We start from the raw sequence: 71,697 nt of genomic DNA on the forward strand, positions 1-71,697 counted from the left end.
AGGATTAGGCCCTTATTGTCAGTGGTGGAGCCAGACACTCCAAAATTGAGGAAGTTAAAGGCAGAAAGCAGCCCTCTCACTCCCAGGGCAAAGAGTGGGAAAGGCTCGTTACATCAAGAGTCTTTCAAATCTTTCACTTTTGAGAGCAGAGTGCTTATATTTAAGAATCATGACCAAGCAGCAATGAGAAAACATAGAGAAGCAGAGGACAGAAGACTGCCCTGCGCATATCAATACACCATAATGACAAAGGCAAAGATTTAACTGACCTGCTTAGCTATAAGTGTCTCACACCGCACAATGATTATCATCTTTCCGTGAAGCAAAACATCCTCTGAATTAGGGTGAAAGACAGATCTAAGGTGCCAAAGGAAGGCAACATGGAAATTCAATTTCCTGCTCTGAGAGGAAGGAGGGTCGACAGCCCAATGGGTTAATGCACCTACTGCAGCCTTCTATGTGTAGCCTGCAGGCGACAAAGTCAGATGCTGGTGAGATGCTGATACAGGTTTACTTGCTATGCAGGGGCCGGTGGTCTCTTCGCAGCGCCTCGAGAAGGTGTCCTGTTTGAGTCCCAGTGCTAATATTGTATCAACCGTGACCCGTAGATTGCACTTTTTCCCTCGTTTTTTTCAGTCAGTTGGGGCCAGAGAGACAAGCTTTTGTATGGGTGTTACCAAGGCCAAAGTGCAGAAAGAAAAGGAACAACTGTTAGTGGCAACGAAGGTATTGAAGGGCGCTAGCTGTTGGCTGATCGCGCAGGGCAATGCATCCCCATTTTTCAATAAAAACATACTTTTTTTTAAACATCCCACAGGAGATACCAAACATTGGATTAGAACTCAGGTCTCAAGCATTCCAAGACCAAGCACTTACCACCTGAGCCACTGGTGGCTGTGCTTCGGAGAGAAGCTTTTGGGCATATATATCTTTCTTCTGCATGCCCCTGTGAACATACCCATTTGCATTGTGAAACATGTTCATTGAAGCCAACGAGGATAGAACATCTGGCCCCCCGCTCCACTAAACTCCAGCTAACTGCAGTGGCCTAGAGGTTAAGTGCTTGGGTTCCAGCGCTGGGGTCCTGGGTTTGAGTCCTGCTTTCGGCACATAATCTCCTTGTACAGTTGTGGGAACCCAAACTCCTTCTAAAAGGTTCAGTGGGTATGAAAAGAGGTACCTGGTAAAGAGAGGGTGGAAGACAGCAGAGAGGTAGGACTGTGGAGGCGAGGAAGTGCAGCGTAAATAAAGGAGGAGGTGAGGCAGGCTAAAGAGGGAGGTAGGGCCAGATGAATGGGTCCCTGGGGAGAAGAGTAGGTGTTAGGTCAAGAGGGGCCTGGGGATGTAGGAGAAAGGAGGCCTGGGGGCAGACAGGGAGTAAGTTGGCGTCTCTGGGGGAGGAAGACCCTGAATTGTGGGGGGGGGTGCAAAAAGGGTCCTAATGTGGGGCAAGGAGGCATTGAGGAGGAAAAGAGGGTGGAATGGACTCCACAATGGGCTGACATTTTTTTTTCCTTCCAGTGCTACCTCCCTCTTTAGCCTGCCCCACCTTTGTTTACCCTGCACATACTCTCCCCCATAGTCCCGCCTCTCTGTTTTCTTCCACCCCCCCACCAGGGAACCCATGCCATGCCCTTCTAGGCATACCCCCACTCACCCAGCCCTTCCTCCTCTCCACAGGGACCCATTCATCCAGCCCTTCTTCTCCCTTTAGACTGCCCCACCTCCCACCTCCCTCTTTACCCTGCATTTCCTCAGTCCCACCTCTCTGCGTTCTTCCACTCTCCCTTTACCAGGCACCCCTTTTCTTGTGTTCAAGTCATTCCTATGCCGAAAGTAGCGGTACTGCAAGTGAAACTGGGAAGGCATGTTCAGTATGGATTATCTAATTATTCAAGATGAATGGTAGTCAAGGAAGATTTGGGAAACTCAGTGAAGTTAGAAAATGAAGAAGCCTGGAGCAAAGAGAGAGTGGCCAAGTTGCTGAGTGTGAATGAGAGAAGAAAGTTGAGGTATGGAAAATAAAAGGTATTTGCCACATGCCCCTACACAGGTCTGTTGTGTGTTCAGGTGAAGGAAAGGGGATGTGTTGTATCTAGGAACACGGACAATGTCATTAGGTAGTGGAGTGATGATAAGGTAAAGTCGCTTCGGTGGAATGAATAGCTGGAAGAAGCTTCTACCTGAATGTAAAATTCGATAGTGAATGGAAGGGAATGTATAGAATGTATTGATTTGAGGGTTGAGAGACGATTCGAGAGCCTGGAAGGTGTGGAAGCTGAGGCTGTTGCACTAACAAAGCATTAAAAAAAACGTACCCACTCAACCTTTTAGGAGGAGTTTGGGTTCTCACAACTGTACAAGGAGATTATGTGCCGAAAGCAGGACCCGAACCCAGGCCCCCCAGTGCTGTAATGCAAGCACTTAACCTCTAGGCCACTGCAGTTAGCTGGTATTTGGTGGAGCGGGGGGCCAGATGTTCTATCCTCGTTGGCTTCAGTGAACATGTTTCCCAATGCAAATGGGTATGCTCATAGGGGCATGCAGAAGAAAGATATATACGCCCAAAATCTACTCTCAGAAGCACACCCACCAGTGGCTCAAGTGGTAAGTGCTTGGTCTTGGGATGCTGGAGACCTGAGTTCTAATCCAATGTCTGGTATCTCCTCAGCACTTTTTTTAAAAAAATGTTTTAATTGAAAATGTGTATGCATTACCCTGCACGATCAGCCAACAGTTAATGCCCCTTCAACACCTGCATTCCTACTAACAGTTGTGCCTTTGTTTTCTGCACTCTTGCCTTGGGAACACCCATACAAAAGCTTGTCTCTCTGGCCCCAACTGTCTGGAAATATGAGGGGAAAAAGTGTAATCTACGGGTCATGGTTGATACGATATTTTCACTGGGACTCAAACAGGAAACCTGTTTGAGGCGCTGTGAGGTGACCACCGACCCCTGCATAGCAAGCAAACCTGTGTCAGCATCTCACCAGCATCTGACTTTGTCGCCTGCAGGCTACACATAGGAGGCTGCAGTAGGTGCATTAACCCATTGGGCTGTCGACCCTCCTTCCTCTCAGAGCAGGAAACTGAATTTCCATGTTGCCTTCCTTTGGCACCTTAGATCTGTCTTTCACCCTAATTCCGAGGATGTTGTGCTTCACAGAGAGATGATAATCATTGTGAGGTGTGAGCCACTAATAGCTATGTAGTTCCGTTAAATCGTTGCCTTTGTCATTGGGGTGTATTGATATGCACAGGGCAGTCTTCTGTCCTCTGCTACTCTATGTTCTTCTTTTGCTGCTTGTTCATGATTTTTAAATGTAACCACTGTGCTCTCAAAAGTGAAAGATTTGAAAGACTCTTGCTGTAGCCAGCCTTTCCCACTCTTTGCCCTGGGGGTGAGAGCAGAGGCAGGGTAGGGCCTGAGGGGAAAAGGCCCACCCAAAATCTGTAAATGCCCACTCAGCAGCGCTGGGTGGACATTTACAGATACTTTTGTCAATGCAGTGGGCCCAACTACATTAGCTTTGGGCCCCATTTGCTAGACAATCCTGGCTATGCCTCTGGTGCCTCCCACCTCAACAACCCAATTGCCCCTTCAGCCCTTCTTACTCATCTCACAGCACCTCCCATAAGTGAGGAATGCATCTTTTGTTGGTAGATTTCCTTCACGAGGCTTAGCTAGGCCTGCATTCCTTTTCAAAGGGCCGTAAAAGAGAGCAAAAAAGGAAAAGGCATAATAGAGCGGGAAGTAGGTGGAAGACGATGGGGCAGGGGGGTTGGCAGTAAAAGAAACAGGGCCTGGCCTTGCAGAGAGTTAGAAGTTAGGGAACACAACAATGAGCGAGGGACAAGGAAAGATGTCTCAGGCATGCAGCTCTCTGAGTCTTCCCCACTGTGCCTGCAGAAAGAGACTCCCTTTTCCCAGCTACTCCCGGATAGATACATTTGCCTGGAGAGACCAGAACTAATGTCACTCAGGCAGAGGCTAAACAGAGGGCATCTGAGCAGGCACACTCCTTCATTTTACTATGCTCCTGGGGTGGCTTCTGGGAGGAAAAAGGCATCAGTATTCCACCAAGATCATCTTCACCTAGGCCACCGTCACTAAGGTTTGCAAAGCAGGCTGTGACACTTTCTGAGGCCCACGTGGGAGAGCACAGATCCTAACCCTAAGTTGTGTGGGTGGCTGTACCAGTGGGGCTGCATAGGACATAGGGCTGTGCCCGTAAGGGCTGTGGTCGCGTTTGGGAGCGTTAGGGACGCGTGGAGGACGCAGGGCGCAGACCTCTGTCCATTTCCCTCCAGGATTAGGCCCTTATTGTCAGTGGTGGAGCCAGACACTCCAAAATTGAGGAAGTTAAAGGCAGAAAGCAGCCCTCTCACTCCCAGGGCAAAGAGTGGGAAAGGCTCGTTACATCAAGAGTCTTTCAAATCTTTCACTTTTGAGAGCAGAGTGCTTATATTTAAGAATCATGACCAAGCAGCAATGAGAAAACATAGAGAAGCAGAGGACAGAAGACTGCCCTGCGCATATCAATACACCATAATGACAAAGGCAAAGATTTAACTGACCTGCTTAGCTATAAGTGTCTCACACCGCACAATGATTATCATCTTTCCGTGAAGCAAAACATCCTCTGAATTAGGGTGAAAGACAGATCTAAGGTGCCAAAGGAAGGCAACATGGAAATTCAATTTCCTGCTCTGAGAGGAAGGAGGGTCGACAGCCCAATGGGTTAATGCACCTACTGCAGCCTTCTATGTGTAGCCTGCAGGCGACAAAGTCAGATGCTGGTGAGATGCTGATACAGGTTTACTTGCTATGCAGGGGCCGGTGGTCTCTTCGCAGCGCCTCGAGAAGGTGTCCTGTTTGAGTCCCAGTGCTAATATTGTATCAACCGTGACCCGTAGATTGCACTTTTTCCCTCGTTTTTTTCAGTCAGTTGGGGCCAGAGAGACAAGCTTTTGTATGGGTGTTACCAAGGCCAAAGTGCAGAAAGAAAAGGAACAACTGTTAGTGGCAACGAAGGTATTGAAGGGCGCTAGCTGTTGGCTGATCGCGCAGGGCAATGCATCCCCATTTTTCAATAAAAACATACTTTTTTTTAAACATCCCACAGGAGATACCAAACATTGGATTAGAACTCAGGTCTCAAGCATTCCAAGACCAAGCACTTACCACCTGAGCCACTGGTGGCTGTGCTTCGGAGAGAAGCTTTTGGGCATATATATCTTTCTTCTGCATGCCCCTGTGAACATACCCATTTGCATTGTGAAACATGTTCATTGAAGCCAACGAGGATAGAACATCTGGCCCCCCGCTCCACTAAACTCCAGCTAACTGCAGTGGCCTAGAGGTTAAGTGCTTGGGTTCCAGCCCTGGGGTCCTGGGTTCGAGTCCTGCTTTCGGCACATAAACTCCTTGTACAGTTGTGGGAACCCAAACTCCTTCTAAAAGGTTCAGTGGGTATGAAAAGAGGTACCTGGTAAAGAGAGGGTGGAAGACAGCAGAGAGGTAGGACTGTGGAGGCGAGGAAGTGCAGCGTAAATAAAGGAGGAGGTGAGGCAGGCTAAAGAGGGAGGTAGGGCCAGATGAATGGGTCCCTGGGGAGAAGAGTAGGTGTTAGGTCAAGAGGGGCCTGGGGATGTAGGAGAAAGGAGGCCTGGGGGCAGACAGGGAGTAGGTTGGCGTCTCTGGGGGAGGAAGACCCTGAATTGTGGGGGGGGGGGGTGCAAAAAGGGTCCTAATGTGGGGAAAGGAGGCATTGAGGAGGAAAAGAGGGTGGAATGGACTCCACAATGGGCTGACATTTTTTTTCCTTCCAGTGCTACCTCCCTCTTTAGCCTGCCCCACCTTTGTTTACCCTGCACATACTCTCCCCCATAGTCCCGCCTCTCTGTTTTCTTCCACCCCCCCCACCAGGGAACCCATGCCATGCCCTTCTAGACATACCCCCACTCACCCAGCCCTTCCTCCTCTCCACAGGGACCCATTCATCCAGCCCTTCTTCTCCCTTTAGACTGCCCCACCTCCCACCTCCCTCTTTACCCTGCATTTCCTCAGTCCCACCTCTCTGCGTTCTTCCACTCTCCCTTTACCAGGCACCCCTTTTCTTGTGTTCAAGTCATTCCTATGCCGAAAGTAGCGGTACTGCAAGTGAAACTGGGAAGGCATGTTCAGTATGGATTATCTAATTATTCAAGATGAATGGTAGTCAAGGAAGATTTGGGAAACTCAGTGAAGTTAGAAAATGAAGAAGCCTGGAGCAAAGAGAGAGTGGCCAAGTTGCTGAGTGTGAATGAGAGAAGAAAGTTGAGGTATGGAAAATAAAAGGTATTTGCCACATGCCCCTACACAGGTCTGTTGTGTGTTCAGGTGAAGGAAAGGGGATGTGTTGTATCTAGGAACACGGACAATGTCATTAGGTAGTGGAGTGATGATAAGGTAAAGTCGCTTCGGTGGAATGAATAGCTGGAAGAAGCTTCTACCTGAATGTAAAATTCGATAGTGAATGGAAGGGAATGTATAGAATGTATTGATTTGAGGGTTGAGAGACGATTCGAGAGCCTGGAAGGTGTGGAAGCTGAGGCTGTTGCACTAACAAAGCATTAAAGAAAACGTACCCACTCAACCTTTTAGGAGGAGTTTGGGTTCTCACAACTGTACAAGGAGATTATGTGCCGAAAGCAGGACCCGAACCCAGGCCCCCCAGTGCTGTAATGCAAGCACTTAACCTCTAGGCCACTGCAGTTAGCTGGTATTTGGTGGAGCGGGGGGCCAGATGGTCTATCCTCGTTGGCTTCAGTGAACATGTTTCCCAATGCAAATGGGTATGCTCATAGGGGCATGCAGAAGAAAGATATATACGCCCAAAATCTACTCTCAGAAGCACACCCACCAGTGGCTCAAGTGGTAAGTGCTTGGTCTTGGGATGCTGGAGACCTGAGTTCTAATCCAATGTCTGGTATCTCCTCAGCACTTTTTTTAAAAAAATGTTTTAATTGAAAATGTGTATGCATTACCCTGCACGATCAGCCAACAGTTAATGCCCCTTCAACACCTGCATTCCTACTAACAGTTGTGCCTTTGTTTTCTGCACTCTTGCCTTGGGAACACCCATACAAAAGCTTGTCTCTCTGGCCCCAACTGTCTGGAAATATGAGGGGAAAAAGTGTAATCTACGGGTCATGGTTGATACGATATTTTCACTGGGACTCAAACAGGAAACCTGTTTGAGGCGCTGTGAGGTGACCACCGACCCCTGCATAGCAAGCAAACCTGTATCAGCATCTCACCAGCATCTGACTTTGTCGCCTGCAGGCTACACATAGGAGGCTGCAGTAGGTGCATTAACCCATTGGGCTGTCGACCCTCCTTCCTCTCAGAGCAGGAAACTGAATTTCCATGTTGCCTTCCTTTGGCACCTTAGATCTGTCTTTCACCCTAATTCCGAGGATGTTGTGCTTCACAGAGAGATGATAATCATTGTGAGGTGTGAGCCACTAATAGCTATGTAGTTCCGTTAAATCGTTGCCTTTGTCATTGGGGTGTATTGATATGCACAGGGCAGTCTTCTGTCCTCTGCTACTCTATGTTCTTCTTTTGCTGCTTGTTCATGATTTTTAAATGTAACCACTGTGCTCTCAAAAGTGAAAGATTTGAAAGACTCTTGCTGTAGCCAGCCTTTCCCACTCTTTGCCCTGGGGGTGAGAGCAGAGGCAGGGTAGGGCCTGAGGGGAAAAGGCCCACCCAAAATCTGTAAATGCCCACTCAGCAGCGCTGGGTGGACATTTACAGATACTTTTGTCAATGCAGTGGGCCCAACTACATTAGCTTTGGGCCCCATTTGCTAGACAATCCTGGCTATGCCTCTGGTGCCTCCCACCTCAACAACCCAATTGCCCCTTCAGCCCTTCTTACTCATCTCACAGCACCTCCCATAAGTGAGGAATGCATCTTTTGTTGGTAGATTTCCTTCACGAGGCTTAGCTAGGCCTGCATTCCTTTTCAAAGGGCCGTAAAAGAGAGCAAAAAAGGAAAAGGCATAATAGAGCGGGAAGTAGGTGGAAGACGATGGGGCAGGGGGGTTGGCAGTAAAAGAAACAGGGCCTGGCCTTGCAGAGAGTTAGAAGTTAGGGAACACAACAATGAGCGAGGGACAAGGAAAGATGTCTCAGGCATGCAGCTCTCTGAGTCTTCCCCACTGTGCCTGCAGAAAGAGACTCCCTTTTCCCAGCTACTCCCGGATAGATACATTTGCCTGGAGAGACCAGAACTAATGTCACTCAGGCAGAGGCTAAACAGAGGGCATCTGAGCAGGCACACTCCTTCATTTTACTATGCTCCTGGGGTGGCTTCTGGGAGGAAAAAGGCATCAGTATTCCACCAAGATCATCTTCACCTAGGCCACCGTCACTAAGGTTTGCAAAGCAGGCTGTGACACTTTCTGAGGCCCACGTGGGAGAGCACAGATCCTAACCCTAAGTTGTGTGGGTGGCTGTACCAGTGGGGCTGCATAGGACATAGGGCTGTGCCCGTAAGGGCTGTGGTCGCGTTTGGGAGCGTTAGGGACGCGTGGAGGACGCAGGGCGCAGACCTCTGTCCATTTCCCTCCAGGATTAGGCCCTTATTGTCAGTGGTGGAGCCAGACACTCCAAAATTGAGGAAGTTAAAGGCAGAAAGCAGCCCTCTCACTCCCAGGGCAAAGAGTGGGAAAGGCTCGTTACATCAAGAGTCTTTCAAATCTTTCACTTTTGAGAGCAGAGTGCTTATATTTAAGAATCATGACCAAGCAGCAATGAGAAAACATAGAGAAGCAGAGGACAGAAGACTGCCCTGCGCATATCAATACACCATAATGACAAAGGCAAAGATTTAACTGACCTGCTTAGCTATAAGTGTCTCACACCGCACAATGATTATCATCTTTCCGTGAAGCAAAACATCCTCTGAATTAGGGTGAAAGACAGATCTAAGGTGCCAAAGGAAGGCAACATGGAAATTCAATTTCCTGCTCTGAGAGGAAGGAGGGTCGACAGCCCAATGGGTTAATGCACCTACTGCAGCCTTCTATGTGTAGCCTGCAGGCGACAAAGTCAGATGCTGGTGAGATGCTGATACAGGTTTACTTGCTATGCAGGGGCCGGTGGTCTCTTCGCAGCGCCTCGAGAAGGTGTCCTGTTTGAGTCCCAGTGCTAATATTGTATCAACCGTGACCCGTAGATTGCACTTTTTCCCTCGTTTTTTTCAGTCAGTTGGGGCCAGAGAGACAAGCTTTTGTATGGGTGTTACCAAGGCCAAAGTGCAGAAAGAAAAGGAACAACTGTTAGTGGCAACGAAGGTATTGAAGGGCGCTAGCTGTTGGCTGATCGCGCAGGGCAATGCATCCCCATTTTTCAATAAAAACATACATTTTTTTAAACATCCCACAGGAGATACCAAACATTGGATTAGAACTCAGGTCTCAAGCATTCCAAGACCAAGCACTTACCACCTGAGCCACTGGTGGCTGTGCTTCGGAGCGAAGCTTTTGGGCATATATATCTTTCTTCTGCATGCCCCTGTGAACATACCCATTTGCATTGTGAAACATGTTCATTGAAGCCAACGAGGATAGAACATCTGGCCCCCCGCTCCACTAAACTCCAGCTAACTGCAGTGGCCTAGAGGTTAAGTGCTTGGGTTCCAGCGCTGGGGTCCTGGGTTTGAGTCCTGCTTTCGGCACATAATCTCCTTGTACAGTTGTGGGAACCCAAACTCCTTCTAAAAGGTTCAGTGGGTATGAAAAGAGGTACCTGGTAAAGAGAGGGTGGAAGACAGCAGAGAGGTAGGACTGTGGAGGCGAGGAAGTGCAGCGTAAATAAAGGAGGAGGTGAGGCAGGCTAAAGAGGGAGGTAGGGCCAGATGAATGGGTCCCTGGGGAGAAGAGTAGGTGTTAGGTCAAGAGGGGCCTGGGGATGTAGGAGAAAGGAGGCCTGGGGGCAGACAGGGAGTAAGTTGGCGTCTCTGGGGGAGGAAGACCCTGAATTGTGGGGGGGGTGCAAAAAGGGTCCTAATGTGGGGAAAGGAGGCATTGAGGAGGAAAAGAGGGTGGAATGGACTCCACAATGGGCTGACATTTTTTTTTCCTTCCAGTGCTACCTCCCTCTTTAGCCTGCCCCACCTTTGTTTACCCTGCACATACTCTCCCCCATAGTCCCGCCTCTCTGTTTTCTTCCACCCCCCCACCAGGGAACCCATGCCATGCCCTTCTAGGCATACCCCCACTCACCCAGCCCTTCCTCCTCTCCACAGGGACCCATTCATCCAGCCCTTCTTCTCCCTTTAGACTGCCCCACCTCCCACCTCCCTCTTTACCCTGCATTTCCTCAGTCCCACCTCTCTGCGTTCTTCCACTCTCCCTTTACCAGGCACCCCTTTTCTTGTGTTCAAGTCATTCCTATGCCGAAAGTAGCGGTACTGCAAGTGAAACTGGGAAGGCATGTTCAGTATGGATTATCTAATTATTCAAGATGAATGGTAGTCAAGGAAGATTTGGGAAACTCAGTGAAGTTAGAAAATGAAGAAGCCTGGAGCAAAGAGAGAGTGGCCAAGTTGCTGAGTGTGAATGAGAGAAGAAAGTTGAGGTATGGAAAATAAAAGGTATTTGCCACATGCCCCTACACAGGTCTGTTGTGTGTTCAGGTGAAGGAAAGGGGATGTGTTGTATCTAGGAACACGGACAATGTCATTAGGTAGTGGAGTGATGATAAGGTAAAGTCGCTTCGGTGGAATGAATAGCTGGAAGAAGCTTCTACCTGAATGTAAAATTCGATAGTGAATGGAAGGGAATGTATAGAATGTATTGATTTGAGGGTTGAGAGACGATTCGAGAGCCTGGAAGGTGTGGAAGCTGAGGCTGTTGCACTAACAAAGCATTAAAAAAAACGTACCCACTCAACCTTTTAGGAGGAGTTTGGGTTCTCACAACTGTACAAGGAGATTATGTGCCGAAAGCAGGACCCGAACCCAGGCCCCCCAGTGCTGTAATGCAAGCACTTAACCTCTAGGCCACTGCAGTTAGCTGGTATTTGGTGGAGCGGGGGGCCAGATGTTCTATCCTCGTTGGCTTCAGTGAACATGTTTCCCAATGCAAATGGGTATGCTCATAGGGGCATGCAGAAGAAAGATATATACGCCCAAAATCTACTCTCAGAAGCACACCCACCAGTGGCTCAAGTGGTAAGTGCTTGCTCTTGGGATGCTGGAGACCTGAGTTCTAATCCAATGTCTGGTATCTCCTCAGCACTTTTTTTAAAAAAATGTTTTAATTGAAAATGTGTATGCATTACCCTGCACGATCAGCCAACAGTTAATGCCCCTTCAACACCTGCATTCCTACTAACAGTTGTGCCTTTGTTTTCTGCACTCTTGCCTTGGGAACACCCATACAAAAGCTTGTCTCTCTGGCCCCAACTGTCTGGAAATATGAGGGGAAAAAGTGTAATCTACGGGTCATGGTTGATACGATATTTTCACTGGGACTCAAACAGGAAACCTGTTTGAGGCGCTGTGAGGTGACCACCGACCCCTGCATAGCAAGCAAACCTGTGTCAGCATCTCACCAGCATCTGACTTTGTCGCCTGCAGGCTACACATAGGAGGCTGCAGTAGGTGCATTAACCCATTGGGCTGTCGACCCTCCTTCCTCTCAGAGCAGGAAACTGAATTTCCATGTTGCCTTCCTTTGGCACCTTAGATCTGTCTTTCACCCTAATTCCGAGGATGTTGTGCTTCACAGAGAGATGATAATCATTGTGAGGTGTGAGCCACTAATAGCTATGTAGTTCCGTTAAATCGTTGCCTTTGTCATTGGGGTGTATTGATATGCACAGGGCAGTCTTCTGTCCTCTGCTACTCTATGTTCTTCTTTTGCTGCTTGTTCATGATTTTTAAATGTAACCACTGTGCTCTCAAAAGTGAAAGATTTGAAAGACTCTTGCTGTAGCGAGCCTTTCCCACTCTTTGCCCTGGGGGTGAGAGCAGAGGCAGGGTAGGGCCTGAGGGGAAAAGGCCCACCCAAAATCTGTAAATGCCCACTCAGCAGCGCTGGGTGGACATTTACAGATACTTTTGTCAATGCAGTGGGCCCAACTACATTAGCTTTGGGCCCCATTTGCTAGACAATCCTGGCTATGCCTCTGGTGCCTCCCACCTCAACAACCCAATTGCCCCTTCAGCCCTTCTTACTCATCTCACAGCACCTCCCATAAGTGAGGAATGCATCTTTTGTTGGTAGATTTCCTTCACGAGGCTTAGCTAGGCCTGCATTCCTTTTCAAAGGGCCGTAAAAGAGAGCAAAAAAGGAAAAGGCATAATAGAGCGGGAAGTAGGTGGAAGACGATGGGGCAGGGGGGTTGGCAGTAAAAGAAACAGGGCCTGGCCTTGCAGAGAGTTAGAAGTTAGGGAACACAACAATGAGCGAGGGACAAGGAAAGATGTCTCAGGCATGCAGCTCTCTGAGTCTTCCCCACTGTGCCTGCAGAAAGAGACTCCCTTTTCCCAGCTACTCCCGGATAGATACATTTGCCTGGAGAGACCAGAACTAATGTCACTCAGGCAGAGGCTAAACAGAGGGCAGCTGAGCAGGCACACCCCTTCATTTTACTATGCTCCTGGGGTGGCTTCTGGGAGGAAAAAGGCATCAGTATTCCACCAAGATCATCTTCACCTAGGCCACCGTCACTAAGGTTTGCAAAGCAGGCTGTGACACTTTCTGAGGCCCACGTGGGAGAGCACAGATCCTAACCCTAAATTGTGTGGGTGGCTGTACCAGTGGGGCTGCATAGGACATAGGGCTGTGCCCGTAAGGGCTGTGGTCGCGTTTGGGAGCGTTAGGGACGCGTGGAGGACGCAGGGCGCAGACCTCTGTCCATTTCCCTCCAGGATTAGGCCCTTATTGTCAGTGGTGGAGCCAGACACTCCAAAATTGAGGAAGTTAAAGGCAGAAAGCAGCCCTCTCACTCCCAGGGCAAAGAGTGGGAAAGGCTCGTTACATCAAGAGTCTTTCAAATCTTTCACTTTTGAGAGCAGAGTGCTTATATTTAAGAATCATGACCAAGCAGCAATGAGAAAACATAGAGAAGCAGAGGACAGAAGATTGCCCTGCGCATATCAATACACCATAATGACAAAGGCAAAGATTTAACTGACCTGCTTAGCTATAAGTGTCTCACACCGCACAATGATTATCATCTTTCCGTGAAGCAAAACATCCTCTGAATTAGGGTGAAAGACAGATCTAAGGTGCCAAAAGAAGGCAACATGGAAATTCAATTTCCTGCTCTGAGAGGAAGGAGGGTCGACAGCCCAATGGGTTAATGCACCTACTGCAGCCTTCTATGTGTAGCCTGCAGGCGACAAAGTCAGATGCTGGTGAGATGCTGATACAGGTTTACTTGCTATGCAGGGGCCGGTGGTCACCTCGCAGCGCCTCGAGAAGGTGTCCTGTTTGAGTCCCAGTGCTAATATTGTATCAACCGTGACCCGTAGATTGCACTTTTTCCCTCGTTTTTTTCAGTCAGTTGGGGCCAGAGAGACAAGCTTTTGTATGGGTGTTACCAAGGCCAAAGTGCAGAAAGAAAAGGAACAACTGTTAGTGGCAACGAAGGTATTGAAGGGGCGCTAGCTGTTGGCTGATCGCGCAGGGCAATGCATCCCCATTTTTCAATAAAACATATTTTTTTTTAAACATCCCACAGGAGATACCAAACATTGGATTAGAACTCAGGTCTCAAGCATTCCAAGACCAAGCACTTACCACCTGAGCCACTGGTGGCTGTGCTTCTGAGAGAAGCTTTTGGGCATATATATCTTTCTTCTGCATGCCCCTGTGAACATACCCATTTGCATTGTGAAACATGTTCATTGAAGCCAACGAGGATAGAACATCTGGCCCCCCGCTCCACTAAACTCCAGCTAACTGCAGTGGCCTAGAGGTTAAGTGCTTGGGTTCCAGCCCTGGGGTCCTGGGTTCGAGTCCTGCTTTCGGCACATAATCTCCTTGTACAGTTGGAGAACCCAAACTCCTTCTAAAAGGTTCAGTGGGTATGAAAAGAGGTACCTGGTAAAGAGAGGGTGGAAGACAGCAGAGAGGTAGGACTGTGGAGGCGAGGAAGTGCAGCGTAAATAAAGGAGGAGGTGAGGCAGGCTAAAGAGGGAGGTAGGGCCAGATGAATGGGTCCCTGGGGAGAAGAGTAGGTGTTAGGTCAAGAGGGGCCTGGGGATGTAGGAGAAAGGAGGCCTGGGGGCAGACAGGGAGTAAGTTGGCGTCTCTGGGGGAGGAAGACCCTGAATTGTGGGGGGGGGTGCAAAAAGGGTCCTAATGTGGGGAAAGGAGGCATTGAGGAGGAAAAGAGGGTGGAATGGACTCCACAATGGGCTGACATTTTTTTTTCCTTCCAGTGCTACCTCCCTCTTTAGCCTGCCCCACCTTTGTTTACCCTGCACATACTCTCCCCCATAGTCCCGCCTCTCTGTTTTCTTCCACCCCCCCACCAGGGAACCCATGCCATGCCCTTCTAGGCATACCCCCACTCACCCAGCCCTTCCTCCTCTCCACAGGGACCCATTCATCCAGCCCTTCTTCTCCCTTTAGACTGCCCCACCTCCCACCTCCCTCTTTACCCTGCATTTCCTCAGTCCCACCTCTCTGCGTTCTTCCACTCTCCCTTTACCAGGCACCCCTTTTCTTGTGTTCAAGTCATTCCTATGCCGAAAGTAGCGGTACTGCAAGTGAAACTGGGAAGGCATGTTCAGTATGGATTATCTAATTATTCAAGATGAATGGTAGTCAAGGAAGATTTGGGAAACTCAGTGAAGTTAGAAAATGAAGAAGCCTGGAGCAAAGAGAGAGTGGCCAAGTTGCTGAGTGTGAATGAGAGAAGAAAGTTGAGGTATGGAAAATAAAAGGTATTTGCCACATGCCCCTACACAGGTCTGTTGTGTGTTCAGGTGAAGGAAAGGGGATGTGTTGTATCTAGGAACACGGACAATGTCATTAGGTAGTGGAGTGATGATAAGGTAAAGTCGCTTTGGTGGAATGAATAGCTGGAAGAAGCTTCTACCTGAATGTAAAATTCGATAGTGAATGGAAGGGAATGTATAGAATGTATTGATTTGAGGGTTGAGAGACGATTCGAGAGCCTGGAAGGTGTGGAAGCTGAGGCTGTTGCACTAACAAAGCATTAAAAAAAACGTACCCACTCAACCTTTTAGGAGGAGTTTGGGTTCTCACAACTGTACAAGGAGATTATGTGCCGAAAGCAGGACCCGAACCCAGGCCCCCCAGTGCTGTAATGCAAGCACTTAACCTCTAGGCCACTGCAGTTAGCTGGTATTTGGTGGAGCGGGGGGCCAGATGTTCTATCCTCGTTGGCTTCAGTGAACATGTTTCCCAATGCAAATGGGTATGCTCATAGGGGCATGCAGAAGAAAGATATATACGCCCAAAATCTACTCTCAGAAGCACACCCACCAGTGGCTCAAGTGGTAAGTGCTTGGTCTTGGGATGCTGGAGACCTGAGTTCTAATCCAATGTCTGGTATCTCCTCAGCACTTTTTTTAAAAAAATGTTTTAATTGAAAATGTGTATGCATTACCCTGCACGATCAGCCAACAGTTAATGCCCCTTCAACACCTGCATTCCTACTAACAGTTGTGCCTTTGTTTTCTGCACTCTTGCCTTGGGAACACCCATACAAAAGCTTGTCTCTCTGGCCCCAACTGTCTGGAAATATGAGGGGAAAAAGTGTAATCTACGGGTCATGGTTGATACGATATTTTCACTGGGACTCAAACAGGAAACCTGTTTGAGGCGCTGTGAGGTGACCACCGACCCCTGCATAGCAAGCAAACCTGTGTCAGCATCTCACCAGCATCTGACTTTGTCGCCTGCAGGCTACACATAGGAGGCTGCAGTAGGTGCATTAACCCATTGGGCTGTCGACCCTCCTTCCTCTCAGAGCAGGAAACTGAATTTCCATGTTGCCTTCCTTTGGCACCTTAGATCTGTCTTTCACCCTAATTCCGAGGATGTTGTGCTTCACAGAGAGATGATAATCATTGTGAGGTGTGAGCCACTAATAGCTATGTAGTTCCGTTAAATCGTTGCCTTTGTCATTGGGGTGTATTGATATGCACAGGGCAGTCTTCTGTCCTCTGCTACTCTATGTTCTTCTTTTGCTGCTTGTTCATGATTTTTAAATGTAACCACTGTGCTCTCAAAAGTGAAAGATTTGAAAGACTCTTGCTGTAGCGAGCCTTTCCCACTCTTTGCCCTGGGGGTGAGAGCAGAGGCAGGGTAGGGCCTGAGGGGAAAAGGCCCACCCAAAATCTGTAAATGCCCACTCAGCAGCGCTGGGTGGACATTTACAGATACTTTTGTCAATGCAGTGGGCCCAACTACATTAGCTTTGGGCCCCATTTGCTAGACAATCCTGGCTATGCCTCTGGTGCCTCCCACCTCAACAACCCAATTGCCCCTTCAGCCCTTCTTACTCATCTCACAGCACCTCCCATAAGTGAGGAATGCATCTTTTGTTGGTAGATTTCCTTCACGAGGCTTAGCTAGGCCTGCATTCCTTTTCAAAGGGCCGTAAAAGAGAGCAAAAAAGGAAAAGGCATAATAGAGCGGGAAGTAGGTGGAAGACGATGGGGCAGGGGGGTTGGCAGTAAAAGAAACAGGGCCTGGCCTTGCAGAGAGTTAGAAGTTAGGGAACACAACAATGAGCGAGGGACAAGGAAAGATGTCTCAGGCATGCAGCTCTCTGAGTCTTCCCCACTGTGCCTGCAGAAAGAGACTCCCTTTTCCCAGCTACTCCCGGATAGATACATTTGCCTGGAGAGACCAGAACTAATGTCACTCAGGCAGAGGCTAAACAGAGGGCAGCTGAGCAGGCACACCCCTTCATTTTACTATGCTCCTGGGGTGGCTTCTGGGAGGAAAAAGGCATCAGTATTCCACCAAGATCATCTTCACCTAGGCCACCGTCACTAAGGTTTGCAAAGCAGGCTGTGACACTTTCTGAGGCCCACGTGGGAGAGCACAGATCCTAACCCTAAATTGTGTGGGTGGCTGTACCAGTGGGGCTGCATAGGACATAGGGCTGTGCCCGTAAGGGCTGTGGTCGCGTTTGGGAGCGTTAGGGACGCGTGGAGGACGCAGGGCGCAGACCTCTGTCCATTTCCCTCCAGGATTAGGCCCTTATTGTCAGTGGTGGAGCCAGACACTCCAAAATTGAGGAAGTTAAAGGCAGAAAGCAGCCCTCTCACTCCCAGGGCAAAGAGTGGGAAAGGCTCGTTACATCAAGAGTCTTTCAAATCTTTCACTTTTGAGAGCAGAGTGCTTATATTTAAGAATCATGACCAAGCAGCAATGAGAAAACATAGAGAAGCAGAGGACAGAAGATTGCCCTGCGCATATCAATACACCATAATGACAAAGGCAAAGATTTAACTGACCTGCTTAGCTATAAGTGTCTCACACCGCACAATGATTATCATCTTTCCGTGAAGCAAAACATCCTCTGAATTAGGGTGAAAGACAGATCTAAGGTGCCAAAAGAAGGCAACATGGAAATTCAATTTCCTGCTCTGAGAGGAAGGAGGGTCGACAGCCCAATGGGTTAATGCACCTACTGCAGCCTTCTATGTGTAGCCTGCAGGCGACAAAGTCAGATGCTGGTGAGATGCTGATACAGGTTTACTTGCTATGCAGGGGCCGGTGGTCACCTCGCAGCGCCTCGAGAAGGTGTCCTGTTTGAGTCCCAGTGCTAATATTGTATCAACCGTGACCCGTAGATTGCACTTTTTCCCTCGTTTTTTTCAGTCAGTTGGGGCCAGAGAGACAAGCTTTTGTATGGGTGTTACCAAGGCCAAAGTGCAGAAAGAAAAGGAACAACTGTTAGTGGCAACGAAGGTATTGAAGGGGCGCTAGCTGTTGGCTGATCGCGCAGGGCAATGCATCCCCATTTTTCAATAAAACATATTTTTTTTTAAACATCCCACAGGAGATACCAAACATTGGATTAGAACTCAGGTCTCAAGCATTCCAAGACCAAGCACTTACCACCTGAGCCACTGGTGGCTGTGCTTCTGAGAGAAGCTTTTGGGCATATATATCTTTCTTCTGCATGCCCCTGTGAACATACCCATTTGCATTGTGAAACATGTTCATTGAAGCCAACGAGGATAGAACATCTGGCCCCCCGCTCCACTAAACTCCAGCTAACTGCAGTGGCCTAGAGGTTAAGTGCTTGGGTTCCAGCGCTGGGGTCCTGGGTTCGAGTCCTGCTTTCGGCACATAATCTCCTTGTACAGTTGGGGAACCCAAACTCCTTCTAAAAGGTTCAGTGGGTATGAAAAGAGGTACCTGGTAAAGAGAGGGTGGAAGACAGCAGAGAGGTAGGACTGTGGAGGCGAGGAAGTGCAGCGTAAATAAAGGAGGAGGTGAGGCAGGCTAAAGAGGGAGGTAGGGCCAGATGAATGGGTCCCTGGGGAGAAGAGTAGGTGTTAGGTCAAGAGGGGCCCGGTGATGTAGGAGAAAAGAGGCCTGGGGGCAGACAGGGAGTAAGTTGGCGTCTCTGGGGGAGGAAGACCCTGAATTGTGGGGGGGGGTGCAAAAAGGGTCCTAATGTGGGGAAAGGAGGCATTGAGGAGGAAAAGAGGGTGGAATGGACTCCACAATGGGCTGACATTTTTTTTTTCCTTCCAGTGCTACCTCCCTCTTTAGCCTGCCCCACCTTTGTTTACCCTGCACATACTCTCCCCCATAGTCCCGCCTCTCTGTTTTCTTCCACCCCCCCACCAGGGAACCCATGCCATGCCCTTCTAGGCATACCCCCACTCACCCAGCCCTTCCTCCTCTCCACAGGGACCCATTCATCCAGCCCTTCTTCTCCCTTTAGACTGCCCCACCTCCCACCTCCCTCTTTACCCTGCATTTCCTCAGTCCCATCTCTCTGCGTTCTTCCACTCTCCCTTTACCAGGCACCCCTTTTCTTGTGTTCAAGTCATTCCTATGCCGAAAGTAGCGGTACTGCAAGTGAAACTGGGAAGGCATGTTCAGTATGGATTATCTAATTATTCAAGATGAATGGTAGTCAAGGAAGATTTGGGAAACTCAGTGAAGTTAGAAAATGAAGAAGCCTGGAGCAAAGAGAGAGTGGCCAAGTTGCTGAGTGTGAATGAGAGAAGAAAGTTGAGGTATGGAAAATAAAAGGTATTTGCCACATGCCCCTACACAGGTCTGTTGTGTGTTCAGGTGAAGGAAAGGGGATGTGTTGTATCTAGGAACACGGACAATGTCATTAGGTAGTGGAGTGATGATAAGGTAAAGTCGCTTCGGTGGAATGAATAGCTGGAAGAAGCTTCTACCTGAATGTAAAATTCGATAGTGAATGGAAGGGAATGTATAGAATGTATTGATTTGAGGGTTGAGAGACGATTCGAGAGCCTGGAAGGTGTGGAAGCTGAGGCTGTTGCACTAACAAAGCATTAAAAAAAACGTACCCACTCAACCTTTTAGGAGGAGTTTGGGTTCTCACAACTGTACAAGGAGATTATGTGCCGAAAGCAGGACCCGAACCCAGGCCCCCCAGTGCTGTAATGCAAGCACTTAACCTCTAGGCCACTGCAGTTAGCTGGTATTTGGTGGAGCGGGGGGCCAGATGTTCTATCCTCGTTGGCTTCAGTGAACATGTTTCCCAATGCAAATGGGTATGCTCATAGGGGCATGCAGAAGAAAGATATATACGCCCAAAATCTACTCTCAGAAGCACACCCACCAGTGGCTCAAGTGGTAAGTGCTTGGTCTTGGGATGCTGGAGACCTGAGTTCTAATCCAATGTCTGGTATCTCCTCAGCACTTTTTTAAAAAAAATGTTTTAATTGAAAATGTGTATGCATTACCCTGCACGATCAGCCAACAGTTAATGCCCCTTCAACACCTGCATTCCTACTAACAGTTGTGCCTTTGTTTTCAGCACTCTTGCCTTGGGAACACCCATACAAAAGCTTGTCTCTCTGGCCCCAACTGTCTGGAAATATGAGGGGAAAAAGTGTAATCTACGGGTCATGGTTGATACGATATTTTCACTGGGACTCAAACAGGAAACCTGTTTGAGGCGCTGTGAGGTGACCACCGACCCCTGCATAGCAAGCAAACCTGTGTCAGCATCTCACCAGCATCTGACTTTGTCGCCTGCAGGCTACACATAGGAGGCTGCAGTAGGTGCATTAACCCATTGGGCTGTCGACCCTCCTTCCTCTCAGAGCAGGAAACTGAATTTCCATGTTGCCTTCCTTTGGCACCTTAGATCTGTCTTTCACCCTAATTCCGAGGATGTTGTGCTTCACAGAGAGATGATAATCATTGTGAGGTGTGAGCCACTAATAGCTATGTAGTTCCGTTAAATCGTTGCCTTTGTCATTGGGGTGTATTGATATGCACAGGGCAGTCTTCTGTCCTCTGCTACTCTATGTTCTTCTTTTGCTGCTTGTTCATGATTTTTAAATGTAACCACTGTGCTCTCAAAAGTGAAAGATTTGAAAGACTCTTGCTGTAGCGAGCCTTTCCCACTCTTTGCCCTGGGGGTGAGAGCAGAGGCAGGGTAGGGCCTGAGGGGAAAAGGCCCACCCAAAATCTGTAAATGCCCACTCAGCAGCGCTGGGTGGACATTTACAGATACTTTTGTCAATGCAGTGGGCCCAACTACATTAGCTTTGGGCCCCATTTGCTAGACAATCCTGGCTATGCCTCTGGTGCCTCCCACCTCAACAACCCAATTGCCCCTTCAGCCCTTCTTACTCATCTCACAGCACCTCCCATAAGTGAGGAATGCATCTTTTGTTGGTAGATTTCCTTCACGAGGCTTAGCTAGGCCTGCATTCCTTTTCAAAGGGCCGTAAAAGAGAGCAAAAAAGGAAAAGGCATAATAGAGCGGGAAGTAGGTGGAAGACGATGGGGCAGGGGGGTTGGCAGTAAAAGAAACAGGGCCTGGCCTTGCAGAGAGTTAGAAGTTAGGGAACACAACAATGAGCGAGGGACAAGGAAAGATGTCTCAGGCATGCAGCTCTCTGAGTCTTCCCCACTGTGCCTGCAGAAAGAGACTCCCTTTTCCCAGCTACTCCCGGATAGATACATTTGCCTGGAGAGACCAGAACTAATGTCACTCAGGCAGAGGCTAAACAGAGGGCAGCTGAGCAGGCACACCCCTTCATTTTACTATGCTCCTGGGGTGGCTTCTGGGAGGAAAAAGGCATCAGTATTCCACCAAGATCATCTTCACCTAGGCCACCGTCACTAAGGTTTGCAAAGCAGGCTGTGACACTTTCTGAGGCCCACGTGGGAGAGCACAGATCCTAACCCTAAATTGTGTGGGTGGCTGTACCAGTGGGGCTGCATAGGACATAGGGCTGTGCCCGTAAGGGCTGTGGTCGCGTTTGGGAGCGTTAGGGACCCGTGGAGGACGCAGGGCGCAGACCTCTGTCCATTTCCCTCCAGGATTAGGCCCTTATTGTCAGTGGTGGAGCCAGACACTCCAAAATTGAGGAAGTTAAAGGCAGAAAGCAGCCCTCTCACTCCCAGGGCAAAGAGTGGGAAAGGCTCGTTACATCAAGAGTCTTTCAAATCTTTCACTTTTGAGAGCAGAGTGCTTATATTTAAGAATCATGACCAAGCAGCAATGAGAAAACATAGAGAAGCAGAGGACAGAAGATTGCCCTGCGCATATCAATACACCATAATGACAAAGGCAAAGATTTAACTGACCTGCTTAGCTATAAGTGTCTCACACCGCACAATGATTATCATCTTTCCGTGAAGCAAAACATCCTCTGAATTAGGGTGAAAGACAGATCTAAGGTGCCAAAAGAAGGCAACATGGAAATTCAATTTCCTGCTCTGAGAGGAAGGAGGGTCGACAGCCCAATGGGTTAATGCACCTACTGCAGCCTTCTATGTGTAGCCTGCAGGCGACAAAGTCAGATGCTGGTGAGATGCTGATACAGGTTTACTTGCTATGCAGGGGCCGGTGGTCACCTCGCAGCGCCTCGAGAAGGTGTCCTGTTTGAGTCCCAGTGCTAATATTGTATCAACCGTGACCCGTAGATTGCACTTTTTCCCTCGTTTTTTTCAGTCAGTTGGGGCCAGAGAGACAAGCTTTTCTATGGGTGTTACCAAGGCCAAAGTGCAGAAAGAAAAGGAACAACTGTTAGTGGCAACGAAGGTATTGAAGGGGCGCTAGCTGTTGGCTGATCGCGCAGGGCAATGCATCCCCATTTTTCAATAAAACATATTTTTTTTTAAACATCCCACAGGAGATACCAAACATTGGATTAGAACTCAGGTCTCAAGCATTCCAAGACCAAGCACTTACCACCTGAGCCACTGGTGGCTGTGCTTCTGAGAGAAGCTTTTGGGCATATATATCTTTCTTCTGCATGCCCCTGTGAACATACCCATTTGCATTGTGAAACATGTTCATTGAAGCCAACGAGGATAGAACATCTGGCCCCCCGCTCCACTAAACTCCAGCTAACTGCAGTGGCCTAGCGGTTAAGTGCTTGGGTTCCAGCGCTGGGGTCCTGGGTTCGAGTCCTGCTTTCGGCACATAATCTCCTTGTACAGTTGGGGAACCCAAACTCCTTCTAAAAGGTTCAGTGGGTATGAAAAGAGGTACCTGGTAAAGAGAGGGTGGAAGACAGCAGAGAGGTAGGACTGTGGAGGCGAGGAAGTGCAGCGTAAATAAAGGAGGAGGTGAGGCAGGCTAAAGAGGGAGGTAGGGCCAGATGAATGGGTCCCTGGGGAGAAGAGTAGGTGTTAGGTCAAGAGGGGCCCGGTGATGTAGGAGAAAAGAGGCCTGGGGGCAGACAGTGAGTACGTTGGCGTCTCTGGGGGAGGAAGACCCTGAATTGTGGGGGGGGGTGCAAAAAGGGTCCTAATGTGGGGAAAGGAGGCATTGAGGAGGAAAAGAGGGTGGAATGGACTCCACAATGGACTGACATTTTTTTTTCCTTCCAGTGCTACCTCCCTCTTTAGCCTGCCCCACCTTTGTTTACCCTGCACATACTCTCCCCCATAGTCCCGCCTCTCTGTTTTCTTCCACCCCCCCACCAGGGAACCCATGCCATGCCCTTCTAGACATACCCCCACTCACCCAGCCCTTCCTCCTCTCCACAGGGACCCATTCATCCAGCCCTTCTTCTCCCTTTAGACTGCCCCACCTCCCACCTCCCTCTTTACCCTGCATTTCCTCAGTCCCACCTCTCTGCGTTCTTCCACTCTCCCTTTACCAGGCACCCCTTTTCTTGTGTTCAAGTCATTCCTATGCCGAAAGTAGCGGTACTGCAAGTGAAACTGGGAAGGCATGTTCAGTATGGATTATCTAATTATTCAAGATGAATGGTAGTCAAGGAAGATTTGGGAAACTCAGTGAAGTTAGAAAATGAAGAAGCCTGGAGCAAAGAGAGAGTGGCCAAGTTGCTGAGTGTGAATGAGAGAAGAAAGTTGAGGTATGGAAAATAAAAGGTATTTGCCACATGCCCCTACACAGGTCTGTTGTGTGTTCAGGTGAAGGAAAGGGGATGTGTTGTATCTAGGAACACGGACAATGTCATTAGGTAGTGGAGTGATGATAAGGTAAAGTCGCTTCGGTGGAATGAATAGCTGGAAGAAGCTTCTACCTGAATGTAAAATTCGATAGTGAATGGAAGGGAATGTATAGAATGTATTGATTTGAGGGTTGAGAGACGATTCGAGAGCCTGGAAGGTGTGGAAGCTGAGGCTGTTGCACTAACAAAGCATTAAAAAAAACATACCCACTCAACCTTTTAGGAGGAGTTTGGGTTCTCACAACTGTACAAGGAGATTATGTGCCGAAAGCAGGACCCGAACCCAGGCCCCCCAGTGCTGTAATGCAAGCACTTAACCTCTAGGCCACTGCAGTTAGCTGGTATTTGGTGGAGCGGGGGGCCAGATGTTCTATCCTCGTTGGCTTCAGTGAACATGTTTCCCAATGCAAATGGGTATGCTCATAGGGGCATGCAGAAGAAAGATATATACGCCCAAAATCTACTCTCAGAAGCACACCCACCAGTGGCTCAAGTGGTAAGTGCTTGGTCTTGGGATGCTGGAGACCTGAGTTCTAATCCAATGTCTGGTATCTCCTCAGCACTTTTTTTTAAAAAAATGTTTTAATTGAAAATGTGTATGCATTACCCTGCACGATCAGCCAACAGTTAATGCCCCTTCAACACCTGCATTCCTACTAACAGTTGTGCCTTTGTTTTCTGCACTCTTGCCTTGGGAACACCCATACAAAAGCTTGTCTCTCTGGCCCCAACTGTCTGGAAATATGAGGGGAAAAAGTGTAATCTACGGGTCATGGTTGATATGATATTTTCACTGGGACTCAAACAGGAAACCTGTTTGAGGCGCTGTGAGGTGACCACCGACCCCTGCATAGCAAGCAAACCTGTATCAGCATCTCACCAGCATCTGACTTTGTCGCCTGCAGGCTACACATAGGAGGCTGCAGTAGGTGCATTAACCCATTGGGCTGTCGACCTTCCTTCCTCTCAGAGCAGGAAACTGAATTTCCATGTTGCCTTCCTTTGGCACCTTAGATCTGTCTTTCACCCTAATTCCGAGGATGTTGTGCTTCACAGAGAGATGATAATCATTGTGAGGTGTGAGCCACTAATAGCTATGTAGTTCCGTTAAATCGTTGCCTTTGTCATTGGGGTGTATTGATATGCACAGGGCAGTCTTCTGTCCTCTGCTACTCTATGTTCTTCTTTTGCTGCTTGTTCATGATTTTTAAATGTAACCACTGTGCTCTCAAAAGTGAAAGATTTGAAAGACTCTTGCTGTAGCGAGCCTTTCCCACTCTTTGCCCTGGTGGTGAGAGCAGAGGCAGGGTAGGGCCTGAGGGGAAAAGGCCCACCCAAAATCTGTAAATGCCCACTCAGCAGCGCTGGGTGGACATTTACAGATACTTTTGTCAATGCAGTGGGCCCAACTACATTAGCTTTGGGCCCCATTTGCTAGACAATCCTGGCTATGCCTCTGGTGCCTCCCACCTCAACAACCCAATTGCCCCTTCAGCCCTTCTTACTCATCTCACAGCACCTCCCATAAGTGAGGAATGCATCTTTTGTTGGTAGATTTCCTTCACGAGGCTTAGCTAGGCCTGCATTCCTTTTCAAAGGGCCGTAAAAGAGAGCAAAAAAGGAAAAGGCATAATAGAGCGGGAAGTAGGTGGAAGACGATGGGGCAGGGGGGTTGGCAGTAAAAGAAACAGGGCCTGGCCTTGCAGAGAGTTAGAAGTTAGGGAACACAACAATGAGCGAGGGACAAGGAAAGATGTCTCAGGCATGCAGCTCTCTGAGTCTTCCCCACTGTGCCTGCAGAAAGAGACTCCCTTTTCCCAGCTACTCCCGGATAGATACATTTGCCTGGAGAGACCAGAACTAATGTCACTCAGGCAGAGGCTAAACAGAGGGCAGCTGAGCAGGCACACCCCTTCATTTTACTATGCTCCTGGGGTGGCTTCTGGGAGGAAAAAGGCATCAGTATTCCACCAAGATCATCTTCACCTAGGCCACCGTCACTAAGGTTTGCAAAGCAGGCTGTGACACTTTCTGAGGCCCACGTGGGAGAGCACAGATCCTAACCCTAAGTTGTGTGGGTGGCTGTACCAGTGGGGCTGCATAGGACATAGGGCTGTGCCCGTAAGGGCTGTGGTCGCGTTTGGGAGCGTTAGGGACGCGTGGAGGACGCAGGGCGCAGACCTCTGTCCATTTCCCTCCAGGATTAGGCCCTTATTGTCAGTGGTGGAGCCAGACACTCCAAAATTGAGGAAGTTAAAGGCAGAAAGCAGCCCTCTCACTCCCAGGGCAAAGAGTGGGAAAGGCTCGTTACATCAAGAGTCTTTCAAATCTTTCACTTTTGAGAGCAGAGTGCTTATATTTAAGAATCATGACCAAGCAGCAATGAGAAAACATAGAGAAGCAGAGGACAGAAGACTGCCCTGCGCATATCAATACACCATAATGACAAAGGCAAAGATTTAACTGACCTGCTTAGCTATAAGTGTCTCACACCGCACAATGATTATCATCTTTCCGTGAAGCAAAACATCCTCTGAATTAGGGTGAAAGACAGATCTAAGGTGCCAAAGGAAGGCAACATGGAAATTCAATTTCCTGCTCTGAGAGGAAGGAGGGTCGACAGCCCAATGGGTTAATGCACCTACTGCAGCCTTCTATGTGTAGCCTGCAGGCGACAAAGTCAGATGCTGGTGAGATGCTGATACAGGTTTACTTGCTATGCAGGGGCCGGTGGTCTCTTCGCAGCGCCTCGAGAAGGTGTCCTGTTTGAGTCCCAGTGCTAATATTGTATCAACCGTGACCCGTAGATTGCACTTTTTCCCTCGTTTTTTTCAGTCAGTTGGGGCCAGAGAGACAAGCTTTTGTATGGGTGTTACCAAGGCCAAAGTGCAGAAAGAAAAGGAACAACTGTTAGTGGCAACGAAGGTATTGAAGGGCGCTAGCTGTTGGCTGATCGTGCAGGGCAATGCATCCCCATTTTTCAATAAAAAGATACTTTTTTTTAAACATCCCACAGGAGATACCAAACATTGGATTAGAACTCAGGTCTCAAGCATTCCAAGACCAAGCACTTACCACCTGAGCCACTGGTGGCTGTGCTTCTGAGAGAAGCTTTTGGGCATATATATCTTTCTTCTGCATGCCCCTGTGAACATACCCATTTGCATTGTGAAACATGTTCATTGAAGCCAACGAGGATAGAACATCTGGCCCCCCGCTCCACTAAACTCCAGCTAACTGCAGTGGCCTAGAGGTTAAGTGCTTGGGTTCCAGCGCTGGGGTCCTGGGTTCGAGTCCTGCTTTCGGCACATAAACTCCTTGTACAGTTGTGGGAACCCAAACTCCTTCTAAAAGGTTCAGTGGGTATGAAAAGAGGTACCTGGTAAAGAGAGGATGGAAGACAGCAGAGAGGTAGGACTGTGGAGGCGAGGAAGTGCAGCGTAAATAAAGGAGGAGGTGAGGCAGGCTAAAGAGGGAGGTAGGGCCAGATGAATGGGTCCCTGGGGAGAAGAGTAGGTGTTAGGCCAAGAGGGGCCTGGGGATGTAGGAGAAAGGAGGCCTGGGGGCAGACAGGGAGTAAGTTGGTGTCTCTGGGGGAGGAAGACCCTGAATTGTAGGGGGGGGTGCAAAAAGGGTCCTAATGTGGGGAAAGGAGGCATTGAGGAGGAAAAGAGGGTGGAATGGACTCCACAATGGGCTGACATTTTTTTTTCCTTCCAGTGCTACCTCCCTCTTTAGCCTGCCCCACCTTTGTTTACCCTGCACATACTCTCCCCCATAGTCCCGCCTCTCTGTTTTCCTCCACCCCCCCACCAGCGAACCCATGCCATGCCCTTCTAGACATACCCCCACTCACCCAGCCCTTCCTCCTCTCCACAGGGACCCATTCATCCAGCCCTTCTTCTCCCTTTAGACTGCCCCACCTCCCACCTCCCTCTTTACCCTGCATTTCCTCAGTCCCACCTCTCTGCGTTCTTCCACTCTCCCTTTACCAGGCACCCCTTTTCTTGTGTTCAAGTCATTCCTATGCCGAAAGTAGCGGTACTGCAAGTGAAACTGGGAAGGCATGTTCAGTATGGATTATCTAATTATTCAAGATGAATGGTAGTCAAGGAAGATTTGGGAAACTCAGTGAAGTTAGAAAATGAAGAAGCCTGGAGCAAAGAGAGAGTGGCCAAGTTGCTGAGTGTGAATGAGAGAAGAAAGTTGAGGTATGGAAAATAAAAGGTATTTGCCACATGCCCCTACACAGGTCTGTTGTGTGTTCAGGTGAAGGAAAGGGGATGTGTTGTATCTAGGAACACGGACAATGTCATTAGGTAGTGGAGTGATGATAAGGTAAAGTCGCTTCGGTGGAATGAATAGCTGGAAGAAGCTTCTACCTGAATGTAAAATTCGATAGTGAATGGAAGGGAATGTATAGAATGTATTGATTTGAGGGTTGAGAGACGATTCGAGAGCCTGGAAGGTGTGGAAGCTGAGGCCGTTGCACTAACAAAGCATTAAATAAAACGTACCCACTCAACCTTTTAGGAGGAGTTTGGGTTCTCACAACTGTACAAGGAGATTATGTGCCGAAAGCAGGACCCGAACCCAGGCCCCCCAGTGCTGTAATGCAAGCACTTAACCTCTAGGCCACTGCAGTTAGCTGGTATTTGGTGGAGCGGGGGGCCAGATGTTCTATCCTCGTTGGCTTCAGTGAACATGTTTCCCAATGCAAATGGGTATGCTCATAGGGGCATGCAGAAGAAAGATATATATGCCCAAAATCTACTCTCAGAAGCACACCCACCAGTGGCTCAAGTGGTAAGTGCTTGGTCTTGGGATGCTGGAGACCTGAGTTCTAATCCAATGTCTGGTATCTCCTCAGCACTTTTTTTAAAAAAATGTTTTAATTGAAAATGTGTATGCATTACCCTGCACGATCAGCCAACAGTTAATGCCCCTTCAACACCTGCATTCCTACTAACAGTTGTGCCTTTGTTTTCTGCACTCTTGCCTTGGGAACACCCATACAAAAGCTTGTCTCTCTGGCCCCAACTGTCTGGAAATATGAGGGGAAAAAGTGTAATCTACGGGTCATGGTTGATATGATATTTTCACTGGGACTCAAACAGGAAACCTGTTTGAGGCGCTGTGAGGTGACCACCGACCCCTGCATAGCAAGCAAACCTGTATCAGCATCTCACCAGCATCTGACTTTGTCGCCTGCAGGCTACACATAGGAGGCTGCAGTAGGTGCATTAACCCATTGGGCTGTCGACCTTCCTTCCTCTCAGAGCAGGAAACTGAATTTCCATGTTGCCTTCCTTTGGCACCTTAGATCTGTCTTTCACCCTAATTCCGAGGATGTTGTGCTTCACAGAGAGATGATAATCATTGTGAGGTGTGAGCCACTAATAGCTATGTAGTTCCGTTAAATCGTTGCCTTTGTCATTGGGGTGTATTGATATGCACAGGGCAGTCTTCTGTCCTCTGCTACTCTATGTTCTTCTTTTGCTGCTTGTTCATGATTTTTAAATGTAACCACTGTGCTCTCAAAAGTGAAAGATTTGAAAGACTCTTGCTGTAGCGAGCCTTTCCCACTCTTTGCCCTGGTGGTGAGAGCAGAGGCAGGGTAGGGCCTGAGGGGAAAAGGCCCACCCAAAATCTGTAAATGCCCACTCAGCAGCGCTGGGTGGACATTTACAGATACTTTTGTCAATGCAGTGGGCCCAACTACATTAGCTTTGGGCCCCATTTGCTAGACAATCCTGGCTATGCCTCTGGTGCCTCCCACCTCAACAACCCAATTGCCCCTTCAGCCCTTCTTACTCATCTCACAGCACCTCCCATAAGTGAGGAATGCATCTTTTGTTGGTAGATTTCCTTCACGAGGCTTAGCTAGGCCTGCATTCCTTTTCAAAGGGCCGTAAAAGAGAGCAAAAAAGGAAAAGGCATAATAGAGCGGGAAGTAGGTGGAAGACGATGGGGCAGGGGGGTTGGCAGTAAAAGAAACAGGGCCTGGCCTTGCAGAGAGTTAGAAGTTAGGGAACACAACAATGAGCGAGGGACAAGGAAAGATGTCTCAGGCATGCAGCTCTCTGAGTCTTCCCCACTGTGCCTGCAGAAAGAGACTCCCTTTTCCCAGCTACTCCCGGATAGATACATTTGCCTGGAGAGACCAGAACTAATGTCACTCAGGCAGAGGCTAAACAGAGGGCAGCTGAGCAGGCACACCCCTTCATTTTACTATGCTCCTGGGGTGGCTTCTGGGAGGAAAAAGGCATCAGTATTCCACCAAGATCATCTTCACCTAGGCCACCGTCACTAAGGTTTGCAAAGCAGGCTGTGACACTTTCTGAGGCCCACGTGGGAGAGCACAGATCCTAACCCTAAGTTGTGTGGGTGGCTGTACCAGTGGGGCTGCATAGGACATAGGGCTGTGCCCGTAAGGGCTGTGGTCGCGTTTGGGAGCGTTAGGGACGCGTGGAGGACGCAGGGCGCAGACCTCTGTCCATTTCCCTCCAGGATTAGGCCCTTATTGTCAGTGGTGGAGCCAGACACTCCAAAATTGAGGAAGTTAAAGGCAGAAAGCAGCCCTCTCACTCCCAGGGCAAAGAGTGGGAAAGGCTCGTTACATCAAGAGTCTTTCAAATCTTTCACTTTTGAGAGCAGAGTGCTTATATTTAAGAATCATGACCAAGCAGCAATGAGAAAACATAGAGAAGCAGAGGACAGAAGACTGCCCTGCGCATATCAATACACCATAATGACAAAGGCAAAGATTTAACTGACCTGCTTAGCTATAAGTGTCTCACACCGCACAATGATTATCATCTTTCCGTGAAGCAAAACATCCTCTGAATTAGGGTGAAAGACAGATCTAAGGTGCCAAAGGAAGGCAACATGGAAATTCAATTTCCTGCTCTGAGAGGAAGGAGGGTCGACAGCCCAATGGGTTAATGCACCTACTGCAGCCTTCTATGTGTAGCCTGCAGGCGACAAAGTCAGATGCTGGTGAGATGCTGATACAGGTTTACTTGCTATGCAGGGGCCGGTGGTCTCTTCGCAGCGCCTCGAGAAGGTGTCCTGTTTGAGTCCCAGTGCTAATATTGTATCAACCGTGACCCGTAGATTGCACTTTTTCCCTCGTTTTTTTCAGTCAGTTGGGGCCAGAGAGACAAGCTTTTGTATGGGTGTTACCAAGGCCAAAGTGCAGAAAGAAAAGGAACAACTGTTAGTGGCAACGAAGGTATTGAAGGGCGCTAGCTGTTGGCTGATCGTGCAGGGCAATGCATCCCCATTTTTCAATAAAAAGATACTTTTTTTTAAACATCCCACAGGAGATACCAAACATTGGATTAGAACTCAGGTCTCAAGCATTCCAAGACCAAGCACTTACCACCTGAGCCACTGGTGGCTGTGCTTCTGAGAGAAGCTTTTGGGCATATATATCTTTCTTCTGCATGCCCCTGTGAACATACCCATTTGCATTGTGAAACATGTTCATTGAAGCCAACGAGGATAGAACATCTGGCCCCCCGCTCCACTAAACTCCAGCTAACTGCAGTGGCCTAGAGGTTAAGTGCTTGGGTTCCAGCGCTGGGGTCCTGGGTTCGAGTCCTGCTTTCGGCACATAAACTCCTTGTACAGTTGTGGGAACCCAAACTCCTTCTAAAAGGTTCAGTGGGTATGAAAAGAGGTACCTGGTAAAGAGAGGATGGAAGACAGCAGAGAGGTAGGACTGTGGAGGCGAGGAAGTGCAGCGTAAATAAAGGAGGAGGTGAGGCAGGCTAAAGAGGGAGGTAGGGCCAGATGAATGGGTCCCTGGGGAGAAGAGTAGGTGTTAGGCCAAGAGGGGCCTGGGGATGTAGGAGAAAGGAGGCCTGGGGGCAGACAGGGAGTAAGTTGGTGTCTCTGGGGGAGGAAGACCCTGAATTGTAGGGGGGGGTGCAAAAAGGGTCCTAATGTGGGGAAAGGAGGCATTGAGGAGGAAAAGAGGGTGGAATGGACTCCACAATGGGCTGACATTTTTTTTTCCTTCCAGTGCTACCTCCCTCTTTAGCCTGCCCCACCTTTGTTTACCCTGCACATACTCTCCCCCATAGTCCCGCCTCTCTGTTTTCCTCCACCCCCCCACCAGCGAACCCATGCCATGCCCTTCTAGACATACCCCCACTCACCCAGCCCTTCCTCCTCTCCACAGGGACCCATTCATCCAGCCCTTCTTCTCCCTTTAGACTGCCCCACCTCCCACCTCCCTCTTTACCCTGCATTTCCTCAGTCCCACCTCTCTGCGTTCTTCCACTCTCCCTTTACCAGGCACCCCTTTTCTTGTGTTCAAGTCATTCCTATGCCGAAAGTAGCGGTACTGCAAGTGAAACTGGGAAGGCATGTTCAGTATGGATTATCTAATTATTCAAGATGAATGGTAGTCAAGGAAGATTTGGGAAACTCAGTGAAGTTAGAAAATGAAGAAGCCTGGAGCAAAGAGAGAGTGGCCAAGTTGCTGAGTGTGAATGAGAGAAGAAAGTTGAGGTATGGAAAATAAAAGGTATTTGCCACATGCCCCTACACAGGTCTGTTGTGTGTTCAGGTGAAGGAAAGGGGATGTGTTGTATCTAGGAACACGGACAATGTCATTAGGTAGTGGAGTGATGATAAGGTAAAGTCGCTTCGGTGGAATGAATAGCTGGAAGAAGCTTCTACCTGAATGTAAAATTCGATAGTGAATGGAAGGGAATGTATAGAATGTATTGATTTGAGGGTTGAGAGACGATTCGAGAGCCTGGAAGGTGTGGAAGCTGAGGCCGTTGCACTAACAAAGCATTAAATAAAACGTACCCACTCAACCTTTTAGGAGGAGTTTGGGTTCTCACAACTGTACAAGGAGATTATGTGCCGAAAGCAGGACCCGAACCCAGGCCCCCCAGTGCTGTAATGCAAGCACTTAACCTCTAGGCCACTGCAGTTAGCTGGTATTTGGTGGAGCGGGGGGCCAGATGTTCTATCCTCGTTGGCTTCAGTGAACATGTTTCCCAATGCAAATGGGTATGCTCATAGGGGCATGCAGAAGAAAGATATATATGCCCAAAATCTACTCTCAGAAGCACAACCACCAGTGGCTCAAGTGGTAAGTGCTTGGTCTTGGGATGCTGGAGACCTGAGTTCTAATCCAATGTCTGGTATCTCCTCAGCACTTTTTTTAAAAAAATGTTTTAATTGAAAATGTGTATGCATTACCCTGCACGATCAGCCAACAGTTAATGCCCCTTCAACACCTGCATTCCTACTAACAGTTGTGCCTTTGTTTTCTGCACTCTTGCCTTGGGAACACCCATACAAAAGCTTGTCTCTCTGGCCCCAACTGTCTGGAAATATGAGGGGAAAAAGTGTAATCTACGGGTCATGGTTGATATGATATTTTCACTGGGACTCAAACAGGAAACCTGTTTGAGGCGCTGTGAGGTGACCACCGACCCCTGCATAGCAAGCAAACCTGTATCAGCATCTCACCAGCATCTGACTTTGTCGCCTGCAGGCTACACATAGGAGGCTGCAGTAGGTGCATTAACCCATTGGGCTGTCGACCCTCCTTCCTCTCAGAGCAGGAAACTGAATTTCCATGTTGCCTTCCTTTGGCACCTTAGATCTGTCTTTCACCCTAATTCCGAGGATGTTGTGCTTCACAGAGAGATGATAATCATTGTGAGGTGTGAGCCACTAATAGCTATGTAGTTCCGTTAAATCGTTGCCTTTGTCATTAGGGTGTATTGATATGCACAGGGCAGTCTTCTGTCCTCTGCTACTCTATGTTCTTCTTTTGCTGCTTGTTCATGATTTTTAAATGTAACCACTGTGCTCTCAAAAGTGAAAGATTTGAAAGACTCTTGCTGTAGCGAGCCTTTCCCACTCTTTGCCCTGGTGGTGAGAGCAGAGGCAGGGTAGGGCCTGAGGGGAAAAGGCCCACCCAAAATCTGTAAATGCCCACTCAGCAGCGCTGGGTGGACATTTACAGATACTTTTGTCAATGCAGTGGGCCCAACTACATTAGCTTTGGGCCCCATTTGCTAGACAATCCTGGCTATGCCTCTGGTGCCTCCCACCTCAACAACCCAATTGCCCCTTCAGCCCTTCTTACTCATCTCACAGCACCTCCCATAAGTGAGGAATGCATCTTTTGTTGGTAGATTTCCTTCACGAGGCTTAGCTAGGCCTGCATTCCTTTTCAAAGGGCCGTAAAAGAGAGCAAAAAAGGAAAAGGCATAATAGAGCGGGAAGTAGGTGGAAGACGATGGGGCAGGGGGGTTGGCAGTAAAAGAAACAGGGCCTGGCCTTGCAGAGAGTTAGAAGTTAGGGAACACAACAATGAGCGAGGGACAAGGAAAGATGTCTCAGGCATGCAGCTCTCTGAGTCTTCCCCACTGTGCCTGCAGAAAGAGACTCCCTTTTCCCAGCTACTCCCGGATAGATACATTTGCCTGGAGAGACCAGAACTAATGTCACTCAGGCAGAGGCTAAACAGAGGGCAGCTGAGCAGGCACACCCCTTCATTTTACTATGCTCCTGGGGTGGCTTCTGGGAGGAAAAAGGCATCAGTATTCCACCAAGATCATCTTCACCTAGGCCACCGTCACTAAGGTTTGCAAAGCAGGCTGTGACACTTTCTGAGGCCCACGTGGGAGAGCACAGATCCTAACCCTAAGTTGTGTGGGTGGCTGTACCAGTGGGGCTGCATAGGACATAGGGCTGTGCCCGTAAGGGCTGTGGTCGCGTTTGGGAGCGTTAGGGACGCGTGGAGGACGCAGGGCGCAGACCTCTGTCCATTTCCCTCCAGGATTAGGCCCTTATTGTCAGTGGTGGAGCCAGACACTCCAAAATTGAGGAAGTTAAAGGCAGAAAGCAGCCCTCTCACTCCCAGGGCAAAGAGTGGGAAAGGCTCGTTACATCAAGAGTCTTTCAAATCTTTCACTTTTGAGAGCAGAGTGCTTATATTTAAGAATCATGACCAAGCAGCAATGAGAAAACATAGAGAAGCAGAGGACAGAAGACTGCCCTGCGCATATCAATACACCATAATGACAAAGGCAAAGATTTAACTGACCTGCTTAGCTATAAGTGTCTCACACCGCACAATGATTATCATCTTTCCGTGAAGCAAAACATCCTCTGAATTAGGGTGAAAGACAGATCTAAGGTGCCAAAGGAAGGCAACATGGAAATTCAATTTCCTGCTCTGAGAGGAAGGAGGGTCGACAGCCCAATGGGTTAATGCACCTACTGCAGCCTTCTATGTGTAGCCTGCAGGCGACAAAGTCAGATGCTGGTGAGATGCTGATACAGGTTTACTTGCTATGCAGGGGCCGGTGGTCTCTTCGCAGCGCCTCGAGAAGGTGTCCTGTTTGAGTCCCAGTGCTAATATTGTATCAACCGTGACCCGTAGATTGCACTTTTTCCCTCGTGTTTTTCAGTCAGTTGGGGCCAGAGAGACAAGCTTTTGTATGGGTGTTACCAAGGCCAAAGTGCAGAAAGAAAAGGAACAACTGTTAGTGGCAACGAAGGTATTGAAGGGCGCTAGCTGTTGGCTGATCGCGCAGGGCAATGCATCCCCATTTTTCAATAAAAACATACTTTTTTTTAAACATCCCACAGGAGATACCAAACATTGGATTAGAACTCAGGTCTCAAGCATTCCAAAACCAAGCACTTACCACCTGAGCCACTGGTGGCTGTGCTTCTGAGAGAAGCTTTTGGGCATATATATCTTTCTTCTGCATGCCCCTGTGAACATACCCATTTGCATTGTGAAACATGTTCATTGAAGCCAACGAGGATAGAACATCTGGCCCCCCGCTCCACTAAACTCCAGCTAACTGCAGTGGCTTAGAGGTTAAGTACTTGGGTTGCAGCGCTGGGGTCCTGGGTTCGAGTCCTGCTTTCGGCACATAAACTCCTTGTACAGTTGTGGGAACCCAAACTCCTTCTAAAAGGTTCAGTGGGTATGAAAAGAGGTACCTGGTAAAGAGAGGGTGGAAGACAGCAGAGAGGTAGTACTGTGGAGGTGAGGAAGTGCAGCGTAAATAAAGGAGGAGGTGAGGCAGGCTAAAGAGGGAGGTAGGGCCAGATGAATGGGTCCCTGGGGAGAAGAGTAGGTGTTAGGTCAAGAGGGGCCTGGGGATGTAGGAGAAAGGAGGCCTGGGGGCAGACAGGGAGTAAGTTGGCGTCTCTGGGGGAGGAAGACCCTGAATTGTGGGGGGGGTGCAAAAAGGGTCCTAATGTGGGGAAAGGAGGAAAAGAGGGTGGAATGGACTCCACAATGGGCTGACATTTTTTTTTCCTTCCAGTGCTACCTCCCTCTTTAGCCTGCCCCACCTTTGTTTACCCTGCACATACTCTCCCCCATAGTCCCGCCTCTCTGTTTTCTTCCACCCCCCCACCAAGGAACCCATGCCATGCCCTTCTAGACATACCCCCACTCACCCAGCCCTTCCTCCTCTCCACAGGGACCCATTCATCCAGCCCTTCTTCTCCCTTTAGACTGCCCCACCTCCCACCTCCCTCTTTACCCTGCATTTCCTCAGTCCCACCTCTCTGCGTTCTTCCACTCTCCCTTTACCAGGCACCCCTTTTCTTGTGTTCAAGTCATTCCTATGCCGAAAGTAGCGGTACTGCAAGTGAAACTGGGAAGGCATGTTCAGTATGGATTATCTAATTATTCAAGATGAATGGTAGTCAAGGAAGATTTGGGAAACTCAGTGAAGTTAGAAAATGAAGAAGCCTGGAGCAAAGAGAGAGTGGCCAAGTTGCTGAGTGTGAATGAGAGAAGAAAGTTGAGGTATGGAAAATAAAAGGTATTTGCCACATGCCCCTACACAGGTCTGTTGTGTGTTCAGGTGAAGGAAAGGGGATGTGTTGTATCTAGGAACACGGACAATGTCATTAGGTAGTGGAGTGATGATAAGGTAAAGTCGCTTCGGTGGAATGAATAGCTGGAAGAAGCTTCTACCTGAATGTAAAATTCGATAGTGAATGGAAGGGAATGTATAGAATGTATTGATTTGAGGGTTGAGAGACGATTCGAGAGCCTGGAAGGTGTGGAAGCTGAGGCTGTTGCACTAACAAAGCATTAAAAAAAACGTACCCACTCAACCTTTTAGGAGGAGTTTGGGTTCTCACAACTGTACAAGGAGATTATGTGCCGAAAGCAGGACCCGAACCCAGGCCCCCCAGTGCTGTAATGCAAGCACTTAACCTCTAGGCCACTGCAGTTAGCTGGTATTTGGTGGAGCGGGGGGCCAGATGTTCTATCCTCGTTGGCTTCAGTGAACATGTTTCCCAATGCAAATGGGTATGCTCATAGGGGCATGCAGAAGAAAGATATATATGCCCAAAATCTACTCTCCGAAGCACACCCACCAGTGGCTCAAGTGGTAAGTGCTTGGTCTTGGGATGCTGGAGACCTGAGTTCTAATCCAATGTCTGGTATCTCCTCAGCACTTTTTTTAAAAAAATGTTTTAATTGAAAATGTGTATGCATTACCCTGCACGATCAGCCAACAGTTAATGCCCCTTCAACACCTGCATTCCTACTAACAGTTGTGCCTTTGTTTTCTGCACTCTTGCCTTGGGAACACCCATACAAAAGCTTGTCTCTCTGGCCCCAACTGTCTGGAAATATGAGGGGAAAAAGTGTAATCTACGGGTCATGGTTGATACGATATTTTCACTGGGACTCAAACAGGAAACCTGTTTGAGGCGCTGTGAGGTGACCACCGACCCCTGCATAGCAAGCAAACCTGTATCAGCATCTCACCAGCATCTGACTTTGTCGCCTGCAGGCTACACATAGGAGGCTGCAGTAGGTGCATTAACCCATTGGGCTGTCGACCCTCCTTCCTCTCAGAGCAGGAAACTGAATTTCCATGTTGCCTTCCTTTGGCACCTTAGATCTGTCTTTCACCCTAATTCCGAGGATGTTGTGCTTCACAGAGAGATGATAATCATTGTGAGGTGTGAGCCACTAATAGCTATGTAGTTCCGTTAAATCGTTGCCTTTGTCATTGGGGTGTATTGATATGCACAGGGCAGTCTTCTGTCCTCTGCTACTCTATGTTCTTCTTTTGCTGCTTGTTCATGATTTTTAAATGTAACCACTGTGCTCTCAAAAGTGAAAGATTTGAAAGACTCTTGCTGTAGCGAGCCTTTCCCACTCTTTGCCCTGGGGGTGAGAGCAGAGGCAGGGTAGGGCCTGAGGGGAAAAGGCCCACCCAATATCTGTAAATGCCCACTCAGCAGCGCTGGGTGGACATTTACAGATACTTTTGTCAATGCAGTGGGCCCAACTACATTAGCTTTGGGCCCCATTTGCTAGACAATCCTGGCTATGCCTCTGGTGCCTCCCACCTCAACAACCCAATTGCCCCATCAGCCCTTCTTACTCATCTCACAGCACCTCCCATAAGTGAGGAATGCATCTTTTGTTGGTAGATTTCCTTCACGAGCCTTAGCTAGGCCTGCATTCCTTTTCAAAGGGCCGTAAAAGAGAGCAAAAAAGGAAAAGGCATAATAGAGCGGGAAGTAGGTGGAAGACGATGGGGCAGAGGGGTTGGCAGTAAAAGAAACAGGGCCTGGCCTTGCAGAGAGTTAGAAGTTAGGGAACACAACAATGAGCGAGGGACAAGGAAAGATGTCTCAGGCATGCAGCTCTCTGAGTCTTCCCCACTGTGCCTGCAGAAAGAGACTCCCTTTTCCCAGCTACTCCCGGATAGATACATTTGCCTGGAGAGACCAGAACTAATGTCACTCAGGCAGAGGCTAAACAGAGGGCAGCTGAGCAGGCACACCCCTTCATTTTACTATGCTCCTGGGGTGGCTTCTGGGAGGAAAAAGGCATCAGTATTCCACCAAGATCATCTTCACCTAGGCCACCGTCACTAAGGTTTGCAAAGCAGGCTGTGACACTTTCTGAGGCCCACGTGGGAGAGCACAGATCCTAACCCTAAGTTGTGTGGGTGGCTGTACCAGTGGGGCTGCATAGGACATAGGGCTGTGCCCGTAAGGGCTGTGGTCGCGTTTGGGAGCGTTAGGGACGCGTGGAGGACGCAGGGCGCAGACCTCTGTCCATTTCCCTCCAGGATTAGGCCCTTATTGTCAGTGGTGGAGCCAGACACTCCAAAATTGAGGAAGTTAAAGGCAGAAAGCAGCCCTCTCACTCCCAGGGCAAAGAGTGGGAAAGGCTCGTTACATCAAGAGTCTTTCAAATCTTTCACTTTTGAGAGCAGAGTGCTTATATTTAAGAATCATGACCAAGCAGCAATGAGAAAACATAGAGAAGCAGAGGACAGAAGACTGCCCTGCGCATATCAATACACCATAATGACAAAGGCAAAGATTTAACTGACCTGCTTAGCTATAAGTGTCTCACACCGCACAATGATTATCATCTTTCCGTGAAGCCAAACATCCTCTGAATTAGGGTGAAAGACAGATCTAAGGTGCCAAAGGAAGGCAACATGGAAATTCAATTTCCTGCTCTGAGAGGAAGGAGGGTCGACAGCCCAATGGGTTAATGCACCTACTGCAGCCTTCTATGTGTAGCCTGCAGGCGACAAAGTCAGATGCTGGTGAGATGCTGATACAGGTTTACTTGCTATGCAGGGGCCGGTGGTCTCTTCGCAGCGCCTCGAGAAGGTGTCCTGTTTGAGTCCCAGTGCTAATATTGTATCAACCGTGACTCGTAGATTGCACTTTTTCCCTCGTTTTTTTCAGTCAGTTGGGGCCAGAGAGACAAGCTTTTGTATGGGTGTTACCAAGGCCAAAGTGCAGAAAGAAAAGGAACAACTGTTAGTGGCAACGAAGGTATTGAAGGGCGCTAGCTGTTGGCTGATCGCGCAGGGCAATGCATCCCCATTTTTCAATAAAAACATACTTTTTTTTAAACATCCCACAGGAGATACCAAACATTGGATTAGAACTCAGGTCTCAAGCATTCCAAGACCAAGCACTTACCACCTGAGCCACTGGTGGCTGTGCTTCTGAGAGAAGCTTTTGGGCATATATATCTTTCTTCTGCATGCCCCTGTGAACATACCCATTTGCATTGTGAAACATGTTCATTGAAGCCAACGAGGATACAACATCTGGCCCCCCGCTCCACTAAACTCCAGCTAACTGCAGTGGCTTAGAGGTTAAGTGCTTGGGTTGCAGCGCTGGGGTCCTGGGTTCGAGTCCTGCTTTCGGCACATAAACTCCTTGTACAGTTGTGGGAACCCAAACTCCTTCTAAAAGGTTCAGTGGGTATGAAAAGAGGTACCTGGTAAAGAGAGGGTGGAAGACAGCAGAGAGGTAGTACTGTGGAGGCGAGGAAGTGCAGCGTAAATAAAGGAGGAGGTGAGGCAGGCTAAAGAGGGAGGTAGGGCCAGATGAATGGGTCCCTGGGGAGAAGAGTAGGTGTTAGGTCAAGAGGGGCCTGGGGATGTAGGAGAAAGGAGGCCTGGGGGCAGACAGGGAGTAAGTCGGCGTCTCTGGGGGAGGAAGACCCTGAATTTGGGGGGGGGGGTGCAAAAAGGGTCCTAATGTGGGGAAAGGAGGCATTGAGGAGGAAAAGAGGGTGGAATGGACTCCACAATGGGCTGACATTTTTTTTTCCTTCCAGTGCTACCTCCCTCTTTAGCCTGCCCCACCTTTGTTTACCCTGCACATACTCTCCCCATAGTCCCGCCTCTCTGTTTTCTTCCACCCCCCCACCAGGGAACCCATGCCATGCCCTTCTAGACATACCCCCACTCACCCAGCCCTTCCTCCTCTCCACAGGGACCCATTCATCCAGCCCTTCTTCTCCCTTTAGACTGCCCCACCTCCCACCTCCCTCTTTACCCTGCATTTCCTCAGTCCCACCTCTCTGCGTTCTTCCACTCTCCCTTTACCAGGCACCCCTTTTCTTGTGTTCAAGTCATTCCTATGCCGAAAGTAGCGGTACTGCAAGTGAAACTGGGAAGGCATGTTCAGTATGGATTATCTAATTATTCAAGATGAATGGTAGTCAAGGAAGATTTGGGAAACTCAGTGAAGTTAGAAAATGAAGAAGCCTGGAGCAAAGAGAGAGTGGCCAAGTTGCTGAGTGTGAATGAGAGAAGAAAGTTGAGGTATGGAAAATAAAAGGTATTTGCCACATGCCCCTACACAGGTCTGTTGTGTGTTCAGGTGAAGGAAAGGGGATGTGTTGTATCTAGGAACACGGACAATGTCATTAGGTAGTGGAGTGATGATAAGGTAAAGTCGCTTCGGTGGAATGAATAGCTGGAAGAAGCTTCTACCTGAATGTAAAATTCGATAGTGAATGGAAGGGAATGTATAGAATGTATTGATTTGAGGGTTGAGAGACGATTCGAGAGCCTGGAAGGTGTGGAAGCTGAGGCTGTTGCACTAACAAAGCATTAAAAAAAACGTACCCACTCAACCTTTTAGGAGGAGTTTGGGTTCTCACAACTGTACAAGGAGATTATGTGCCGAAAGCAGGACCCGAACCCAGGCCCCCCAGTGCTGTAATGCAAGCACTTAACCTCTAGGCCACTGCAGTTAGCTGGTATTTGGTGGAGCGGGGGGCCAGATGTTCTATCCTCGTTGGCTTCAGTGAACATGTTTCCCAATGCAAATGGGTATGCTCATATGGGCATGCAGAAGAAAGATATATATGCCCAAAATCTACTCTCAGAAGCACACCCACCAGTGGCTCAAGTGGTAAGTGCTTGGTCTTGGGATGCTGGAGACCTGAGTTCTAATCCAATGTCTGGTATCTCCTCAGCACTTTTTTTAAAAAAATGTTTTAATTGAAAATGTGTATGCATTACCCTGCACGATCAGCCAACAGTTAATGCCCCTTCAACACCTGCATTCCTACTAACAGTTGTGCCTTTGTTTTCTGCACTCTTGCCTTGGGAACACCCATACAAAAGCTTGTCTCTCTGGCCCCAACTGTCTGGAAATATGAGGGGAAAAAGTGTAATCTACGGGTCATGGTTGATACGATATTTTCACTGGGACTCAAACAGGAAACCTGTTTGAGGCGCTGTGAGGTGACCACCGACCCCTGCATAGCAAGCAAACCTGTATCAGCATCTCACCAGCATCTGACTTTGTCGCCTGCAGGCTACACATAGGAGGCTGCAGTAGGTGCATTAACCCATTGGGCTGTCGACCCTCCTTCCTCTCAGAGCAGGAAACTGAATTTCCATGTTGCCTTCCTTTGGCACCTTAGATCTGTCTTTCACCCTAATTCCGAGGATGTTGTGCTTCACAGAGAGATGATAATCATTGTGAGGTGTGAGCCACTAATAGCTATGTAGTTCCGTTAAATCGTTGCCTTTGTCATTGGGGTGTATTGATATGCACAGGGCAGTCTTCTGTCCTCTGCTACTCTATGTTCTTCTTTTGCTGCTTGTTCATGATTTTTAAATGTAACCACTGTGCTCTCAAAAGTGAAAGATTTGAAAGACTCTTGCTGTAGCGAGCCTTTCCCACTCTTTGCCCTGGGGGTGAGAGCAGAGGCAGGGTAGGGCCTGAGGGGAAAAGGCCCATCCAAAATCTGTAAATGCCCACTCAGCAGCGCTGGGTGGACATTTACAGATACTTTTGTCAATGCAGTGGGCCCAACTACATTAGCTTTGGGCCCCATTTGCTAGACAATCCTGGCTATGCCTCTGGTGCCTCCCACCTCAACAACCCAATTGCCCCTTCAGCCATTCTTACTCATCTCACAGCACCTCCCATAAGTGAGGAATGCATCTTTTGTTGGTAGATTTCCTTCACGAGCCTGCATTCCTTTTCAAAGGGCCGTAAAAGAGAGCAAAAAAGGAAAAGGCATAATAGAGCGGGAAGTAGGTGGAAGACGATGGGGCAGGGGGGTTGGCAGTAAAAGAAACAGGGCCTGGCCTTGCAGAGAGTTAGAAGTTAGGGAACACAACAATGAGCGAGGGACAAGGAAAGATGTCTCAGGCATGCAGCTCTCTGAGTCTTCCCCACTGTGCCTGCAGAAAGAGACTCCCTTTTCCCAGCTACTCCCGGATAGATACATTTGCCTGGAGAGACCAGAACTAATGTCACTCAGGCAGAGGCTAAACAGAGGGCAGCTGAGCAGGCACACCCCTTCATTTTACTATGCTCCTGGGGTGGCTTCTGGGAGGAAAAAGGCATCAGTATTCCACCAAGATCATCTTCACCTAGGCCACCGTCACTAAGGTTTGCAAAGCAGGCTGTGACACTTTCTGAGGCCCACGTGGGAGAGCACAGATCCTAACCCTAAGTTGTGTGGGTGGCTGTACCAGTGGGGCTGCATAGGACATAGGGCTGTGCCCGTAAGGGCTGTGGTCGCGTTTGGGAGCGGTAGGGACGCGTGGAGGACGCAGGGTCCAGACCTCTGTCCATTTCCCTCCAGGATTAGGCCCTTATTGTCAGTGGTGGAGCCAGACACTCCAAAATTGAGGAAGTTAAAGGCAGAAAGCAGCCCTCTCACTCCCAGGGCAAAGATTGGGAAAGGCTCGTTACATCAAGAGTCTTTCAAATCTTTCACTTTTGAGAGCAGAGTGCTTATATTTAAGAATCATGACCAAGCAGCAATGAGAAAACATAGAGAAGCAGAGGACAGAAGACTGCCCTGCGCATATCAATACACCATAATGACAAAGGCAAAGATTTAACTGACCTGCTTAGCTATAAGTGTCTCACACCGCACAATGATTATCATCTTTCCGTGAAGCAAAACATCCTCTGAATTAGGGTGAAAGACAGATCTAAGGTGCCAAAGGAAGGCAACATGGAAATTCAATTTCCTGCTCTGAGAGGAAGGAGGGTCGACAGCCCAATGGGTTAATGCACCTACTGCAGCCTTCTATGTGTAGCCTGCAGGCGACAAAGTCAGATGCTGGTGAGATGCTTATACAGGTTTACTTGCTATGCAGGGGCCGGTGGTCTCTTCGCAGCGCCTCGAGAAGGTGTCCTGTTTGAGTCCCAGTGCTAATATTGTATCAACCGTGACCCGTAGATTGCACTTTTTCCCTCGTTTTTTTCAGTCAGTTGGGGCCAGAGAGACAAGCTTTTGTATGGGTGTTACCAAGGCCAAAAAGGGTCCTAATGTGGGGAAAGGAGGAAAAGAGGGTGGAATGGACTCCACAATGGGCTGACATTTTTTTTCCTTCCAGTGCTACCTCCCTCTTTAGCCTGCCCCACCTTTGTTTACCCTGCACATACTCTCCCCCATAGTCCCGCCTCTCTGTTTTCTTCCACCCCCCCACCAGGGAACCCATGCCATGCCCTTCTAGACATACCGCCACTCACCCAGCCCTTCCTCCTCTCCACAGGGACCCATTCATCCAGCCCTTCTTCTCCCTTTAGACTGCCCCACCTCCCACCTCCCTCTTTACCCTGCATTTCCTCAGTCCCACCTCTCTGCGTTCTTCCACTCTCCCTTTACCAGGCACCCCTTTTCTTGTGTTCAAGTCATTCCTATGCCGAAAGTAGCGGTACTGCAAGTGAAACTGGGAAGGCATGTTCAGTATGGATTATCTAATTATTCAAGATGAATGGTAGTCAAGGAAGATTTGGGAAACTCAGTGAAGTTAGAAAATGAAGAAGCCTGGAGCAAAGAGAGAGTGGCCAAGTTGCTGAGTGTGAATGAGAGAAGAAAGTTCAGGTATGGAAAATAAAAGGTATTTGCCACATGCCCCTACACAGGTCTGTTGTGTGTTCAGGTGAAGGAAAGGGGATGTGTTGTATCTAGGAACACGGACAATGTCATTAGGTAGTGGAGTGATGATAAGGTAAAGTCGCTTCGGTGGAATGAATAGCTGGAAGAAGCTTCTACCTGAATGTAAAATTCGATAGTGAATGGAAGGGAATGTATAGAATGTATTGATTTGAGGGTTGAGAGACGATTCGAGAGCCTGGAAGGTGTGGAAGCTGAGGCTGTTGCACTAACAAAGCATTAAAAAAACGTACCCACTCAACCTTTTAGGAGGAGTTTGGGTTCTCACGACTGTACAAGGAGATTATGTGCCGACAGCAGGACCCGAACCCAGGCCCCCCAGTGCTGTAATGCAAGCACTTAACCTCTAGGCCACTGCAGTTAGCTGGTATTTGGTGGAGCGGGGGGCCAGATGTTCTATCCTCGTTGGCTTCAGTGAACATGTTTCCCAATGCAAATGGGTATGCTCATAGGGGCATGCAGAAGAAAGATATATACGCCCAAAATCTACTCTCAGAAGCACACCCACCAGTGGCTCAAGTGGTAAGTGCTTGGTCTTGGGATGCTGGAGACCTGAGTTCTAATCCAATGTCTGGTATCTCCTCAGCACTTTTTTTAAAAAAATGTTTTAATTGAAAATGTGTATGCATTACCCTGCACGATCAGCCAACAGTTAATGCCCCTTCAACACCTGCATTACTACTAACAGTTGTGCCTTTGTTTTCTGCACTCTTGCCTTGGGAACACCCATACAAAAGCTTGTCTCTCTGGCCCCAACTGTCTGGAAATATGAGGGGAAAAAGTGTAATCTACGGGTCATGGTTGATACGATATTTTCACTGGGACTCAAACAGGAAACCTGTTTGAGGCGCTGTGAGGTGACCACCGACCCCTGCATAGCAAGCAAACCTGTATCAGCATCTCACCAGCATCTGACTTTGTCGCCTGCAGGCTACACATAGGAGGCTGCAGTAGGTGCATTAACCCATTGGGCTGTCGACCCTCCTTCCTCTCAGAGCAGGAAACTGAATTTCCATGTTGCCTTCCTTTGGCACCTTAGATCTGTCTTTCACCCTAATTCCGAGGATGTTGTGCTTCACAGAGAGATGATAATCATTGTGAGGTGTGAGCCACTAATAGCTATGTAGTTCCGTTAAATCGTTGCCTTTGTCATTGGGGTGTATTGATATGCACAGGGCAGTCTTCTGTCCTCTGCTACTCTATGTTCTTCTTTTGCTGCTTGTTCATGATTTTTAAATGTAACCACTGTGCTCTCAAAAGTGAAAGATTTGAAAGACTCTTGCTGTAGCGAGCCTTTCCCACTCTTTGCCCTGGGGGTGAGAGCAGAGGCAGGGTAGGGCCTGAGGGGAAAAGGCCCACCCAATATCTGTAAATGCCCACTCAGCAGCGCTGGGTGGACATTTACAGATACTTTTGTCAATGCAGTGGGCCCAACTACATTAGCTTTGGGCCCCATTTGCTAGACAATCCTGGCTATGCCTCTGGTGCCTCCCACCTCAACAACCCAATTGCCCCATCAGCCCTTCTTACTCATCTCACAGCACCTCCCATAAGTGAGGAATGCATCTTTTGTTGGTAGATTTCCTTCACGAGGCTTAGCTAGGCCTGCATTCCTTTTCAAAGGGCCGTAAAAGAGAGCAAAAAAGGAAAAGGCATAATAGAGCGGGAAGTAGGTGGAAGACGATGGGGCAGGGGGGTTGGCAGTAAAAGAAACAGGGCCTGGCCTTGCAGAGAGTTAGAAGTTAGGGAACACAACAATGAGCGAGGGACAAGGAAAGATGTCTCAGGCATGCAGCTCTCTGAGTCTTCCCCACTGTGCCTGCAGAAAGAGACTCCCTTTTCCCAGCTACTCCCGGATGGATACATTTGCCTGGAGAGACCAGAACTAATGTCACTCAGGCAGAGGCTAAACAGAGGGCAGCTGAGCAGGCACACCCCTTCATTTTACTATGCTCCTGGGGTGGCTTCTGGGAGGAAAAAGGCATCAGTATTCCACCAAGATCATCTTCACCTAGGCCACCGTCACTAAGGTTTGCAAAGCAGGCTGTGACACTTTCTGAGGCCCACGTGGGAGAGCACAGATCCTAACCCTAAGTTGTGTGGGTGGCTGTACCAGTGGGGCTGCATAGGACATAGGGCTGTGCCCGTAAGGGCTGTGGTCGCGTTTGGGAGCGTTAGGGACGCGTGGAGGACGCAGGGCGCAGACCTCTGTCCATTTCCCTCCAGGATTAGGCCCTTATTGTCAGTGGTGGAGCCAGACACTCCAAAATTGAGGAAGTTAAAGGCAGAAAGCAGCCCTCTCACTCCCAGGGCAAAGAGTGGGAAAGGCTCGTTACATCAAGAGTCTTTCAAATTTCACTTTTGAGAGCAGAGTGCTTATATTTAAGAATCATGACCAAGCAGCAATGAGAAAACATAGAGAAGCAGAGGACAGAAGACTGCCCTGCGCATATCAATACACCATAATGACAAAGGCAAAGATTTAACTGACCTGCTTAGCTATAAGTGTCTCACACCGCACAATGATTATCATCTTTCCGTGAAGCAAAACATCCTCTGAATTAGGGTGAAAGACAGATCTAAGGTGCCAAAGGAAGGCAACATGGAAATTCAATTTCCTGCTCTGAGAGGAAGGAGGGTCGACAGCCCAATGGGTTAATGCACCTACTGCAGCCTTCTATGTGTAGCCTGCAGGCGACAAAGTCAGATGCTGGTGAGATGCTGATACAGGTTTACTTGCTATGCAGGGGCCGGTGGTCTCTTCGCAGCGCCTCGAGAAGGTGTCCTGTTTGAGTCCCAGTGCTAATATTGTATCAACCGTGACCCGTAGATTGCACTTTTTCCCTCGTTTTTTTCAGTCAGTTGGGGCCAGAGAGACAAGCTTTTGTATGGGTGTTACCAAGGCCAAAGTGCAGAAAGAAAAGGAACAACTGTTAGTGGCAACGAAGGTATTGAAGGGCGCTAGCTGTTGGCTGATCGCGCAGGGCAATGCATCCCCATTTTTCAATAAAAACATACTTTTTTTTAAACATCCCACAGGAGATACCAAACATTGGATTAGAACTCAGGTCTCAAGCATTCCAAGACCAAGCACTTACCACCTGAGCCACTGCTGGCTGTGCTTCGGAGAGAAGCTTTTGGGCATATATATCTTTCTTCTGCATGCCCCTGTGAACATACCCATTTGCATTGTGAAACATGTTCATTGAAGCCAACGAGGATAGAACATCTGGCCCCCCGCTCCACTAAACTCCAGCTAACTGCAGTGGCTTAGAGGTTAAGTGCTTGGGTTCCAGCGCTGGGGTCCTGGGTTCGAGTCCTGCTTTCGGCACATAAACTCCTTGTACAGTTGTGGGAACCCAAACTCCTTCTAAAAGGTTCAGTGGGTATGAAAAGAGGTACCTGGTAAAGAGAGGGTGGAAGACAGCAGAGAGGTAGTACTGTGGAGGCGAGGAAGTGCAGCGTAAATAAAGGAGGAGGTGAGGCAGGCTAAAGAGGGAGGTAGGGCCAGATGAATGGGTCCCTGGGGAGAAGAGTAGGTGTTAGGTCAAGAGGGGCCTGGGGATGTAGGAGAAAGGAGGCCTGGGGGCAGACAGGGAGTAAGTTGGCGTCTCTAGGGGAGGAAGAACCTGAATTGTGGGGGGGGTGCAAAAAGGGTCCTAATGTGGGGAAAGGAGGCATTGAGGAGGAAAAGAGGGTGGAATGGACTCCACAATGGGCTGACATTTTTTTTTCCTTCCAGTGCTACCTCCCTCTTTAGCCTGCCCCACCTTTGTTTACCCTGCACATACTCTCCCCCATAGTCCCGCCTCTCTGTTTTCTTCCATCCCCCCACCAGGGAACCCATGCCATGCCCTTCTAGACATACCCCCACTCACCCAGCCCTTCCTCCTCTCCACAGGGACCCATTCATCCAGCCCTTCTTCTCCCTTTAGACTGCCCCACCTCCCACCTCCCTCTTTACCCTGCATTTCCTCAGTCCCACCTCTCTGCGTTCTTCCACTCTCCCTTTACCAGGCACCCCTTTTCTTGTGTTCAAGTCATTCCTATGCCGAAAGTAGCGGTACTGCAAGTGAAACTGGGAAGGCATGTTCAGTATGGATTATCTAATTATTCAAGATGAATGGTAGTCAAGGAAGATTTGGGAAACTCAGTGAAGTTAGAAAATGAAGAAGCCTGGAGCAAAGAGAGAGTGGCCAAGTTGCTGAGTGTGAATGAGAGAAGAAAGTTGAGGTATGGAAAATAAAAGGTATTTGCCACATGCCCCTACACAGGTCTGTTGTGTGTTCAGGTGAAGGAAAGGGGATGTGTTGTATCTAGGAACACGGACAATGTCATTAGGTAGTGGAGTGATGATAAGGTAAAGTCGCTTCGGTGGAATGAATAGCTGGAAGAAGCTTCTACCTGAATGTAAAATTCGATAGTGAATGGAAGGGAATGTATAGAATGTATTGATTTGAGGGTTGAGAGACGATTCGAGAGCCTGGAAGGTGTGGAAGCTGAGGCTGTTGCACTAACAAAGCATTAAAAAAAACGTACCCACACAACCTTTTAGGAGGAGTTTGGGTTCTCACAACTGTACAAGGAGATTATGTGCCGAAAGCAGGACCCGAACCCAGGCCCCCCAGTGCTGTAATGCAAGCACTTAACCTCTAGGCCACTGCAGTTAGCTGGTATTTGGTGGAGCGGGGGGCCAGATGTTCTATCCTCGTTGGCTTCAGTGAACATGTTTCCCAATGCAAATGGGTATGCTCATAGGGGCATGCAGAAGAAAGATATATACGCCCAAAATCTTCTCTCAGAAGCACACCCACCAGTGGCTCAAGTGGTAAGTGCTTGGTCTTGGGATGCTGGAGACCTGAGTTCTAATCCAATGTCTGGTATCTCCTCAGCACTTTTTTTAAAAAAATGTTTTAATTGAAAATGTGTATGCATTACCCTGCACGATCAGCCAACAGTTAATGCCCCTTCAACACCTGCATTCCTACTAACAGTTGTGCCTTTGTTTTCTGCACTCTTGCCTTGGGAACACCCATACAAAAGCTTGTCTCTCTGGCCCCAACTGTCTGGAAATATGAGGGGAAAAAGTGTAATCTACGGGTCATGGTTGATACGATATTTTCACTGGGACTCAAACAGGAAACCTGTTTGAGGCGCTGTGAGGTGACCACCGACCCCTGCATAGCAAGCAAACCTGTATCAGCATCTCACCAGCATCTGACTTTGTCGCCTGCAGGCTACACATAGGAGGCTGCAGTAGGTGCATTAACCCATTGGGCTGTCGACCCTCCTTCCTCTCAGAGCAGGAAACTGAATTTCCATGTTGCCTTCCTTTGGCACCTTAGATCTGTCTTTCACCCTAATTCCGAGGATGTTGTGCTTCACAGAGAGATGATAATCATTGTGAGGTGTGAGCCACTAATAGCTATGTAGTTCCGTTAAATCGTTGCCTTTGTCATTGGGGTGTATTGATATGCACAGGGCAGTCTTCTGTCCTCTGCTACTCTATGTTCTTCTTTTGCTGCTTGTTCATGATTTTTAAATGTAACCACTGTGCTCTCAAAAGTGAAAGATTTGAAAGACTCTTGCTGTAGCGAGCCTTTCCCACTCTTTGCCCTGGGGGTGAGAGCAGAGGCAGGGTAGGGCCTGAGGGGAAAAGGCCCACCCAAAATCTGTAAATGCCCACTCAGCAGCGCTGGGTGGACATTTACAGATACATTTGTCAATGCAGTGGGCCCAACTACATTAGCTTTGGGCCCCATTTGCTAGACAATCCTGGCTATGCCTCTGGTGCCTCCCACCTCAACAACCCAATTGCCCCTTCAGCCCTTCTTACTCATCTCACAGCACCTCCCATAAGTGAGGAATGCATCTTTTGTTGGTAGATTTCCTTCACGAGGCTTAGCTAGGCCTGCATTCCTTTTCAAAGGGCCGTAAAAGAGAGCAAAAAAGGAAAAGGCATAATAGAGCGGGAAGTAGGTGGAAGACGATGGGGCAGATGGGGTTGGCAGTAAAAGAAACAGGGCCTGGCCTTGCAGAGAGTTAGAAGTTAGGGAACACAACAATGAGCGAGGGACAAGGAAAGATGTCTCAGGCATGCAGCTCTCTGAATCTTCCCCACTGTGCCTGCAGAAAGAGACTCCCTTTTCCCAGCTACTCCCGGATGGATACATTTGCCTGGAGAGACCAGAACTAATGTCACTCAGGCAGAGGCTAAACAGAGGGCAGCTGAGCAGGCACACCCCTTAATTTTACTATGCTCCTGGGGTGGCTTCTGGGAGGAAAAAGGCATCAGTATTCCACCAAGATCATCTTCACCTAGGCCACCGTCACTAAGGTTTGCAAAGCAGGCTGTGACACTTTCTGAGGCCCACGTGGGAGAGCACAGATCCTAACCCTAAGTTGTGTGGGTGGCTGTACCAGTGGGGCTGCATAGGACATAGGGCTGTGCCCGTAAGGGCTGTGGTCGCGTTTGGGAGCGGTAGGGACGCGTGGAGGACGCAGGGTCCAGACCTCTGTCCATTTCCCTCCAGGATTAGGCCCTTATTGTCAGTGGTGGAGCCAGACACTCCAAAATTGAGGAAGTTAAAGGCAGAAAGCAGCCCTCTCACTCCCAGGGCAAAGATTGGGAAAGGCTCGTTACATCAAGAGTCTTTCAAATCTTTCACTTTTGAGAGCAGAGTGCTTATATTTAAGAATCATGACCAAGCAGCAATGAGAAAACATAGAGAAGCAGAGGACAGAAGACTGCCCTGCGCATATCAATACACCATAATGACAAAGGCAAAGATTTAACTGACCTGCTTAGCTATAAGTGTCTCACACCGCACAATGATTATCATCTTTCCGTGAAGCAAAACATCCTCTGAATTAGGGTGAAAGACAGATCTAAGGTGCCAAAGGAAGGCAACATGGAAATTCAATTTCCTGCTCTGAGAGGAAGGAGGGTCGACAGCCCAATGGGTTAATGCACCTACTGCAGCCTTCTATGTGTAGCCTGCAGGCGACAAAGTCAGATGCTGGTGAGATGCTTATACAGGTTTACTTGCTATGCAGGGGCCGGTGGTCTCTTCGCAGCGCCTCGAGAAGGTGTCCTGTTTGAGTCCCAGTGCTAATATTGTATCAACCGTGACCCGTAGATTGCACTTTTTCCCTCGTTTTTTTCAGTCAGTTGGGGCCAGAGAGACAAGCTTTTGTATGGGTGTTACCAAGGCCAAAAAGGGTCCTAATGTGGGGAAAGGAGGAAAAGAGGGTGGAATGGACTCCACAATGGGCTGACATTTTTTTTCCTTCCAGTGCTACCTCCCTCTTTAGCCTGCCCCACCTTTGTTTACCCTGCACATACTCTCCCCCATAGTCCCGCCTCTCTGTTTTCTTCCACCCCCCCACCAGGGAACCCATGCCATGCCCTTCTAGACATACCCCCACTCACCCAGCCCTTCCTCCTCTCCACAGGGACCCATTCATCCAGCCCTTCTTCTCCCTTTAGACTGCCCCACCTCCCACCTCCCTCTTTACCCTGCATTTCCTCAGTCCCACCTCTCTGCGTTCTTCCACTCTCCCTTTACCAGGCACCCCTTTTCTTGTGTTCAAGTCATTCCTATGCCGAAAGTAGCGGTACTGCAAGTGAAACTGGGAAGGCATGTTCAGTATGGATTATCTAATTATTCAAGATGAATGGTAGTCAAGGAAGATTTGGGAAACTCAGTGAAGTTAGAAAATGAAGAAGCCTGGAGCAAAGAGAGAGTGGCCAAGTTGCTGAGTGTGAATGAGAGAAGAAAGTTGAGGTATGGAAAATAAAAGGTATTTGCCACATGCCCCTACACAGGTCTGTTGTGTGTTCAGGTGAAGGAAAGGGGATGTGTTGTATCTAGGAACACGGACAATGTCATTAGGTAGTGGAGTGATGATAAGGTAAAGTCGCTTCGGTGGAATGAATAGCTGAAAGAAGCTTCTACCTGAATGTAAAATTCGATAGTGAATGGAAGGGAATGTATAGAATGTATTGATTTGAGGGTTGAGAGACGATTCGAGAGCCTGGAAGGTGTGGAAGCTGAGGCTGTTGCACTAACAAAGCATTAAAAAAAACGTACCCACTCAACCTTTTAGGAGGAGTTTGGGTTCTCACAACTGTACAAGGAGATTATGTGCCGAAAGCAGGACCCGAACCCAGGCCCCCCAGTGCTGTAATGCAAGCACTTAACCTCTAGGCCACTGCAGTTAGCTGGTATTTGGTGGAGCGGGGGGCCAGATGTTCTATCCTCGTTGGCTTCAGTGAACATGTTTCCCAATGCAAATGGGTATGCTCATAGGGGCATGCAGAAGAAAGATATATACGCCCAAAATCTACTCTCAGAAGCACACCCACCAGTGGCTCAAGTGGTAAGTGCTTGGTCTTGGGATGCTGGAGACCTGAGTTCTAATCCAATGTCTGGTATCTCCTCAGCACTTTTTTTAAAAAAATGTTTTAATTGAAAATGTGTATGCATTACCCTGCACGATCAGCCAACAGTTAATGCCCCTTCAACACCTGCATTCCTACTAACAGTTGTGCCTTTGTTTTCTGCACTCTTGCCTTGGGAACACCCATACAAAAGCTTGTCTCTCTGGAAATATGAGGGGAAAAAGTGTAATCTACGGGTCATGGTTGATACGATATTTTCACTGGGACTCAAACAGGAAACCTGTTTGAGGCGCTGTGAGGTGACCACCGACCCCTGCATAGCAAGCAAACCTGTATCAGCATCTCACCAGCATCTGACTTTGTCGCCTGCAGGCTACACATAGGAGGCTGCAGTAGGTGCATTAACCCATTGGGCTGTCGACCCTCCTTCCTCTCAGAGCAGGAAACTGAATTTCCATGTTGCCTTCCTTTGGCACCTTAGATCTGTCTTTCACCCTAATTCCGAGGATGTTGTGCTTCACAGAGAGATGATAATCATTGTGAGGTGTGAGCCACTAATGGCTATGTAGTTCCGTTAAATCGTTGCTTTTGTCATTGGGGTGTATTGATATGCACAGGGCAGTCTTCTGTCCTCTGCTACTCTATGTTCTTCTTTTGCTGCTTGTTCATGATTTTTAAATGTAACCACTGTGCTCTCAAAAGTGAAAGATTTGAAAGACTCTTGCTGTAGCGAGCCTTTCCCACTCTTTGCCCTGGGGGTGAGAGCAGAGGCAGGGTAGGGCCTGAGGGGAAAAGGCCCACCCAAAATCTGTAAATGCCCACTCAGCAGCGCTGGGTGGACATTTACAGATACTTTTGTCAATGCAGTGGGCCCAACTACATTAGCTTTGGGCCCCATTTGCTAGACAATCCTGGCTATGCCTCTGGTGCCTCCCACCTCAACAACCCAATTGCCCCTTCAGCCCTTCTTACTCATCTCACAGCACCTCCCATAAGTGAGGAATGCATCTTTTGTTGGTAGATTTCCTTCACGAGGCTTAGCTAGGCCTGCATTCCTTTTCAAAGGGCCGTAAAAGAGAGCAAAAAAGGAAAAGGCATAATAGAGCGGGAAGTAGGTGGAAGACGATGGGGCAGATGGGGTTGGCAGTAAAAGAAACAGGGCCTGGCCTTGCAGAGAGTTAGAAGTTAGGGAACACAACAATGAGCGAGGGACAAGGAAAGATGTCTCAGGCATGCAGCTCTCTGAATCTTCCCCACTGTGCCTGCAGAAAGAGACTCCCTTTTCCCAGCTACTCCCGGATGGATACATTTGCCTGGAGAGACCAGAACTAATGTCACTCAGGCAGAGGCTAAACAGAGGGCAGCTGAGCAGGCACACCCCTTCATTTTACTATGCTCCTGGGGTGGCTTCTGGGAGGAAAAAGGCATCAGTATTCCACCAAGATCATCTTCACCTAGGCCACCGTCACTAAGGTTTGCAAAGCAGGCTGTGACACTTTCTGAGGCCCACGTGGGAGACCACAGATCCTAACCCTAAGTTGTGTGGGTGGCTGTACCAGTGGGGCTGCATAGGACATAGGGCTGTGCCCGTAAGGGCTGTGGTCGCGTTTGGGAGCGGTAGGGACGCGTGGAGGACGCAGGGTCCAGACCTCTGTCCATTTCCCTCCAGGATTAGGCCCTTATTGTCAGTGGTGGAGCCAGACACTCCAAAATTGAGGAAGTTAAAGGCAGAAAGCAGCCCTCTCACTCCCAGGGCAAAGATTGGGAAAGGCTCGTTACATCAAGAGTCTTTCAAATCTTTCACTTTTGAGAGCAGAGTGCTTATATTTAAGAATCATGACCAAGCAGCAATGAGAAAACATAGAGAAGCAGAGGACAGAAGACTGCCCTGCGCATATCAATACACCATAATGACAAAGGCAAAGATTTAACTGACCTGCTTAGCTATAAGTGTCTCACACCGCACAATGATTATCATCTTTCCGTGAAGCAAAACATCCTCTGAATTAGGGTGAAAGACAGATCTAAGGTGCCAAAGGAAGGCAACATGGAAATTCAATTTCCTGCTCTGAGAGGAAGGAGGGTCGACAGCCCAATGGGTTAATGCACCTACTGCAGCCTTCTATGTGTAGCCTGCAGGCGACAAAGTCAGATGCTGGTGAGATGCTTATACAGGTTTACTTGCTATGCAGGGGCCGGTGGTCTCTTCGCAGCGCCTCGAGAAGGTGTCCTGTTTGAGTCCCAGTGCTAATATTGTATCAACCGTGACCCGTAGATTGCACTTTTTCCCTCGTTTTTTTCAGTCAGTTGGGGCCAGAGAGACAAGCTTTTGTATGGGTGTTACCAAGGCCAAAAAGGGTCCTAATGTGGGGAAAGGAGGAAAAGAGGGTGGAATGGACTCCACAATGGGCTGACATTTTTTTTCCTTCCAGTGCTACCTCCCTCTTTAGCCTGCCCCACCTTTGTTTACCCTGCACATACTCTCCCCCATAGTCCCGCCTCTCTGTTTTCTTCCACCCCCCCACCAGGGAACCCATGCCATGCCCTTCTAGACATACCCCCACTCACCCAGCCCTTCCTCCTCTCCACAGGGACCCATTCATCCAGCCCTTCTTCTCCCTTTAGACTGCCCCACCTCCCACCTCCCTCTTTACCCTGCATTTCCTCAGTCCCACCTCTCTGCGTTCTTCCACTCTCCCTTTACCAGGCACCCCTTTTCTTGTGTTCAAGTCATTCCTATGCCGAAAGTAGCGGTACTGCAAGTGAAACTGGGAAGGCATGTTCAGTATGGATTATCTAATTATTCAAGATGAATGGTAGTCAAGGAAGATTTGGGAAACTCAGTGAAGTTAGAAAATGAAGAAGCCTGGAGCAAAGAGAGAGTGGCCAAGTTGCTGAGTGTGAATGAGAGAAGAAAGTTGAGGTATGGAAAATAAAAGGTATTTGCCACATGCCCCTACACAGGTCTGTTGTGTGTTCAGGTGAAGGAAAGGGGATGTGTTGTATCTAGGAACACGGACAATGTCATTAGGTAGTGGAGTGATGATAAGGTAAAGTCGCTTCGGTGGAATGAATAGCTGAAAGAAGCTTCTACCTGAATGTAAAATTCGATAGTGAATGGAAGGGAATGTATAGAATGTATTGATTTGAGGGTTGAGAGACGATTCGAGAGCCTGGAAGGTGTGGAAGCTGAGGCTGTTGCACTAACAAAGCATTAAAAAAAACGTACCCACTCAACCTTTTAGGAGGAGTTTGGGTTCTCACAACTGTACAAGGAGATTATGTGCCGAAAGCAGGACCCGAACCCAGGCCCCCCCAGTGCTGTAATGCAAGCACTTAACCTCTAGGCCACTGCAGTTAGCTGGTATTTGGTGGAGCGGGGGGCCAGATGTTCTATCCTCGTTGGCTTCAGTGAACATGTTTCCCAATGCAAATGGGTATGCTCATAGGGGCATGCAGAAGAAAGATATATACGCCCAAAATCTACTCTCAGAAGCACACCCACCAGTGGCTCAAGTGGTAAGTGCTTGGTCTTGGGATGCTGGAGACCTGAGTTCTAATCCAATGTCTGGTATCTCCTCAGCACTTTTTTTAAAAAAATGTTTTAATTGAAAATGTGTATGCATTACCCTGCACGATCAGCCAACAGTTAATGCCCCTTCAACACCTGCATTCCTACTAACAGTTGTGCCTTTGTTTTCTGCACTCTTGCCTTGGGAACACCCATACAAAAGCTTGTCTCTCTGGCCCCAACTGTCTGGAAATATGAGGGGAAAAAGTGTAATCTACGGGTCATGGTTGATACGATATTTTCACTGGGACTCAAACAGGAAACCTGTTTGAGGCGCTGTGAGGTGACCACCGACCCCTGCATAGCAAGCAAACCTGTATCAGCATCTCACCAGCATCTGACTTTGTCGCCTGCAGGCTACACATAGGAGGCTGCAGTAGGTGCATTAACCCATTGGGCTGTCGACCCTCCTTCCTCTCAGAGCAGGAAACTGAATTTCCATGTTGCCTTCCTTTGGCACCTTAGATCTGTCTTTCACCCTAATTCCGAGGATGTTGTGCTTCACAGAGAGATGATAATCATTGTGAGGTGTGAGCCACTAATGGCTATGTAGTTCCGTTAAATCGTTGCTTTTGTCATTGGGGTGTATTGATATGCACAGGGCAGTCTTCTGTCCTCTGCTACTCTATGTTCTTCTTTTGCTGCTTGTTCATGATTTTTAAATGTAACCACTGTGCTCTCAAAAGTGAAAGATTTGAAAGACTCTTGCTGTAGCGAGCCTTTCCCACTCTTTGCCCTGGGGGTGAGAGCAGAGGCAGGGTAGGGCCTGAGGGGAAAAGGCCCACCCAAAATCTGTAAATGCCCACTCAGCAGCGCTGGGTGGACATTTACAGATACTTTTGTCAATGCAGTGGGCCCAACTACATTAGCTTTGGGCCCCATTTGCTAGACAATCCTGGCTATGCCTCTGGTGCCTCCCACCTCAACAACCCAATTGCCCCTTCAGCCCTTCTTACTCATCTCACAGCACCTCCCATAAGTGAGGAATGCATCTTTTGTTGGTAGATTTCCTTCACGAGGCTTAGCTAGGCCTGCATTCCTTTTCAAAGGGCCGTAAAAGAGAGCAAAAAAGGAAAAGGCATAATAGAGCGGGAAGTAGGTGGAAGACGATGGGGCAGATGGGGTTGGCAGTAAAAGAAACAGGGCCTGGCCTTGCAGAGAGTTAGAAGTTAGGGAACACAACAATGAGCGAGGGACAAGGAAAGATGTCTCAGGCATGCAGCTCTCTGAATCTTCCCCACTGTGCCTGCAGAAAGAGACTCCCTTTTCCCAGCTACTCCCGGATGGATACATTTGCCTGGAGAGACCAGAACTAATGTCACTCAGGCAGAGGCTAAACAGAGGGCAGCTGAGCAGGCACACCCCTTCATTTTACTATGCTCCTGGGGTGGCTTCTGGGAGGAAAAAGGCATCAGTATTCCACCAAGATCATCTTCACCTAGGCCACCGTCACTAAGGTTTGCAAAGCAGGCTGTGACACTTTCTGAGGCCCACGTGGGAGACCACAGATCCTAACCCTAAGTTGTGTGGGTGGCTGTACCAGTGGGGCTGCATAGGACATAGGGCTGTGCCCGTAAGGGCTGTGGTCGCGTTTGGGAGCGTTAGGGACGCGTGGAGGACGCAGGGCGCAGACCTCTGTCCATTTCCCTCCAGGATTAGGCCCTTATTGTCAGTGGTGGAGCCAGACACTCCAAAATTGAGGAAGTTAAAGGCAGAAAGCAGCCCTCTCACTCCCAGGGCAAAGAGGGGGAAAGGCTTGTTACATCAAGAGTCTTTCAAATCTTTCACTTTTGAGAGCAGAGTGCTTACATTTAAGAATCATGACCAAGCAGCAATGAGAAAACATAGAGAAGCAGAGGACAGAAGACTGCCCTGCGCATATCAATACACCCCAATGACAAAGGCAAAGATTTAACTGACCTACTTAGCTATAAGTGTCTCACACCGCACAATGATTATCATCTTTCCGTGAAGCAAAACATCCTCTGAATTAGGGTGAAAGACAGATCTAAGGTGCCAAAGGAAGGCAACATGGAAATTCAATTTCCTGCTCTGAGAGGAAGGAGGGTCGACAGCCCAATGGGTTAATGCACCTACTGCAGCCTCCTATGTGTAGCCTGCAGGCGACATAGTCAGATGCTGGTGAGATGCTGATACAGGTTTACTTGCTATGCAGGGGCCGGTGGTCACCTCGCAGCGCCTCGAGAAGGTGTCCTGTTTGAGTCCCAGTGCTAATATTGTATCAACCGTGACCCGTAGATTGCACTTTTTCCCTCGTTTTTTTCAGTCAGTTGGGGCCAGAGAGACAAGCTTTTGTATGGGTGTTACCAAGGCCAAAGAGCAGAAAGAAAAGGAACAACTGTTAGTGGCAACGAAGGTATTGAAGGGGCGCTAGCTGTTGGCTGATCGCGCAGGGCAATGCATCCCCATTTTTCAATAAAACATATTTTTTTTTAAACATCCCACAGGAGATACCAAACATTGGATTAGAACTCAGGTCTCAAGCATTCCAAGACCAAGCACTTACCACCTGAGCCACTGGTGGCTGTGCTTCTGAGAGAAGCTTTTGGGCATATATATCTTTCTTCTGCATGCCCCTGTGAACATACCCATTTGCATTGTGAAACATGTTCATTGAAGCCAACGAGGATAGAACATCTGGCCCCCCGCTCCACTAAACTCCAGCTAACTGCAGTGGCTTAGAGGTTAAGTGCTTGGGTTGCAGCGCTGGGGTCCTGGGTTCGAGTCCTGCTTTCGGCACATAAACTCCTTGTACAGTTGTGGGAACCCAAACTCCTTCTAAAAGGTTCAGTGGGTATGAAAAGAGGTACCTGGTAAAGAGAGGGTGGAAGACAGCAGAGAGGTAGGACTGTTGAGGCGAGGAAGTGCAGCGTAAATAAAGGAGGAGGTGAGGCAGGCTAAAGAGGGAGGTAGGGCCAGATGAATGGGTCCCTGGGGAGAAGAGTAGGTGTTAGGTCAAGAGGGGCCTGGGGATGTAGGAGAAAGGAGGCCTGGGGGCAGACAGGGAGTAAGTTGGCGTCTCTGGGGGAGGAAGACCCTGAATTGTGGGGGGGGGTGCAAAAAGGGTCCTAATGTGGGGAAAGGAGGCATTGAGGAGGAAAAGAGGGTGGAATGGACTCCACAATGGGCTGACATTTTTTTTTCCTTCCAGTGCTACCTCCCTCTTTAGCCTGCCCCACCTTTGTTTACCCTGCACATACTCTCCCCCATAGTCCCGCCTCTCTGTTTTCTTCCACCCCCCCACCAGGGAACCCATGCCATGCCCTTCTAGACATACCCCCACTCACCCAGCCCTTCCTCCTCTCCACAGGGACCCATTCATCCAGCCCTTCTTCTCCCTTTAGACTGCCCCACCTCCCACCTCCCTCTTTACCCTGCATTTCCTCAGTCCCACCTCTCTGCGTTCTTCCACTCTCCCTTTACCAGGCACCCCTTTTCTTGTGTTCAAGTCATTCCTATGCCGAAAGTAGCGGTACTGCAAGTGAAACTGGGAAGGCATGTTCAGTATGGATTATCTAATTATTCAAGATGAATGGTAGTCAAGGAAGATTTGGGAAACTCAGTGAAGTTAGAAAATGAAGAAGCCTGGAGCAAAGAGAGAGTGGCCAAGTTGCTGAGTGTGAATGAGAGAAGAAAGTTGAGGTATGGAAAATAAAAGGTATTTGCAACATGCCCCTACACAGGTCTGTTGTGTGTTCAGGTGAAGGAAAGGGGATGTGTTGTATCTAGGAACACGGACAATGTCATTAGGTAGTGGAGCGATGATAAGGTAAAGTCGCTTCGGTGGAATGAATAGCTGGAAGAAGCTTCTACCTGAATGTAAAATTCGATAGTGAATGGAAGGGAATGTATAGAATGTATTGATTTGAGGGTTGAGAGACGATTCGAGAGCCTGGAAGGTGTGGAAGCTGAGGCTGTTGCACTAACAAAGCATTAAAAAAAACGTACCCACTCAACCTTTTAGGAGGAGTTTGGGTTCTCACAACTGTACAAGGAGATTATGTGCCGAAAGCAGGACCCGAACCCAGGCCCCCCAGTGCTGTAATGCAAGCACTTAACCTCTAGGCCACTGCAGTTAGCTGGTATTTGGTGGAGCGGGGGGCCAGATGTTCTATCCTCGTTGGCTTCAGTGAACATGTTTCCCAATGCAAATGGGTATGCTCATAGGGGCATGCAGAAGAAAGATATATACGCCCAAAATCTACTCTCAGAAGCACACCCACCAGTGGCTCAAGTGGTAAGTGCTTGGTCTTGGGATGCTGGAAACCTGAGTTCTAATCCAATGTCTGGTATCTCCTCAGCACTTTTTTTAAAAAAATGTTTTAATTGAAAATGTGTATGCATTACCCTGCACGATCAGCCAACAGTTAATGCCCCTTCAACACCTGCATTCCTACTAACAGTTGTGCCTTTGTTTTCTGCACTCTTGCCTTGGGAACACCCATACAAAAGCTTGTCTCTCTGGCCCCAACTGTCTGGAAATATGAGGGGAAAAAGTGTAATCTACGGGTCATGGTTGATACGATATTTTCACTGGGACTCAAACAGGAAACCTGTTTGAGGCGCTGTGAGGTGACCACCGACCCCTGCATAGCAAGCAAACCTGTATCAGCATCTCACCAGCATCTGACTTTGTCGCCTGCAGGCTACACATAGGAGGCTGCAGTAGGTGCATTAACCCATTGGGCTGTCGACCCTCCTTCCTCTCAGAGCAGGAAACTGAATTTCCATGTTGCCTTCCTTTGGCACCTTAGATCTGTCTTTCACCCTAATTCCGAGGATGTTGTGCTTCACAGAGAGATGATAATCATTGTGAGGTGTGAGCCACTAATGGCTATGTAGTTCCGTTAAATCGTTGCTTTTGTCATTGGGGTGTATTGATATGCACAGGGCAGTCTTCTGTCCTCTGCTACTCTATGTTCTTCTTTTGCTGCTTGTTCATGATTTTTAAATGTAACCACTGTGCTCTCAAAAGTGAAAGATTTGAAAGACTCTTGCTGTAGCGAGCCTTTCCCACTCTTTGCCCTGGGGGTGAGAGCAGAGGCAGGGTAGGGCCTGAGGGGAAAAGGCCCACCCAAAATCTGTAAATGCCCACTCAGCAGCGCTGGGTGGACATTTACAGATACTTTTGTCAATGCAGTGGGCCCAACTACATTAGCTTTGGGCCCCATTTGCTAGACAATCCTGGCTATGCCTCTGGTGCCTCCCACCTCAACAACCCAATTGCCCCTTCAGCCCTTCTTACTCATCTCACAGCACCTCCCCTAAGTGAGGAATGCATCTTTTGTTGGTAGATTTCCTTCACGAGGCGTAGCTAGGCCTGCATTCCTTTTCAAAGGGCCGTAAAAGAGAGCAAAAAAGGAAAAGGCATAATAGAGCGGGAAGTAGGTGGAAGACGATGGGGCAGATGGGGTTGGCAGTAAAAGAAACAGGGCCTGGCCTTGCAGAGAGTTAGAAGTTAGGGAACACAACAATGAGCGAGGGACAAGGAAAGATGTCTCAGGCATGCAGCTCTCTGAATCTTCCCCACTGTGCCTGCAGAAAGAGACTCCCTTTTCCCAGCTACTCCCGGATGGATACATTTGCCTGGAGAGACCAGAACTAATGTCACTCAGGCAGAGGCTAAACAGAGGGCAGCTGAGCAGGCACACCCCTTCATTTTACTATGCTCCTGGGGTGGCTTCTGGGAGGAAAAAGGCATCAGTATTCCACCAAGATCATCTTCACCTAGGCCACCGTCACTAAGGTTTGCAAAGCAGGCTGTGACACTTTCTGAGGCCCACGTGGGAGACCACAGATCCTAACCCTAAGTTGTGTGGGTGGCTGTACCAGTGGGGCTGCATAGGACATAGGGCTGTGCCCGTAAGGGCTGTGGTCGCGTTTGGGAGCGTTAGGGACGCGTGGAGGACGCAGGGCGCAGACCTCTGTCCATTTCCCTCCAGGATTAGGCCCTTATTGTCAGTGGTGGAGCCAGACACTCCAAAATTGAGGAAGTTAAAGGCAGAAAGCAGCCCTCTCACTCCCAGGGCAAAGAGGGGGAAAGGCTTGTTACATCAAGAGTCTTTCAAATCTTTCACTTTTGAGAGCAGAGTGCTTACATTTAAGAATCATGACCAAGCAGCAATGAGAAAACATAGAGAAGCAGAGGACAGAAGACTGCCCTGCGCATATCAATACACCCCAATGACAAAGGCAAAGATTTAACTGACCTACTTAGCTATAAGTGTCTCACACCGCACAATGATTATCATCTTTCCGTGAAGCAAAACATCCTCTGAATTAGGGTGAAAGACAGATCTAAGGTGCCAAAGGAAGGCAACATGGAAATTCAATTTCCTGCTCTGAGAGGAAGGAGGGTCGACAGCCCAATGGGTTAATGCACCTACTGCAGCCTCCTATGTGTAGCCTGCAGGCGACATAGTCAGATGCTGGTGAGATGCTGATACAGGTTTACTTGCTATGCAGGGGCCGGTGGTCACCTCGCAGCGCCTCGAGAAGGTGTCCTGTTTGAGTCCCAGTGCTAATATTGTATCAACCGTGACCCGTAGATTGCACTTTTTCCCTCGTTTTTTTCAGTCAGTTGGGGCCAGAGAGACAAGCTTTTGTATGGGTGTTACCAAGGCCAAAGAGCAGAAAGAAAAGGAACAACTGTTAGTGGCAACGAAGGTATTGAAGGGGCGCTAGCTGTTGGCTGATCGCGCAGGGCAATGCATCCCCATTTTTCAATAAAACATATTTTTTTTTAAACATCCCACAGGAGATACCAAACATTGGATTAGAACTCAGGTCTCAAGCATTCCAAGACCAAGCACTTACCACCTGAGCCACTGGTGGCTGTGCTTCTGAGAGAAGCTTTTGGGCATATATATCTTTCTTCTGCATGCCCCTGTGAACATACCCATTTGCATTGTGAAACATGTTCATTGAAGCCAACGAGGATAGAACATCTGGCCCCCCGCTCCACTAAACTCCAGCTAACTGCAGTGGCTTAGAGGTTAAGTGCTTGGGTTGCAGCGCTGGGGTCCTGGGTTCGAGTCCTGCTTTCGGCACATAAACTCCTTGTACAGTTGTGGGAACCCAAACTCCTTCTAAAAGGTTCAGTGGGTATGAAAAGAGGTACCTGGTAAAGAGAGGGTGGAAGACAGCAGAGAGGTAGGACTGTTGAGGCGAGGAAGTGCAGCGTAAATAAAGGAGGAGGTGAGGCAGGCTAAAGAGGGAGGTAGGGCCAGATGAATGGGTCCCTGGGGAGAAGAGTAGGTGTTAGGTCAAGAGGGGCCTGGGGATGTAGGAGAAAGGAGGCCTGGGGGCAGACAGGGAGTAAGTTGGCGTCTCTGGGGGAGGAAGACCCTGAATTGTGGGGGGGGGTGCAAAAAGGGTCCTAATGTGGGGAAAGGAGGCATTGAGGAGGAAAAGAGGGTGGAATGGACTCCACAATGGGCTGACATTTTTTTTTCCTTCCAGTGCTACCTCCCTCTTTAGCCTGCCCCACCTTTGTTTACCCTGCACATACTCTCCCCCATAGTCCCGCCTCTCTGTTTTCTTCCACCCCCCCACCAGGGAACCCATGCCATGCCCTTCTAGACATACCCCCACTCACCCAGCCCTTCCTCCTCTCCACAGGGACCCATTCATCCAGCCCTTCTTCTCCCTTTAGACTGCCCCACCTCCCACCTCCCTCTTTACCCTGCATTTCCTCAGTCCCACCTCTCTGCGTTCTTCCACTCTCCCTTTACCAGGCACCCCTTTTCTTGTGTTCAAGTCATTCCTATGCCGAAAGTAGCGGTACTGCAAGTGAAACTGGGAAGGCATGTTCAGTATGGATTATCTAATTATTCAAGATGAATGGTAGTCAAGGAAGATTTGGGAAACTCAGTGAAGTTAGAAAATGAAGAAGCCTGGAGCAAAGAGAGAGTGGCCAAGTTGCTGAGTGTGAATGAGAGAAGAAAGTTGAGGTATGGAAAATAAAAGGTATTTGCAACATGCCCCTACACAGGTCTGTTGTGTGTTCAGGTGAAGGAAAGGGGATGTGTTGTATCTAGGAACACGGACAATGTCATTAGGTAGTGGAGCGATGATAAGGTAAAGTCGCTTCGGTGGAATGAATAGCTGGAAGAAGCTTCTACCTGAATGTAAAATTCGATAGTGAATGGAAGGGAATGTATAGAATGTATTGATTTGAGGGTTGAGAGACGATTCGAGAGCCTGGAAGGTGTGGAAGCTGAGGCTGTTGCACTAACAAAGCATTAAAAAAAACGTACCCACTCAACCTTTTAGGAGGAGTTTGGGTTCTCACAACTGTACAAGGAGATTATGTGCCGAAAGCAGGACCCGAACCCAGGCCCCCCAGTGCTGTAATGCAAGCACTTAACCTCTAGGCCACTGCAGTTAGCTGGTATTTGGTGGAGCGGGGGGCCAGATGTTCTATCCTCGTTGGCTTCAGTGAACATGTTTCCCAATGCAAATGGGTATGCTCATAGGGGCATGCAGAAGAAAGATATATACGCCCAAAATCTACTCTCAGAAGCACACCCACCAGTGGCTCAAGTGGTAAGTGCTTGGTCTTGGGATGCTGGAAACCTGAGTTCTAATCCAATGTCTGGTATCTCCTCAGCACTTTTTTTAAAAAAATGTTTTAATTGAAAATGTGTATGCATTACCCTGCACGATCAGCCAACAGTTAATGCCCCTTCAACACCTGCATTCCTACTAACAGTTGTGCCTTTGTTTTCTGCACTCTTGCCTTGGGAACACCCATACAAAAGCTTGTCTCTCTGGCCCCAACTGTCTGGAAATATGAGGGGAAAAAGTGTAATCTACGGGTCATGGTTGATACGATATTTTCACTGGGACTCAAACAGGAAACCTGTTTGAGGCGCTGTGAGGTGACCACCGACCCCTGCATAGCAAGCAAACCTGTATCAGCATCTCACCAGCATCTGACTTTGTCGCCTGCAGGCTACACATAGGAGGCTGCAGTAGGTGCATTAACCCATTGGGCTGTCGACCCTCCTTCCTCTCAGAGCAGGAAACTGAATTTCCATGTTGCCTTCCTTTGGCACCTTAGATCTGTCTTTCACCCTAATTCCGAGGATGTTGTGCTTCACAGAGAGATGATAATCATTGTGAGGTGTGAGCCACTAATGGCTATGTAGTTCCGTTAAATCGTTGCTTTTGTCATTGGGGTGTATTGATATGCACAGGGCAGTCTTCTGTCCTCTGCTACTCTATGTTCTTCTTTTGCTGCTTGTTCATGATTTTTAAATGTAACCACTGTGCTCTCAAAAGTGAAAGATTTGAAAGACTCTTGCTGTAGCGAGCCTTTCCCACTCTTTGCCCTGGGGGTGAGAGCAGAGGCAGGGTAGGGCCTGAGGGGAAAAGGCCCACCCAAAATCTGTAAATGCCCACTCAGCAGCGCTGGGTGGACATTTACAGATACTTTTGTCAATGCAGTGGGCCCAACTACATTAGCTTTGGGCCCCATTTGCTAGACAATCCTGGCTATGCCTCTGGTGCCTCCCACCTCAACAACCCAATTGCCCCTTCAGCCCTTCTTACTCATCTCACAGCACCTCCCCTAAGTGAGGAATGCATCTTTTGTTGGTAGATTTCCTTCACGAGGCGTAGCTAGGCCTGCATTCCTTTTCAAAGGGCCGTAAAAGAGAGCAAAAAAGGAAAAGGCATAATAGAGCGGGAAGTAGGTGGAAGACGATGGGGCAGATGGGGTTGGCAGTAAAAGAAACAGGGCCTGGCCTTGCAGAGAGTTAGAAGTTAGGGAACACAACAATGAGCGAGGGACAAGGAAAGATGTCTCAGGCATGCAGCTCTCTGAATCTTCCCCACTGTGCCTGCAGAAAGAGACTCCCTTTTCCCAGCTACTCCCGGATGGATACATTTGCCTGGAGAGACCAGAACTAATGTCACTCAGGCAGAGGCTAAACAGAGGGCAGCTGAGCAGGCACACCCCTTCATTTTACTATGCTCCTGGGGTGGCTTCTGGGAGGAAAAAGGCATCAGTATTCCACCAAGATCATCTTCACCTAGGCCACCGTCACTAAGGTTTGCAAAGCAGGCTGTGACACTTTCTGAGGCCCACGTGGGAGACCACAGATCCTAACCCTAAGTTGTGTGGGTGGCTGTACCAGTGGGGCTGCATAGGACATAGGGCTGTGCCCGTAAGGGCTGTGGTCGCGTTTGGGAGCGTTAGGGACGCGTGGAGGACGCAGGGCGCAGACCTCTGTCCATTTCCCTCCAGGATTAGGCCCTTATTGTCAGTGGTGGAGCCAGACACTCCAAAATTGAGGAAGTTAAAGGCAGAAAGCAGCCCTCTCACTCCCAGGGCAAAGAGGGGGAAAGGCTTGTTACATCAAGAGTCTTTCAAATCTTTCACTTTTGAGAGCAGAGTGCTTACATTTAAGAATCATGACCAAGCAGCAATGAGAAAACATAGAGAAGCAGAGGACAGAAGACTGCCCTGCGCATATCAATACACCCCAATGACAAAGGCAAAGATTTAACTGACCTACTTAGCTATAAGTGTCTCACACCGCACAATGATTATCATCTTTCAGTGAAGCAAAACATCCTCTGAATTAGGGTGAAAGACAGATCTAAGGTGCCAAAGGAAGGCAACATGGAAATTCAATTTCCTGCTCTGAGAGGAAGGAGGGTCGACAGCCCAATGGGTTAATGCACCTACTGCAGCCTCCTATGTGTAGCCTGCAGGCGACATAGTCAGATGCTGGTGAGATGCTGATACAGGTTTACTTGCTATGCAGGGGCCGGTGGTCACCTCGCAGCGCCTCGAGAAGGTGTCCTGTTTGAGTCCCAGTGCTAATATTGTATCAACCGTGACCCGTAGATTGCACTTTTTCCCTCGTTTTTTTCAGTCAGTTGGGGCCAGAGAGACAAGCTTTTGTATGGGTGTTACCAAGGCCAAAGAGCAGAAAGAAAAGGAACAACTGTTAGTGGCAACGAAGGTATTGAAGGGGCGCTAGCTGTTGGCTGATCGCGCAGGGCAATGCATCCCCATTTTTCAATAAAACATATTTTTTTTTAAACATCCCACAGGAGATACCAAACATTGGATTAGAACTCAGGTCTCAAGCATTCCAAGACCAAGCACTTACCACCTGAGCCACTGGTGGCTGTGCTTCTGAGAGAAGCTTTTGGGCATATATATCTTTCTTCTGCATGCCCCTGTGAACATACCCATTTGCATTGTGAAACATGTTCATTGAAGCCAACGAGGATAGAACATCTGGCCCCCCGCTCCACTAAACTCCAGCTAACTGCAGTGGCTTAGAGGTTAAGTGCTTGGGTTGCAGCGCTGGGGTCCTGGGTTCGAGTCCTGCTTTCGGCACATAAACTCCTTGTACAGTTGTGGGAACCCAAACTCCTTCTAAAAGGTTCAGTGGGTATGAAAAGAGGTACCTGGTAAAGAGAGGGTGGAAGACAGCAGAGAGGTAGGACTGTTGAGGCGAGGAAGTGCAGCGTAAATAAAGGAGGAGGTGAGGCAGGCTAAAGAGGGAGGTAGGGCCAGATGAATGGGTCCCTGGGGCGAAGAGTAGGTGTTAGGTCAAGAGGGGCCTGGGGATGTAGGAGAAAGGAGGCCTGGGGGCAGACAGGGAGTAAGTTGGCCTCTCTGGGGGAGGAAGACCCTGAATTGTGGGGGGGGGTGCAAAAAGGGTCCTAATGTGGGGAAAGGAGGCATTGAGGAGGAAAAGAGGGTGGAATGGACTCCACAATGGGCTGACATTTTTTTTTCCTTCCAGTGCTACCTCCCTCTTTAGCCTGCCCCACCTTTGTTTACCCTGCACATACTCTCCCCCATAGTCCCGCCTCTCTGTTTTCTTCCACCCCCCCACCAGGGAACCCATGCCATGCCCTTCTAGACATACCCCCACTCACCCAGCCCTTCCTCCTCTCCACAGGGACCCATTCATCCAGCCCTTCTTCTCCCTTTAGACTGCCCCACCTCCCACCTCCCTCTTTACCCTGCATTTCCTCAGTCCCACCTCTCTGCGTTCTTCCACTCTCCCTTTACCAGGCACCCCTTTTCTTGTGTTCAAGTCATTCCTATGCCGAAAGTAGCGGTACTGCAAGTGAAACTGGGAAGGCATGTTCAGTATGGATTATCTAATTATTCAAGATGAATGGTAGTCAAGGAAGATTTGGGAAACTCAGTGAAGTTAGAAAATGAAGAAGCCTGGAGCAAAGAGAGAGTGGCCAAGTTGCTGAGTGTGAATGAGAGAAGAAAGTTGAGGTATGGAAAATAAAAGGTATTTGCAACATGCCCCTACACAGGTCTGTTGTGTGTTCAGGTGAAGGAAAGGGGATGTGTTGTATCTAGGAACACGGACAATGTCATTAGGTAGTGGAGCGATGATAAGGTAAAGTCGCTTCGGTGGAATGAATAGCTGGAAGAAGCTTCTACCTGAATGTAAAATTCGATAGTGAATGGAAGGGAATGTATAGAATGTATTGATTTGAGGGTTGAGAGACGATTCGAGAGCCTGGAAGGTGTGGAAGCTGAGGCTGTTGCACTAACAAAGCATTAAAAAAAACGTACCCACTCAACCTTTTAGGAGGAGTTTGGGTTCTCACAACTGTACAAGGAGATTATGTGCCGAAAGCAGGACCCGAACCCAGGCCCCCCAGTGCTGTAATGCAAGCACTTAACCTCTAGGCCACTGCAGTTAGCTGGTATTTGGTGGAGCGGGGGGCCAGATGTTCTATCCTCGTTGGCTTCAGTGAACATGTTTCCCAATGCAAATGGGTATGCTCATAGGGGCATGCAGAAGAAAGATATATACGCCCAAAATCTACTCTCAGAAGCACACCCACCAGTGGCTCAAGTGGTAAGTGCTTGGTCTTGGGATGCTGGAAACCTGAGTTCTAATCCAATGTCTGGTATCTCCTCAGCACTTTTTTTAAAAAAAATGTTTTAATTGAAAATGTGTATGCATTACCCTGCACGATCAGCCAACAGTTAATGCCCCTTCAACACCTGCATTCCTACTAACAGTTGTGCCTTTGTTTTCTGCACTCTTGCCTTGGGAACACCCATACAAAAGCTTGTCTCTCTGGCCCCAACTGTCTGGAAATATGAGGGGAAAAAGTGTAATCTACGGGTCATGGTTGATACGATATTTTCACTGGGACTCAAACAGGAAACCTGTTTGAGGCGCTGTGAGGTGACCACCGACCCCTGCATAGCAAGCAAACCTGTATCAGCATCTCACCAGCATCTGACTTTGTCGCCTGCAGGCTACACATAGGAGGCTGCAGTAGGTGCATTAACCCATTGGGCTGTCGACCCTCCTTCCTCTCAGAGCAGGAAACTGAATTTCCATGTTGCCTTCCTTTGGCACCTTAGATCTGTCTTTCACCCTAATTCCGAGGATGTTGTGCTTCACAGAGAGATGATAATCATTGTGAGGTGTGAGCCACTAATGGCTATGTAGTTCCGTTAAATCGTTGCTTTTGTCATTGGGGTGTATTGATATGCACAGGGCAGTCTTCTGTCCTCTGCTACTCTATGTTCTTCTTTTGCTGCTTGTTCATGATTTTTAAATGTAACCACTGTGCTCTCAAAAGTGAAAGATTTGAAAGACTCTTGCTGTAGCGAGCCTTTCCCACTCTTTGCCCTGGGGGTGAGAGCAGAGGCAGGGTAGGGCCTGAGGGGAAAAGGCCCACCCAAAATCTGTAAATGCCCACTCAGCAGCGCTGGGTGGACATTTACAGATACTTTTGTCAATGCAGTGGGCCCAACTACATTAGCTTTGGGCCCCATTTGCTAGACAATCCTGGCTATGCCTCTGGTGCCTCCCACCTCAACAACCCAATTGCCCCTTCAGCCCTTCTTACTCATCTCACAGCACCTCCCCTAAGTGAGGAATGCATCTTTTGTTGGTAGATTTCCTTCACGAGGCGTAGCTAGGCCTGCATTCCTTTTCAAAGGGCCGTAAAAGAGAGCAAAAAAGGAAAAGGCATAATAGAGCGGGAAGTAGGTGGAAGACGATGGGGCAGATGGGGTTGGCAGTAAAAGAAACAGGGCCTGGCCTTGCAGAGAGTTAGAAGTTAGGGAACACAACAATGAGCGAGGGACAAGGAAAGATGTCTCAGGCATGCAGCTCTCTGAATCTTCCCCACTGTGCCTGCAGAAAGAGACTCCCTTTTCCCAGCTACTCCCGGATGGATACATTTGCCTGGAGAGACCAGAACTAATGTCACTCAGGCAGAGGCTAAACAGAGGGCAGCTGAGCAGGCACACCCCTTCATTTTACTATGCTCCTGGGGTGGCTTCTGGGAGGAAAAAGGCATCAGTATTCCACCAAGATCATCTTCACCTAGGCCACCGTCACTAAGGTTTGCAAAGCAGGCTGTGACACTTTCTGAGGCCCACGTGGGAGACCACAGATCCTAACCCTAAGTTGTGTGGGTGGCTGTACCAGTGGGGCTGCATAGGACATAGGGCTGTGCCCGTAAGGGCTGTGGTCGCGTTTGGGAGCGTTAGGGACGCGTGGAGGACGCAGGGCGCAGACCTCTGTCCATTTCCCTCCAGGATTAGGCCCTTATTGTCAGTGGTGGAGCCAGACACTCCAAAATTGAGGAAGTTAAAGGCAGAAAGCAGCCCTCTCACTCCCAGGGCAAAGAGGGGGAAAGGCTTGTTACATCAAGAGTCTTTCAAATCTTTCACTTTTGAGAGCAGAGTGCTTACATTTAAGAATCATGACCAAGCAGCAATGAGAAAACATAGAGAAGCAGAGGACAGAAGACTGCCCTGCGCATATCAATACACCCCAATGACAAAGGCAAAGATTTAACTGACCTACTTAGCTATAAGTGTCTCACACCGCACAATGATTATCATCTTTCCGTGAAGCAAAACATCCTCTGAATTAGGGTGAAAGACAGATCTAAGGTGCCAAAGGAAGGCAACATGGAAATTCAATTTCCTGCTCTGAGAGGAAGGAGGGTCGACAGCCCAATGGGTTAATGCACCTACTGCAGCCTCCTATGTGTAGCCTGCAGGCGACATAGTCAGATGCTGGTGAGATGCTGATACAGGTTTACTTGCTATGCAGGGGCCGGTGGTCACCTCGCAGCGCCTCGAGAAGGTGTCCTGTTTGAGTCCCAGTGCTAATATTGTATCAACCGTGACCCGTAGATTGCACTTTTTCCCTCGTTTTTTTCAGTCAGTTGGGGCCAGAGAGACAAGCTTTTGTATGGGTGTTACCAAGGCCAAAGAGCAGAAAGAAAAGGAACAACTGTTAGTGGCAACGAAGGTATTGAAGGGGCGCTAG

Source organism: Ambystoma mexicanum, chromosome 6q (assembly GCF_040938575.1).
Source record: "Ambystoma mexicanum isolate Mex_15411 chromosome 6q, UKY_AmexF1_1, whole genome shotgun sequence".
In the NCBI taxonomy this organism is placed as follows: Eukaryota; Metazoa; Chordata; class Amphibia; order Caudata; family Ambystomatidae; genus Ambystoma; species Ambystoma mexicanum.